The sequence below is a fragment of the Lygodium microphyllum genome, chromosome 13 (genome assembly GCF_053477565.2).
Source record: "Lygodium microphyllum isolate KBCC chromosome 13, Lygodium_microphyllum_v1.1.10, whole genome shotgun sequence".
Classification (NCBI taxonomy): Eukaryota; Viridiplantae; Streptophyta; class Polypodiopsida; order Schizaeales; family Lygodiaceae; genus Lygodium; species Lygodium microphyllum.
Genome location: NC_141147.1, coordinates 85,984,966 through 86,057,054, shown reverse-complemented (window position 1 = coordinate 86,057,054; position 72,089 = coordinate 85,984,966).

Below are 72,089 nucleotides of genomic sequence, written 5' to 3'. Positions count from 1 at the left end.
GTCATGGTAGAGCTTTGATTCCATGTGCAAGGGCACCCAACCATCCTAAGATTCTTTGACCACTCTGGGTATATGAAGCCGTCGCCTCGGAGTTCCAGCCTCATCGTCACGATTCGTCCTGCGTATGCTCTCGTCCGAGGAGAAAATTGCCGTTTCATCACACCACCTATTCTTCACACATAATAACGCGGCCTTATAATGCTCTGGTCACCTTGCATTAAACACATAAACCTGCGTAACCAGATCGAACTCCTGGGTCATCAGCTCTGGCCAACAATACGTCTCTTTCTCTCTCTGTCATGATTATGATTGAGCGGAATGCCATAGAGTTTCTACTGGATAAAGGAATGGTGAAGCGCCTTCTGGACGAAGCGATAGGAAGGAGGCCTCCGACAGGGCCATCTCTCACTGACAAAGCTTGCCTCTTAGCACACAGCGAGATCGAAGGACAGGCTGCCAAGGATCATCTTTTTTAATAAAGAACAGAAATATAATGGAGTGTAAATTTAACAAAGTTCGTAATCCATGGGCAAATTCGGTCAACGCCATAGTCGTGCACAACATATTTTGTGCTGCTGTTCAGGAAATTGGAGCGCAAAGAAAAGAGAGCGCTCTGAGCAATGGATACGGCCAGCCATGCCCTTGTGCAGAGAAAAGGAAAGCATTCGACATGTATATATGATTTCGCAAGCTCAAGAGGGTATTTAGCCTGCTTCCAACTTCTTTCTGCTCGTAAGCCAGAAGCCACTTACAAAAACCTAAAACATCATCTAAATAGTGTGCGCCTCTGTTCTCCAAGATCTTCTTTTACCTCTGAATGTGTCAGGACTGAGTCGACGCCTCTTCTTCTACATCATCGTTCCTCCGTTTCCGTTTGATCTGCGTCTTCTTCTTCCGTGTCCCTCTAAAAACTGGCGAGCTCCGATGTCATCTCCTTGCTCCAAAATAGGCTCCTCTTCTTCCCTCATCTATTTCCGCTCTCTCCCTCCTCTGTTTCTGCCTCTTCCTCCCATCTTTCTTTCCTCCTTTTTCTATTTTCCCTCTCTCTCCCGATTCAAAAAGCTCCTCTTTCAAAAATAGATCAAAAGCTTTTCTTTTTCCAGCCTGATCCACATCTTCTTTAACCATTCAAAATCCCCTCTTTAGCCTTTGTAACTCCCATATTATTATTCTTGGTTCAATTTTAAACCATCTATTCTAGAACTTGTAGGAGTTTTAGCTTCTTCCTTCTCCTCTGATGCGTGTGTAGTCACATATGCATGCACCTGTGTGTGCTCATGATCATGGCCACCGTGCTCCTATGTAACATTAGAGCTTTGCAAAATAGTAGCTGCCCAAGTCCACTGTGATACAATGACACTCATAATCAAGCCTGTCTTGATGCTCCTACTAGTTATATTGCACCATTCTGAGGTGTGCTAAACATCAAGCAAGCTCTCACATTTGGCAAACATATCCACCAATGTACTTCGACTTACATCTCTTGGAATTAGTTTAGTACTTCCTCACAAAGTCCATATTCGGCATATCTTGAAATAAGTGTAGCCCATGAGATTGCATCTCGAGTTTCCAATCTATCAAAAACCTTATTCTTCTCCATCTTCGGCATAGAATGTAAGAGCAAACATAACAACTAAGTATGTACAAAGTAACAAATCTCATGCAAAACTCTTGGGTGGTTTCACACCTCGAATGCGCAGCAATACGACAACGTTAACTATGGAGAATATGGAGCTGGACGAACCCTATCTATCTATGATCATGAGTTGACTCTCCAGAGCAATTCTGGGAAAATTTTGTCCAGTGAATATGCGCCATTGAGCGATGCCAAGCAGCTGTCAAGGAAGGGAATATGGTTCTCGATGCATTTGCCATAGTCGCACGCTACACCACCTTTGGCTTGAGATTATCTATTATCTAAACAATAATTATTCCAAAGAACTACCCTCCATAATTCAAAAAATCTCTCGTGCCTAGCCACATCCCATTCCTCTTGTTCCTTCCACTTTACAAGCATCAAGCTCAAGAATGTTTGAGATTCATCAATATCGATGAAGGCTTAAGAAGAGTAAGACAAGTGATGCACCAAAAGGGGTTCACGCACTTGAGATGATGACTCAGAAGCAAAGGAACATCGTTGCACGTGAGAGCGGCATCCCTAACAAGTGGACTCAAGTCTGCATGCCCTCCCTTGTGCTTTAAAAATACTTTTGCTACAATGAATGCTAGGTGGTATTAATTTTGAAAGGTTAAGCATGCCATCATGTAACAAATTACTAGAGTTAGAGTATTCTTATGATGTCCTGGGACTTTAGTAGGTAGACATTAAAGTAGTCACCCAGGAGGGAATTTTCAAAAGGAGTATCCCCTCCCGTGATGGGACTAGCCGTTGAGTAGCATATTATTTCTAGATAGTTACCATATACAAGGGGATAAAGCTTTGGTGACACTAAGACGAAAGGATGTGTGTCTAGATTGGTATGACATGGGGTATCCAACAAGTGAGCTAGGAAAGAGGGAAGAGAGAGTGATAGTTCTGATTGATCAAGATGAAAAGCTTTGTGAATTATGCACAACAATAGGGAAAACCTGGATCTCAATCCCCGATAATAACTTAAACCCCTAAAGCACAATGTTCTTATGAGAAAATCTTGGATGTTAGCCCTCCACTACATCCAGGAACCTCCATAATTTAGGAGTGATCGAAACTACATCCAAACATTTCTTAACTCTCCACTTTATCAAGACATGATGTAGTTTAGGAGTGGTCAAAGTTAAGCCCCTGAAATTAACCTTAACAAGTCACTTCAAAGCTTTAGGCATTAAAAGTACATGTCTTCAGACATGAAAAAGAACCTTGTTACAACCATTGGTTTCTTTTCTTTGAGCATTGTTCATCTAGCACTAGTTTGCTTGTGAAAGATCAAGGCTCACAAAGAAAATATGTGATTTGTATTGTTGTTTTTGTTTGCGAAGTTGCTAAAACATGAGAATGTCTCCTTAATTGATACTGCAATTGCATTGCCTATTTTTCACCTCATGCAAATAAACCATCATCTCTTTGAAGTTGTGGTAAAGATTACTATCAATTGAAACATATCTCTTCCAGCATCCCATTAGGCTGTAGTACAAATATTACCCTGCATAAGTTCTTGTTGGCTTACAATCTTCAAGAATAGGTACTAAGTCTTCCTTATTCCATTTTTAAAGGCATTAAAGAGAATCATGTTACATATGTACCCTGCCTCTAATTCTGGTCTAATATGGCATATGAATAATCTGAATAAGCTTGTGTGTTTTTACATCATCTCGAAGGTATCACATTGTGAGCTTGTTCTTGTTCTTCTTGTTTCTCAAAAATAGAGAGTATGGCTACAAAGAAAGTAGACAAACGTTGTTGGATTACATGCAAAAAGGTTTGTAAGCTTTCATGCACTCCACACAACAACGCTAATACATAGCCATTAGGAGTTCCCCTCTAGCTCTTCCTCATCATCAATGATATCATCTTTTTATTTTTCAACATCATCTTGAACATCTTCTTGTATGATTAGAGAACGAAGCCCATGCAAAGGTGGAAAATCAATATTGCCACCATGAGCATGTGGGTTTCAACTCCTTTCTCTATAATCCAATTTGGATACTTCTCAATTCTTAAATGTGTTGTCATCAAACCAGAGTTTTCCCAACATCCACTTTGTAGAAAAATGTCACATTTGATGCCTCTTAATATGCGAATGGTGTTTGAATAATCACATGATTCATCATTCATGCCAGAAGATCACTTACTATCCTTTTCAAATGCAACAATGCTCTTTCCTCTTATTCAATAATCCTGCCTCAGCCTTTGCACTGATTTCATGCTTCCTTAGCCTTTACATTGATTTCATTATGCTTAATCCCCATATGCTCTCAACTTCCCAAAGATGGTATTCTTCAATTGATGTCCAGAGTAACTTTCATATCTACTGCTATTGTCCATCCATTGGGATTGATTGGGCAAAGCTATAGTGGTAGTGAAGAAGGTTGATGATGATACTCATTTTCGCCATTTCCTTCATATATCAGCATTCATGACATCTTCTGTAGATTATTGCTATGGTGTTGCAAGTAGATATACATGGCTCCTTTGATGTTGATGATGGTATGAAATATTAGATCCCTTGCAATTAAACACATAGAAGCTACTTGTCATAGTTGCACTATGCAAACCTTTAGCAGGCATCGAAACCATGGCCTATGCATGATAGATCCTCTTGCTACCTTCTCCTCCATGCCAAGTCGAGCCTTTGTAGACATGCTTTTTCCTCCCCCTACAGGTATACCTACTATGCCTTTATTTTTCTTCAAGCATAGCCTTCCATGGATAACTTGAGCCTTAGCTTTTAAATGCTAGGCCTCTAGATATCTACCCTACTTATCTCAACACTTGCAAGTGCAATGTGAAAAAAATGAATAGTACATATATAGATTTCTTAACCTATATTTAAGCAGTGATTGAAATTGTAGTGACAACGAAAAGGATAGATAGATAGGTTCCTTTAGACTTAACTTTATCTACATCCTCGCTTTATGGTTTCTTTTGGATTCATGTGGTGGGCGCAAGATAATAGCATTAGAGTGGAATACTTCTTGTGTTTGACAGTGATGATGATGAGGGGGGAGATGGCGTTTGCGTGACAATAAATAGTATTGTGTTTTCTAAATTTTTTAAAACTCTAATAATGTTACAATTTAGAGCTAATAATCTAGGCTTGCATTTTCTATTCCTTTGTTATTGCTTTTGTGGATTTTCACCTTCATATTGTGGTGATAGGTGTATTACCATCCATGGCTAACTTACAACATAAACATAGCTATAGCCACAATCATAAATATACCATTTGAAAAATAGCAACTCTTGAAAGAACTGGTTCATAAATATGTCTTTTTTTCTTTCAAGAAAATGTGTGTAGTTAGGATATTGCTTTGACATATGCATGTATGAATTGACAAGCATGGAAAGGCAAAGAACACTACAAGGGAATGGGAGTATAGCGACGGTCGTTTTTTATGTAAAATAGCGGCGACGCCACTTCGAGGAAAAAAACGAAAAATACCGGAGCACCACATTTCGTCGCAAAGAGTTTGAGAGAGAGCAAAAGAGATCGTGGCTTTGGGAGGGAGAGTGAGAGCAAGAGAGAAAGAGAGAGAGAAGGTGAGCTTCTCACCACCATCACCACCGCCATTCACGAAGAAGAGAGAGAAGTGCATGAAGGAGAAAGAGGGGATGTCACAAAGAGGAGACGAAGAATCCATCCTCGGGCCTTTACTGTAAGTACATTGCCTCCTCTTGGTTTGTTCATGTTGCATTGAGGGAGAAAGAGAGGAAATGAGAGAGGGAGAAGAAGAAATGAAAAGGAAGATAGAGAGAGAAAGAGAGAGGGAGAGAGTAAACATAATAGATAACAAAGAGAGAGAAAGAGAGAGATAAAGGGAGGGAGAGAGGAGAATGAGTGAGAAAATAACCAGGGGACAAAGAGAAACAATGAGAGGGGCAACAAAAAAAGAGAAAGAGAGAAAGAAAGAGAAGGGGGAGAGAATATGAAATGAAGAGTGAAGAGGATAAAAGGCTGAAGTAAGGAGAAGAATGATAGTGGAGAAAAAAAGAGAGAGAAAGCGAGGGAGAGAGAAGATTGAGTGAGAAAACAACGAGGAGGCTGAGAGAAACAAAGAGAGGGGCAACAAAGAAAGAGAAAGAGAGTAATAAAGAGAACAACAAGGGCACGGATAGAAACAAAGAGAGGGGCAACAAAGAAAGATAAAGAGAGAAAGAAAGAGAGGGGGGAGAGAATAGGAAATGGAGAGTGAAGGGAGAGGTGGATAAAAGGGTGAAGTAAAGAGAAGAAGGATAGTGGAAATAAAGAGAGAGAGAGAAAGGGATGGAGAGAGGAGAATGAGTGAGAAAACAATGAGGGGGCAGAGAGAAACAAAGAGAGGGGCAACAAAAAAAGAGAAAGGGAGAAAGAAAGAGAGGGGGGAGAGAACATGAAACAAAGGGTGAAGGGAGAGGTAGATAAAAGGGTGAAGTAAAGAGAAGAAGGATAATGGGAAAAAAAAGAGAGAGCTAGAAAGAGAATTGGAGAAAAAAAGAGACAAAAAGAGGGAGAAAAACAGAGAGAGCTAGAAAGAGAATTGGAGAAAAAAAGAGACAAAAAGAGGGAGAAAAACAGAGATAGAAAAAACAATAAATAGAGAGCAAAAGAAAGAGAGAGAAAAACGAAAACAGCAAAAGAGTTAGAGAGAACAAAATTATAGAACGAGAAAGGTAGAGGGGGAAGAGAGGAACGAAGAAGGGTGGGGAGAGAAAGTCTTTCAATGCCTTGTTTTATGAGTTTTTTATTTTTGATCTTTGATTTTTATTTTCATGAGATTCATTGAGTGCGAATGGAAAGGTAAAGAGAAAAGAAGTGAGAGTGGGGAGGGAAGATGGGGGAGATAAAGAAACATTTATAGAAATAGAGGGGGAGAGAGAAGCAAAGAAGAATGAAGGGAGGCAAATACAAAAAGAAAAAGAGAATGAGAACAAAAACGTGTTGTTTGTCGTAACATAGACAAAATGGAAAATGATGATGGTCGTGATGTCCAAGATTGCAAGGAGTATCTTAATCAGCGAGTCCCGTGTCCTTGCTCTCAACGCAAGCTGGTGATTAAACGAAATTCCTCGTAATAACATTGAGTGGAACCCACCATGTTTGCAAATATACTATTTTGGAAAGTGAATATGTTTCGGTTTTTTAATAGTCATATGTGTGTGCCATCAATGGCTTCGCTCATATACGGGAGACAAATCATCTCCTAAAACTCGGCCATGGTGGTTTGCAAATGCTCATTTGTTGGAATGATTATTAAATTCCTAGAAAACATTTATGGAGTGCAAAGTATCTCAACATATTTCCTAATTATTGAGTCCCCTATGCTAGAGCTAAATATGCTTGTATGGGCTCTCTATGGGAGCCTTCTCATTTGAACAAGGAAAATGTGGCTCAATCCAACATTTTAACTATTAAAATGCTTCATATAACATATGATAATATCCCCAATATGTCATGTATTGGTGTTGATTCTCTAGCCTTGTATTTGACCATATTCTAGAGTGAATGCCATTCTAGAAGGCAACTTGCCTTGGAAACCACCACGAACATAAGGAGTACTTAATGACCCCATCCTCTACTAATGCAAACAATGAGGCCCAATGGTAGTTAAAACACATCAACCACATAATTCTCTTTCACAGATTGTCATTGAAAAGCTTGACAAGAACAACTTCCAAGCATGGAAGTTTAGAATGACGAATTTCCTTATGGGAGAAGGATATTGGGAATTCGTTGTAGGAAATGAAGAAGAACCAGTTCTTCCTGATATTCCCAATCAGCAGCAAATGCAGGCATTTAAAGGATAGCATGAGAGAGCCAGAAAAGTTATGTATTGGCTGTCTATCAGTATTTCAAACTCTATGATTGTGCATATTCAAGATGCAAGTACGCCAAAGGAGGCATGGGATACTTTGTCAAAAATGTATAGCACAAATATGCAAGCCAGGAAAATGAAGCTCAAGCAAGAGTTGCACAATGTGTAAAGAGAAAGTATGAGCATCAATGACTACCACATGAAGGTGAAGAAGATTGTAGATGCACTTGCTTCCATTGGGTCGCCAATGGAAGATGATGATTTAGTTTCTGTGACCTTGAATGGTCTAGGAAAGGATTATGCATAGTTCCGAACATCCATTTCTATCCGTGAAAGATTTCCTGATTTTGAGGAGTTGATTGCTCTTCTAATTTCTGAGGAGCAGAGAAATGGTGGTGCATCTTCTTCAGGAGGAACTTCAAAAGAAACTGTCTTCTACTCAAATGCTGGAAGAGGTAGAGGCAGAGGTAGAGGAGGCCGATCTGGAAGCCGTGGTAGAAATCAGAATATGTATCAAACTTAAGAAAACCAATCCTATGGAGGAGGACGTGGTAACTCTAGAGGCAGGGGGAGCCAAAAAGATCGTGGTAGATGGCAAAGAGGCCAAAATGCAAACAACAATGTTGAATGCTACAACTGTGATAAAATGGGTCGTATGGCTAAAGACTGCTATAAAAAGCAGAATGACATCATGAATGGAAAATTGCAACAAGGGAATTATGCATCTTCTAGTAGACAGGGCGATGACAGAAATGAGCATTTGTTTATGGTGCAGCACATGAAAAATTTTGTGACAAGTGCAGAAGAAAGCAACGAACTGTGGTATGTTGACTCAGGTGCGTCAAACCACATGACAGGTCATGCAGAATGGATGCAGGATGCAAGGAAAATGGAAAAATTAGGATTTGTGGAGATTGGTGAAGATACTGCACATCCTATTATGCAGATTGGAAAAATTCCTTTGTCTATGTAGGATGGGAAAAAGAAATACCTGTCAGATGTATTTCATGTCCCGAATATCACCAAGAATCTTGTTTCTGTTGGTCAAATAGTTGAGCAGGGCTTGCAGGTCAGATTTAATCCTCATGGATGCTTTGTTGAGGATATGAAAAATAAAGGTCGCTTGATAGCGAAAGGAAAGAAGAAGGGCAGAAAGTTTACGTTGGATGCAGACATGCCTGAATTGAGTGCAGCAATGTTTGCACATGGGACCGGTGTAGTTGCAAATATTGATATCTGGCATAAACGCATTGGTCATGTTAATGTACAGCGACTTAAATCAATGCAGGCCCAAAATATTGTTGCAAGATTGCCTAAATTCAAGGTTGCAGAAATGCATAAGGTATGTGAAGCCTATCAATTTGGAAAACAGGCAAGGAAACCATTTCCTAGACATGTTCAAGAGAGTAAGAAGCCATTGGAATTAATTCACTCTGATGTGTGGACTACTAAAGCTGCATCTATTGGATGCTGTCATTATTTTGTCACTTTTATTGATGACTATAGCAGAAAAGTTTGGGTGTATTTTATGAAAAAGAAAAGTGAAGTGTTTGGGCATTTCAAAACTCTTAAAGCTATGGTTGAAAAAGAAATAGGCATGCAAATAAAATGCTTAAGGTCAGATGGAGGGGGAGAGTACCTCTCAAATGAGTTTGCAAGGTTCCTGCAGGAGCATGGCATAAAGAAGTAATATTCATGCAGTCATACCCCACAAAAAAATGGAATTGCAGAAAGGAAAAATAGACATATTGGAGAGGTATCTCGTGCCATGCTCAACGAAAAAGACTTGCCAGATTTTTACTGGGCTGAAGCAGTTGCTACAGCAGTCTACATAATGAACAAGACTCCCACTGCAGCAATACATGGCATGACTCCAGAGGAGAGGTATACTGGTAGGAAACCAGATATTTCTCATTTGAAATTTTTTTGTTGCATTGCCTATGCTTATGTGTCAGATGAGTTGAGATCCAAGTTGGATCCAAAAGCTGAGAAGTGCATCTTTATTGGTTACTCTCTACCAGAAAGGGTATAGATACTATAACCCTTCTACTCGTAAGTTTACAATAAGAAAAGTTGTTGTTTTTTATGAGATGAGTAGCTCGTATAAACCAGTAAATGTGATTGATAATGTAGATGCACAAAATGGTAATGCTGCATAGAATTCACAGCAGCAGTCACAAGATATTAGTGGACCTGGAGTGTCCTCTACCAGTGGTTCACATTCTTCACCATGGATAGGCAGATTGAGATCAGGAGAATCTTCTCAAAGCAATGCAGATAGTGGTATGCAGGTATCACGAAAAGGAAAAGAGAAGGTAGATCAGCCCATGTTTGATGTGAATGTAGGTCACTCTTATGGGGATGGTGAATCCAATGGCTCAAAACAGAGCATTGATGATGAGTTAGGTATTCCTTATGTTGTTACACCTGGAGTAAGGAAGACCAAGGATTTTTTGAGAGCACTTGGAAGTGAGCCCACTTTGTGCAGGTCTACCAGAGTTAGGTATCTTGTGGATAGACTGAAATATGATGGATTTACAGCCATTCACTACGCCTATATAGTCAAAGTGATACAGGAACCAGAACCCACTTCTTTTGAGCAAGCCATGGGAAAAGAAAAATGGGAGAAATTCATGGATGAAGAAATGGATGCTTTGGAAGCAAATGCTACATGGGAATTGGTACCTTTTCGTAAAGATAAGAATGCAATCGGTTGTAAGTGGGTTTATAAGGTGAAGCACAATGCAGATGGTTCTGTGAACAGATACAAGGCAAGATTAGTAATCAAGGGGTATGCACAAACATATGGCATTGATTATGAAGAAACATTCAGTCCGGTTGCAAGGATGGCAACCGTAAGAGCAGTCATTGCTATGATTGTATCAAAGGGATGGTCTTTACATCAGATGGATGTAAAGAATGCCTTCTTGAATGGTGATTTGCAAGAAGAGGTATATATGGAGCAACCACCAGGTTATGTGCATGTTGTTCATCCTGAGTTTGTTTGCAGGTTGAAGAAAGCCTTGTATGGTTTGAAGCAAGCACCTAGAGCATGGTCTGACAAGATAGGACAGTATCTTATCACTATTGGCTTTCAGATTTCCAAGGTAGATTTCTCACTTTATGTGAGAAAAATAGAGAAAGGTATTATGTCGCTTGTCATTTATGTTGATGATTTGATTATCACAGGCGATAGTGATGAAGATATCCTTCATGTGAAAATGCTATTGAAGCACAAGTTTGAGATGAAGGATTTGGAAGAGCTGTGTTATTTCTTGGGCATTGAGGTGATTAGATCACCAAGTGGGATACTGCTCTTGCAGAGGCAGTATGGATTGGACATGCTGTCCAAATATGGGATGACAGGCTGTAAGCCTATTTTAGTTCCTTTGGAGCAAAATGTGAAGTTGAGTGCAGATGCAGGTGAGCTTCTGGAAGACCCGACTATGTACAGACGCATAGTAGGAAGTTTGATCTATATGACTATTACCAGGCCAGATTTGAGCTATGTTGTTGGATTGGTAAGTCAGTTTATGAAGGCTCCAAGGAAACCGCATTTGGATGCGGCTAGACGCATACTCAGGTATGTGAAGTCCACATTGCAGTATGGACTATTTTATGAGACTGGGATTCAGATACAGTTGCATGGATACACTGATGCTGATTGGGCTAGTAGTATTTCTGATAGACGATCTACCAGAGGATATGTGTTCTCTTTTGGGAGTGCTGCAGTCACTTGGAGCAGCAAGAAACAGCCTACAATTGCCTTGTCGAGCACACAGAGGCTGAGTACAAGGGTGCAGCAATGGCTGCATGTGAGGTAGCTTGGTTGCATAAGCTACTTTATGATATGCATCAGCCTACAAATGGGCCAGTTGTCATTTATTGTGACAACATGAGTAGTATACACTTGGCAAATAACCCAGTCTATCATGCTAGAACAAGGCACATTGAGGTGCATTATCACTATGTGCGGGAGAGGGTTTTACTAGGTCTTATTGATCTAGTTTATGTCAGCATAGAGGATCAGGTAGCTGACATATTTACGAAGGCATTGGGCGCAGAGAAGCTGCGCAAGTTCAGAGACCTGCTTGGTGTGCAGGAATTGGGATTGAGCTCAGTTAGTTGAGTTTGGTTTGAGACCCATATATGGGTTCTTCTATTTCTCTATACTAGTGTTATTTTTGGCTTACACAACTAAGAAGAGAAAAACTGTTTTCAGCCTCCACCTTTGTGTGTATTCCCCCATTGTGCAAGTGAGAAAGCTACACGTGAGACTCCTTCCTTCTCTCCCATAATCTTGACAATATGTAGCTTGCATGGTGCAGTTCCTTTGTCATAGCAACAACCACCTCTTTCGTTTGAAATTTGCAATTATTTGATGCTTCATAGGAATTTCAAAGATCTTTAGGGAAACTTGCACTTGAAGCTAGAGCAAAAGATCCCGCTTAAAATGTGGCTTGTGTTGGATGTGAATGGCCTTATTGCAGATACTTACTTTGACAGTGAGCCACTCCTGAAAAAAGCACCAAATACTAAACTTGGTAAAGGCTTTGGCATTATGCCTTTTTAATAGCATTGTATAAGGGACTTTTTGGGGAAGAAAAAAAAGTGGTTGAAGGGAGGGTGCATCCATGATTCACCTTCTCTTTCTCTCAGCCTTCATTTGGTGTTAGATCATTGGTTTCTTGGAGAGTAGAGGCTTCCCCTCCAACACTGATATTCTACATCCTTCACTGGAATATTGATTTTGTGGAGGAGGCATATAAAGTTAACGTCGAGTCTAGAGTGAATTGCAGTGAAACTGAGGATCATCGAGTTGATAGGTGAGTAGCATGGCAATTATGAAGAAAGCTAGTTTTTGGGGGAATTACAATGGTAGGTACATTGGGTGATCGATTTGCTTTCTAGAAGGAATTGACTATGTGAGGAATCGACCACAATAGCAAGTGCAATTCAGGGGAGCAGTCATTGTCATTGGTCAAGTTATTTTGGAAGCCATGTAGATCCATGTCGCCAAGACTGCTGCTGATCGTGCTTCTTGGGAGGGAGTTTGCTTCAGAATCTCCAAAATGATACTGGACCATATGACATCTCCCGATAGACATCAATGGCTGTCATGTTATCTTCTTATGCGTCTCTTGCAATGGATAGTGGAAAGATAATCAACATGGCTTGTATGTGATCATGAACTAGCTGGCGTTGAATATAATTAGAGATGGTCACCATACATATCAAAGGCCATCATTCTGGAGTCTTTCATGATACTGAAGAGATCCTATATTTATTGTTGCTAGAGAGTTAGCTTACTTAGCAAGTCCAAATGATTTTGGAGAGTCCGCCATAATCGAGGGGAGTTGTTGGATTTTTTTTGCTGAGTAGGAGGAGCTCTTACAACGTGATTGAAGAGAAAGTGTATTGTTGCCATGAGATGTCGCTCAAGTGTGCTGCTTCAGCGGACTGCTTATGACCAAAGAATCTTGCAGTCTTTGTAACAGTGAAATAAAGGCAGTAACTTCTCCTTCTTCGTTTTTGCAGCAGCCGATGATAAAATTTTGATGTTTGGTATAGGCTTGTGCTTCTTGTCCATTACATCACTTTGACATTACGTATATGCATGGTTTTGAATACACCTAAGCATCTTCTAGTAGGATTCATTGTTCGAACCTTCCATTGAGAATAAGCTGCACTGCACAGTCTAGAATTGGTCTTCTTCTTTTGATTGGTCAATATGAACTTGGGTGCACAGTTGGAGTGAGTATCATGGAGTGCGATCATAGATTTGTTATGTGCTAAGAATTTGTTTCAAGCATTGAATAGCCGTACGAGTTTGAGTTTGTGTAAATAACTTTTGTGAATCAATAAATCAAATCATTTTGAGTTCTTTGAGTGTTTGCTTTGTTTTGTGCTTGTGATCTGGAGTAAACAGAGGCTGTCGCCTTCTAGAAAATTGAATTGTGAGACAAGAATTCTTGATCTGGCTCATATCTGGTGAACCCAACATGAAGGCCAAAACTCGGATTGCAAGCAATGGATGAAGCAATGGAAGATGCACTAGATCTAGTATATAAGAAAAGGTGTGTATTTGATGGTTATGATGCTAAAGGTTATCTAAGATGCTACTAGTCAGAGATGAAACTTAGAGGTGTCCTAGATGAATGCATGATCAAAGAATTCGCATGAGTAAATACATGAATTGGGAAGAGTATGAAGATGTTGGATAGATTTTGAAGATGATGTTATACAAGTGGGTGACTGTTATTTGGAATCAGAAATAGGGGAAACTTTTGGTGATGCACGTGTTCCAAAAGAACAAGAAGATCAGGGTCTGTGGCAAAAATCAAGATATGACAAATTTTGGGAGAAATTTTTTGCAAATCTTAAAGCAAAGAAAGATGCATGCCTTCTCAAAGATGGTGATGTTTTGGGGAACCTCACGATGAGGACAGAGTTCGAGTTCTCCACACACAATTGGAAAACCAAGTTTTGGACAATTCTACATAGGTCAAAGATATAAACCAAATTTAAGCCAAACAAAATTTTTCAAAGGTGATGAATGTCACATATACCTCCAAGAGTGGTTCCAGCGAGAGGATGGAGATGAAGGTGTAGATTGTCTTATGACTAGCTTGAAGAAAAATACTATCTACATGGACTATTCTTGATAAGTTTTTGATTATGGTTCATATGATTGTGATTTTACTATGGATGATGATGTGTAGTCTCCTGGTGCATTTAATGAGAAGGTTTGCTATGATGATGCTAACATAATATTAGAGAGTTTGGGAATCTCCCAATTCCCATTTTTGGAATAATAAAAAGGTGGCACCCTGATAACATGCCCATAAGTTTCTCAAAACCATATGATGCGACCTATCATTGGAAAGCGCTTGAAAAATGGAATCTATTGAGCTATAGAGCACTCTATTTGGAGTTATAGTGTTCAAGTTATGACAAATCCAAGGATTTGACCGCGTGTCCCAAACTTATGGGAAATTCCCATATTCCCCAATATGGTGTTTGCTATGGAAAGGGAAATTAATGCTATTTTTACGATGCATGCTTTTGGTCATCATAAAGATGATTTACAGGATTCTTTGGCAATGAAGGAAGACATGGAACTTTTTACTCTTCTTGATGAATCTTTAGAGGGGTTTTTCATTCTAGATGATAAGAGTAACAATCAATGTAAAGACAAACCAAATTTAATGCAACAGGGACAAGAGGATAATGAAGAGTTCATGCATATGCTTGCAAAGGTTCTAAAGGATTTTTCACCTAGCACAAATGTTGTACAAGAAATTATTCAGATTCCAAATGAGGTTATCGTATCAAATGTGCTACTTATGGATGAAGAGACCTCTTACATTAGAAGGGGTGATGATGATTTGCCAATGTTTATGCCATTTATGGAAATGGATATGAATATAAATGTCAATGTGGTCAAGGCACAAACAAGACTTGTTTCATTGAAGGAGGAAAAATAATTTCGAGTCACAGGATCAACCAACCAAAGAATATCTAGATGCTGTGATGAGCTACAAAAACTTACCTACTTTGATTTATGCATATGATCCTGGTGGAAACAATGCTGTAAGTGGTAAATAAGTTGGCCCATCTAGAAGATGTGTAGGTTTGGAGGGGACTGATGTCCTGACACTGTGCGTCCACCACTATGAATCCACTTTGGAGTGTCTTGATTCTGTCACTTTTCTTTTGTGCTTAAAAGCTATTAGTGTTACAAAAGATTTAGAGACAGGCCATCTTTAACATGTTGAAACAATCAAACGTGGTTTGGAAAGAGAGCCTTTTGTGGCCAACACTGGTGCACAGATCGGACGCAGATTAGCAAGCACGACATGAGACAAGAGACAAATTGGGTTCAATCTCCCCCATGCCTTGTGTGTGCGCTTCACAAAGCATGTATTTAATGTATATTTCCAATCTTCATGCTCAATAATAGCCCAATTACAAAAATATGACAAGCTTTTAGCTTTTGAGTTTGCTTTCTACCAAAAATAGGAAAATAAAGCTAATGGACGGTGCCCATAGAGTCTGGCACGCCCAATCTCAATGTCCAAATAGAAATAACATATCCAGGCGCATAAGCGCATACAAAATAATAATAAATAATCGATGTCTCTATAGACATAACAAAATATAGGCGTGGCGCCTATCAAAATATAGTCCAAAGAGTCGAAAACCCGCTAGACTCCAATGCTTTCCTCCGCCACTGCTGCTATCTCTACACATCAACTGAAGCATTCACAATCGTTAGTAAAATAACACAATTAAACCGACAAAAGTGAATACCTAGCAGTCTTCAGCTACATAAATAAATCAACTGGTTAGAAATAAATCCTAACCTTAATTTATTACGAGTGCGCACTCTAAACTCATAAACGTTTATTAATTTAATATGCATTTTGCGGAATCACCCGCTATGGAATCACCCATGTACACACTAAATTAATGAAACGCCCGAAAAGGACAGGTGTCCCCATCAACTTCTCGCACAAAGAATCCTCTTTGCGTATGAGCCCCGGTCATCTAAGTTTACGGAATCCACCGTAAAACCTCACGGAATCCACCGTGGAATATGCCTCCTGGCATCATACCCCCGGGGTGGGATAGCAATTGACCTCAATTGCTATTAGCTCAATGTGGAGCTAACAGAGTGGGGAAAGCATTTAAGTCTCTAGCGTGCATCCATTGTGCTTCCTCTACAGGATGGTTCTTAAATTTTACTAGATATCTGGAATACCTTCGGCTAGTTCTAGTGGTCATGTAGTCAGTGTCTATAATGGCTTCTGGTTCAAGTATTTCAGTCTCTTCTTCTAGTAAAGGTGGGTTTTCATAGACAGGGTGGATAGGTAGTTGGCCTCTAAATGGTCTCAATAGACTAATGTGAAATGTATTATGAATTTTCCAATGAGATGGCAATTCTAACTTGAATGCATTGTCATTAATCTTATGAATGATTCTGAATGGTCCGTAGAATCTAGGAGCTAATTTGACAACTGGATGTCTATCTACACTTTGCAGTCTACGCTTTTCTATTCTAAGCCAAACATAATCATTAACTTTGAAATTCATGGCTTGTCTTTTCTTGTTGGCTTGTTTGGTATATGATTGTTGGGCTTTAGCAATCATATCCTTTACCTCATCAAAAATAGTATTATGCATAACAGCAATATCATCGGCACTTTGTATTCTATTAGACAAAGATGCAACAGGTGTAGATAATCTATGTCCATAAATAACTTCAAAAGGTGCTTTCTTTGTAGATGTGTGCGGTGTATTGTTATATGCAAACTGTAATAAATGTAAATGAGTATCCCATGTCTGAGGTTTAGAGATAGTGTATGCACGTAAAAGATCTAGAATGGTGCTATTTGTGGCTTCTGTTTGTCCATTTGTTTCTGGATGAAATGCAGATGAGAAATCAATCTTTGTGCCTAGATTTGCAAACAGTGTAATCAAAAAATTATTACAAAATCTAGAATCTCTATCTGAAATAATCACTTTGGGCAATCCATGGTTAGTAAAAACAGTTTTCAAAAATAACTGTGCTGCTTGTGATGCTGTTAAAGTTTTCTTACATGCAATAAAATATGCTTGCTTACTAAATCTATCTACAATTGTCCAAATCATGTCATGGTTAGATTTAGTATTTGGTAACCCAGTAATGAAATCCATAGATATATGTTCCCAAGGTTTAGATGGAATAGATAAAGGCATTAATAGTCCATACTGTTTACCATGATGTCTCTTTATTCTTTGACAAATCAAACATTCAGAAACGAAATTAGATACATTTGCATCCATATGCGGCCAATAAAAATCTTCAGTTAACATGCGTAATGTAGAAATGATACCTCTATGACCTTGATATGGGGGACAATGAATTTCATTCAAAACAAAAGATCGGAATGGAATAGTAACACACAGTCTCTTTTCAAAGAACATGAATCCATCATTATATGACAATGAATCAACAGGAATGAAATTATTTTGAACTAATTTTTGCCAATCAGAATGAAAAGTAATATCCTGGTGATATGTGTCTTTCATAGCAATCAAAGAATCAAAAGATATGATAGAAATATTGTGAATTGCAGGCCTTCTACTCAATGCATCAGCAACTACATTTTCTTTTCCAGGTTGGTATTGAATGATAGGATGGAAACTTTGAATGAATGAAGCCCATTTGATATGACGGTCAGAAATTTGGGGTTGGCTAAGTAGATGTCTAATGCTTTGCTGGTCGGTCTTTATCATGAATTCTGAACCCATTAAATAATGCTTCCATTGTTTTAATGCTTGGACAACTGCTAAGAGTTCCTTGTCATAAGTGGAATATTTAAGCTCAGAGGGTTTCAGCTTAGAACTAGAATATGCTATTGGATGGTTGTCTTGCATTAATACAGCTCCTATTCCTGATCCGCTAGCATCGGTCACAACTAAAAAGAATGGTTTGTTAAAGTCAGGCAATTGTAGAACAGGGGCATTGGTTAATGCACGTTTGAGTAAGTCAAAGGATTTCTGCTGGTTTTCAGTCCATTGATAAACAATGCCTTTCTTAAGAAGTTTTGTTAATGGTAAAGCAAGTAATGAGAAATTACGTACAAACTTCCTATAGAAACTAGCAAGACCAAGGAATGAGCGTAATTCATGTAGATTTTTAGGAACAGGCCAATGCAATATTGCATCAATTTTCTTAGGATCAACTTTTATTCCTTCTTTTGATACAATATGACCTAGATATTCTATTTCTATCTTAAAGAATTCACTCTTGTCAGGATTTGCAAACAATTGATTTTGTTTCAGTAATTGAAAAACTAATGACAAATGCTCATAATGCTCTTTTTCACTTTGACTGAACACTAAAATATCATCAAAGAAAACAATCACACAATATTGATATTTTAGAAAAATACGGTTCATCATTCTACTGAAAGTAGCAGGTGCATTAGTTAATCCGAATGGCATGACTAAGAATTCGTAATGGCCAAAGTGTGTCCTGAATGCAGTCTTAAATATGTCGGATCGATCTAACCTCACCTGATGATATCCAAACTTAAGGTCAATTTTACTAAATATAGAAGATCCTTGCAGTTTATCCATAAGGTCGTCAACTCTAGGTATAGGATACCTATTCTTTACAGTGATCTTATTTAATGCTCGGTAGTCAATACACATCCGATAAGTATTATTCTTTTTCTTGACTAAGAGCACAGGTGCACCGAATGGAGAACTGCTAGGTCGAATCAAGCCTCTATTTAGTAATTCTTCTACTTGACTCTGAATTTCTTTTTGCTCTATTTGATTGTGCCTATATGGGGCTTTGCAAGGTGGTTGTGTGCCAGGTATTAGGTCAATCTTATGGTCTTCTGGACGTGATGGAGGTAAACCTGGTGGTAGGTCTTCTGCAAAACAGTCCTTAAAATATGCGAGAAATTCCTTATGCCTAGGGTGCATATGATTTTCCTTTGCATGCAATTCATTTACCCAAATGAGATATGATTTAGTATTCTTGCGCAGTGCACGTTTTGCTTGAGTATGCGAAAGCAGTGGAAAAATATGAGATGCATGCATACCAAATAATGTAATAGATTTTCCTTGAAAATTAATATTCATTGTGTGCGTGGAATAATCTATATTTGGATTATGCTGGTGTCTCCATGGCATTCCTAGAATAATGTCGCTTGACTGTAATGGGACAACTAAGAAATTTCTTCTTTCAATGTATGGACCAATTTGAATTTCTAAATCTTGAACTTCTTGTGTGCCATTGTACCTAGTGCCTAAAAATGCAGCTTTTATGCGATAGTGCGTAGGTACAGTATGCAATTTCAATTCCTTTACCAATTTTGCTGAAATAAAGTCATGGGTACTACCGTCATCATGCAATATAGTTCTTTCTTTTCCATGCACCATACATTTCATAGTCAACAATGAATGTGGAGTAGGCATACCTGGTAAAGTGTCGGAAGTAGTAGTAGGATCATCTTCATCTTCAGTGAAATCCGACATATCCTCATGTTCGTCTTCGTCCATAGCTCCAAGGTAGTTGATATGTGCTGATGGCTTCTTTGAATGACAATTTGCTGCGAGATGCCCTGGCTGGTGACACTTGTAGCATACGATGGGCTTGGCTTTGGTCACATTATTTGCAATGGCTGGGAGTCTAGGTATATTTGGATTTGCTTGTGGAATAGGCTTAGGATTTGGATTGATAGTGGATGGTAATGCAAGTGGTTTAGGCCAATTCTTGCGGAAAGATGGTGATGAGAAACGACCTGGATTAAACCTTCTGAAATTAGAATTGAATTGTTTAGATCCATAATTACCGTTTGCTTGGAATGGCTGTGGTCGTCGATCTCTTCCGCGTAACTTATCTTCAGTGTCGTGAGCTAAGGAGATGGCGTCTTCAAGGGTAGCAGGCTTGAACATGTTCACTTCAGCGTAGTAATGTCCAAGAAGTCCAGACATATACTTTCGCTTATGTGTCGTCTCTGGTACGTCTTCAAGCATGCGTAGCTGTAGGAGTGCATTCCAAAAACACTCTGTATACTGTGGAATAGGCTCACGATCGCGTTGTTGAAGTAAATCCCATTGCTTGATAGCCTTCTCATGAAATTGCGGTGGAAGGAAATTTTGCATGAACTTCTTCTTAAAATCTTCCCAAGTAGCAGGACATTCTATGCTCTTGCGGACTACAGTCCACCAAAGTGATGCTCTGTCTATCAGATGATTAGTAACACACTTGATTTTATCTTTTTCGGGATAATTTTCCTCATGGAAATAGTCATCAAACTGACTAATGAATGATAAAACAGTCTTTCCTTCTCTTATGCCATTGAAAGTGCGAAACTTGAAACTTCGTTTACTTATCTTGGATTCCTTGCGAATGGTTTGTGCTTCAAGAGTGGCGTCGATGGTACGGCGAATCAAATCTTCAGCTTGAGGTTCTTCTTTGTCAGTGGACGCTCCTTGTAGCTTTGTCAATTGCGCTTGCAAGGCTTGCCTAGCTCTTCGCTCTTCTTCCAATTGCAGCATGATAAGATCCAGCTTTTGTTCCATGGTAGGCTCGGGTAGATCGTCTTCAGCCATAGGATCATCCATATGTGGGGTAGTCATCCTGTAAAACTCAACAAACCTTTCTCACTCAAAATCAGTTAGCGGGATGAGCATAGCTCAAATTTGGGGTTACAAGGCTATGTATTTTTGGGTATTTTCTTCTTCAATTTTCAGAAATTCTGCAATATTTCTGTCTCCGTTTGCTGAAAGTACTTCAACGAACTTGTAGATAGGTAAAACAGCTTGCTGCGAACAACTTTCCAGTTCAGAGTTTTTGCATACGAACAAGTCTTCTATGAGTTTTAAGCACTAGTCAGTTCTGATTTAGTCTGACTTGCAGAGTTGCAGACTTAACAGACTTGCAAAGTTGTTGACTTGCTTGACTTAGGCCGACTTGCAGAACTTGCAGTACTTGATTTCTGTCGACTTACGGAACTTGACTTCAGGAGTGCGAGACCCGGAGTATATCGACTTCTCTGCCCTATGTAACTTGCAAAGTATTGTGTGACTTAAGCTTAATGAATTAAGCTTAAGCTTAATAAGCTTAAGTTATGGAAGGAAGAAGTAATGGGCAGCAACGACGTCGATTTTCGTGGGGGAGGGGCCGTTTTTGCCTGCGTGGATTTTTCGGGGGGTCCTCTTGCAAGTCGACTTGAAGATTTTGAAGCTTAATAAGCTTCTTAAGCTTAAGATTAAGCTTTAATGTAATAATAAACTTGATTATGAAGAGAGCTTATCTCTGTTTGCAACGACTTGATGAAGGGAATGTATGAGTGGTCCTCCGCCTACAGAGCCTGGTCCTTCGCGATCTGACAGTGGAAACAGGGGTTCTTGATCGCCAGAAGTTTGCCTGTATCGACGGTTCGCGACGAGATTGACTGTAGAGGCCGTTTGTTCCTGGAGCTCCGCCTTCGCCCGAGATTGGTAGCGATTGGAAGCTCTTGATCTCTGCTCCGCTCTGATACCACTGGTGCGCAGATCGGACGCAGATAGCTCACGTGGTGAATCCCGGAAGGTCCCCAAGAACAAAGTACTCTACTTTTTAGCACAAAAACCCATGTAAAAGCAAGCACGACATGAGACAAGAGACAAATTGGGTTCAATCTCCCCCATGCCTTGTGTGTGCGCTTCACAAAGCATGTATTTAATGTATATTTCCAATCTTCATGCTCAATAATAGCCCAATTACAAAAATATGACAAGCTTTTAGCTTTTGAGTTTGCTTTCTACCAAAAATAGGAAAATAAAGCTAATGGATGGTGCCCATAGAGTCTGGCATGCCCAATCTCAATGTCCAAATAGAAATAACATATCCAGGCGCATAAGCGCATACAAAATAATAATAAATAATCGATGTCTCTATAGACATAACAAAATATAGGCGTGGCGCCTATCAAAATATAGTCCAAAGAGTCGAAAACCCGCTAGACTCCAATGCTTTCCTCCGCCACTGCTGCTATCTCTACACATCAACTGAAGCATTCACAATCGTTAGTAAAATAACACAATTAAACCGACAAAAGTGAATACCTAGCAGTCTTCAGCTACATAAATAAATCAACTGGTTAGAAATAAATCCTAACCTTAATTTATTACGAGTGCGCACTCTAAACTCATAAACGTTTATTAATTTAATATGCATTTTGCGGAATCACCCGCTATGAAATCACCCATGTACACACTAAATTAATGAAACGCCCGAAAAGGACAGGCGTCCCCATCAACTTCTCGCACAAAGAATCCTCTTTGCGTATGAGCCCCGGTCATCTAAGTTTACGGAATCCACCGTAAGACCTCACGGAATCCACCGTGGAATATGCCTCCTGGCATCAAACACACTTGTGGATATGTATGGCAAATGCAGTTCTATTGTAGAAGGAAGGGATACTGCAATTTCATCTATGTCCAGTGTTTACACGTGTAGAGATTACAAATTTTGAATATGTATGGTTTTAGCTATTTGCTAGAACTTGCATACACAAAAGGCATCTACATACATGTAGTGCACCTACTATTAGCTTGCTTTCAGATTGCAGCTTTTTGTAAATTGTTTGTTTTGTAAGAATGTTTTCACAACTTCAACCTAATTGCTAGCAAGAAACTTGATAAGAACAATTATCTTATATGGAAGTTCAAGATGAAAATTTTCTTGAAGGGCAAAGGTGTTTGGAATTAAATTGAAGGAGATATGGGGGCAACTTTCTCCTAGTATCTCCCTCAACATCCACCTTTTTCATTGGTGGATATGTATATGGCAAGAGCATTCTACTCTATGAAAACATGAATGAAATGCATTACTCAAATAAGTCTTTCAACATTTAATGATATGTATAGATTGACCAAATTTTTTTTAAAAAAAGAGCATTGGCTAATGGTCTAAGCACTGCAGATCAATGACTCACTCATTGAAATACTTACCTATAACTATATCTTATTCTTGGCTACAAGAGAATCAAATGATGAAATTAGAGTTATGTACTAATGTAAGCAAGTCCATCTCTCTCTCTCTCTCTCTCTATATATATATATATATATATATATATATATATATATATATATATATATATATATATATATATACATATATACATATATATATATATATATATATATACATATATACATATATATATACATACATATATATATATATCTCTCCCTTTTCTCTCTCTCTCTCTCTCTCTCTCTCTCTCTCTCTCTATTTTCCCTCCTTTTCTTTGATCTCTTCCTCTCTCTTTTCTTCCCTCTCCCTTTCTCCTCTTTATTAGTATCCCTCTTCTCTTTCTCTTTCTTCTTTTTCTCTCTCTATTTTTTATTGATTTCTCTCCATATTGAACTTTTAATCATTTCCAATATAGTAAATTTTATGAGATATAGAAATTTAATCGATATTTCCATTATATGTGTCCACGTATTTCCCACATATAACTAGGGAATCAAATTTCCCACATCTACTAGTAGGGAATTATACATCAAAAGAGAGAATTTCCTACATTCTTTCAAAATTCCCTATATAAGAAAATAGGATAATGTGATTCCCCATTTCTAATATTAGGGAATTATAGATCATCATAGTGACTTCCTATGTTCTCTCAAAATTCCGTACATAATAGAATGTAAGAATGTCTTTCCTCACTTCTAATATTAGGTAATTATATGTACATGTTGAGGATTGCCTACATTCACTTAAAAATTTCTATATAGATGAATATGGGAATTTCAATCATTGGTCAAAGTATTTAAAATCTACCTTATAAAAAGGTATAAATTTAATAAAGTTTTAGTAGACCATATGAAGATGTCCAAGAACCATCTACCCCAAGTACACATCTACACGTGTATCTGCACACACATACCCTCTCCACTCTTAGTTGAATAGTCATGTCTAGATGAAATTGTGGACTTTTTTTTCATTGCATTAAATGTTAAAAACTTACATGGAAAAGTCCTCCATATTATACAAATGGGTGGCCTCAAGCTAGTTACTCAATCCTATACTAAACATGGATCTATTTTGTTCATTTCATGCCTGTCTAGTGCAATAATGCTTCTTGCTTTTGCTCTGATAATTTGAGAATTTTTCATCCTTACTTGTTCAAAAGTTTATTTCAATGGCGCAACAAGCCCTATGAAGGTAACATATGACTATAGCTTCTATTTGCCAACAATGGAGTAGCTCAATACATATAAACACTAGTAAACATGATAGTTTGATTACTAGGAGGGGACAATTTGTTGTCTCAGATTTGGAGTAAATGAAATTGAAACATTGGTGGGCTTATAATTAGGATTATTGAATGTTAGTTTATTTTTATTACTAAATTAAAATTGGTTTCTTTTCTGTATTATAGAAAATATTTTGATTGAGTAGATTGTCTACTTTAGTTCTTAATAATAGTTAGTGTAAAAGACTTCTTAGCTTCTTTAATTATAGTGAGTTAATATATATTGGATTAAGATAGTTTCTCTATAATTTATTATTTTTACTACAAAATAGAATTTATATTGAATATGTAGAAACATAAAATTCCACGACTTGGCTAAGCAAGTATGCTTCAACTTTTAGATATGTGTTTGAAGGCAACCTTGAAGACTTGGTCATTTTTCCATAATGGTGTAAAGGTAATATGTCTTCCACAGTTCTTTGATATGGGCAGCCACCTGTCCCTTCTCTTTTATAACTCCTATTTCTTCCTCATTTTTCATGTTGATATTCCCTTTGTATTGATGCGAGAACACCACATGTCTTCTAGACCAACCTTCGTGTCTAGCAATCACTTTACCTTCTTGATTTTCAAGAGCGCAATCAAGCACTCCCTCTCTTCTTTACATAGCTACAAATTACATGTTATCTCCTCCAACTCAAGTACCCTACATGTCAGTGTTCTAGATATCCAACCATCTCACTAGTCCCTTGTTGCCATTTTGAGATCTTTGGTGATGGGGGAATGTTTGCAACATCAGGTTAGGGAAACATCTAAACACTTTGTAGCAACACTTTTCCTCTCATATATAACTCTCATTTTCAAATTTCCATCAAAGCTTGGACACAACTTATCTCCATTTGCTAATGAGCACTTATGTTGTGATAGAGATTGGGAGTTGGATTTTTGCATTGGCAAGCATTATCCTCCTAGGTAAGTGTTGTCAATTTTCACCTACATAACTTTTGTCCATTTTTCCCTATGTAACTTCACCTTGTGGGTAAGTAATGTCCATTTTTCCACATATATGTTTGCCTTCTCTGACATGTTTTTAACCTTGCCTTCTCCATTTCCCATCTTTCCTACCATCCAATCGATATGCCCAACTTTAAAGGGCACACTAGATACAAAAAAAAATTGTTTCTTGATTACCTCTTATAGTCCAATTGAGAAATCCAATCACACGTATCTTTCAAAAAACTAGATAGAGAATATCTATCTTAAGCTTACTAATTTTACACCTCTGAACTACAGTACTCATAAATATTAGCCCCAAATTAGCCCTATAAGACAAAATTAGATTTGAGTTATCATCAACAAAAGGATGGGTGCACATTTAGGAGTTATTAGTAGAAGGAGACCATGAATTAGTCCTTTGTACACTCTGTGAAGAACATCTTGCCATGACACATCGAGAACCACAAACCCAACCAAGAGAGGCTGCAAATAGCTTGTTGGCTACAAAAACCTACAAGAAAATTCTCATTCTCACTAAGAATCCATGCCTCAAAACACAAGAAAAATGGCACACAAGAGATTGATAAATGCTTCCATCCTCACTCTCTTCCTCTGATTTACTCTCCATGAGAACTTGTAAAGGAGCACAAGAGAGAAAGAAACAAGAATGAGAAATGAGAGTTATGCCAAATGAGGAGAGAGGAAAATGAACTGTAAGGTGAGAAGATAAAGGAAGAGAGAGATGTAACCACCTCAACCTCCCACCTCCTCAAATCCCATGGTTGCAACCACCTCCTTTTCCTTTCTTGAATTATAAAATCAAGTTGCATACATTGGCTAAGGAATAGAAGACCCTTGATTTTCAGAATGGGACAAAGGTGTTTGACCTTTTCTTTTCCTTTCATGCTCTAAATTGTGATCCTTTGGACCCACACTTTTACATTGCTTCATAAATGATTTTCTTGACAAAAATTACAAAAGAAAAGTGCCAGTTTTATGAAAGATGTTCCCATGTTGAGCACACTTTTGTACCTTTATTTGCACATATTTCTTGGTTATCTTTTCTCTTGCACTTAAGTGTGAAGCGTCCCCATGAAAAAAATTGGAGAAGAACGACAATCGGCTATAGAAAAAATCTTCATTGTCATCTTTGATATTCTTTTCTTCATTGTCTTTGAATTTCCATTGGATAGGGAAAGAGAATAATACATAAAAAGAAAGACATAGCTAGGTCATAAAGCATAGGTTTGAAAGCACACCAAACAAAAATCACATGTAGATCGCAAAGGATAGGGCTTTTTCACAAATTGAACACAAGGTCAACATCACACTTGAGATAGGAAATAAAAAATAACCACAACACGAAGCTCTAAAAAGAGACCCGAAAAAGATATCGTAGAAAAAAACCCCCTTACAAAGGATTTTACAATGGAGCTCTCCCACCCAAAAATATAAATGAAAAAAAAAGTGAGGGAATGTTTTATTGAGGATAAATCTAAAAATTGCAACAAAACAAAGTAACGGCTTGTGTGGATTGATGAGCGTGGGAACTCTTTGGTGGTGAAGGAAGGCACAAAAAGGAATAAAACCAAGTGTGTGAACAAGGTTTTCTATAAAGAAAATAGGTTGTTGAGATTAAATGATTTATGTTAATGTTCATCTTGGATTAAAATTTGAGGATAAGGCAAGAAAATGTTTTTGGTCATCATGATTCCACGTGAAGGAAAAGAGATGTTGGTGTTGCAACACAACATGGAGGAAGAAGAAGCATGTGGAGGAGGATCAGAAAAATTTACTATCACTACTGTGCAGATGTGATACGGTCATGATGGCTCCAACGGAAGCCACCACATGGACATGGCAGACAGAGAGCCCGTCTCGAATGTTCTGCAGGTCTTCATTAGGGTCGCTACCTCCATTGTCCTCACCAACAATAATGAGTGGCTTAGAGCCTTGCTTGTGTTCCTCCTCCTCCAAGACCTATACAGTTAAGGATGATTGTATTCCAAAAAAAGTGAATATGGCGCACTCTCCTACTTTGATTAATCTGTTGCTTAAAAGTAGGTCTATAGGCCTTCTGTATGTGTCTAAGTTTCTCAAGTCCTACAGACAAAGCTAAGAGACATTGCTTTTGGCTATGGAGGAGAGGAAGAAGCGCAACTGCACATCAACAGCATGGCCAACCCAAAGGAGCCAAAAGTGACTCCTTATGGAGAGTAGAGGAGGTGTGATCCCATTTGTATTTATTCAATCCATTAAAAGGGTACAATCTGTGATTCCGGATTCTTTTAGAAGAGACAAAGGATAGCTTCAAAATGGTGGCATGCTTCGAGATAATGAGGCACTGTCGATGAGAGAGAGGGGCATAGAATTGTTGACTCATATGCAGGGTAGAAGCTTTTTGATCGCCTCATCGACTTCATCTCCTTCATTCTCCATTAACAACACAAACAATTTTCTTCACCCCTTTCTATTTTCACAAATTGTAGCCAATGAGAATAGCATTCCATAGCCAAAATGCAGCTGCAAATCCATCTCTTCCAAGCTTCATAGCCACACCACTGCACCAAATGAAGAGTACCCTACCATGGCACATCGAGAACCACAAACCCAACCAAGAGAGGCTGCAAATAGCTTGTTGGCTAAAAAAATGTGCAAGAAAATTATCCTTCTCACCAAGACTCCATGCCTCAAAACACACAAGCAAAATGGCACAGAAGAGATTGATAAATGCTTCCATCCTCACTCTCTTCCACCTCCTTACTCTCTATGAGATCTTGCAAAGGAACACAAGAGATAAAGAAACAAGGATGAGAAATGAGAGTGATGCCAAATGAGGAGAAAGGGAAATGAACCGTAAGGTGAGAATATAAAGGAAGAGAGAGATGTAACCACAACCTCCCACCTCCTCAAATTCCACAGCTACAACCATCTCATTTTCCTTTCTTGAATTATAAAATCAAGTTGCATATATTGGGTAAGGTATATAAGAGTCTTCATTTTGAGAATGGAGCAAAGGTGTATGACCTTTCCTTTTCTTTTCACACTCTAAATTGTGATCTTTTGGACCCACACTTTTATGTTACTTCATAAATGATTTTTTTGACAAGAAGTACAAAAGCAAAGTGCCACTTTTACAAAAGATGTTCCCATTTTGAGCATAATTTTTTGCCTTTATTTGCGCATCTTTCCCGGTTATCACTTTGACATCCATTATCTTTAGTGGATCACCAACTATGGTAAAGAGAATAGGTGCGAGAAAAAATCATTGTTTGACTAATCTCCTTAAACTAAAAAAGGGTGGGATATGTATACATTGACCCCCCCTTTAGTGGCTACATTGCTGAAGAGTTTATTCAGCATACAGAAAAGTCATCTCCCCATTCCTAGTCAGGCCATGACTGTAATGAAAAAATCCCTACAAACCCTATTGTAGACCTTCTCTAAATCTAGATTGATGATCGCCAAGTTTCCCTCGCGTTCTATTGCTATTCAATGTTAGCCGTTCAATTGAGGATTCTATTATGTATTTTCCTTCCATAGAGGAATCCATCTTGAGACTTATATAGAACCTTTGGTAGTATGAACTTCACTCTTCATGCTATCACCTTTGCAATGATTTCATTGATCACATTTAAAATGCCAAGGGGATATATGTGTTTGGTTTATCTTGAAACCAAGACTTGGGGAGTAGTTGAATTCTTCTTTTATTTTAGCAAAGCTAGGGATCTCACCTCTTGAAGTTCCTACATAAGCTTGGTCTCATATACCTCAAGTGAAAGATACTAGTTCAACTAAAAATTTTCCTATTTTTATTTTTCTCAACACATAGTGGAGTTCCTCCTTTGAAATCATTTTGGCTACCAATAAGGGCATCTCAATGAAGAAAGTAGATTGCACTAGTTTCAAGAATGGATAAACTAGATTTGAATATTTAGGCTTACCAATAGGTGACCAGCCATCTCTATTGGATTGGTGGTCTAGGTACTTTGCAAAGATTTTGATCCATATCTATGGTACAACCTACCATCCTCCTTGATTGGCTAATCTTTCAGGTTGCTAAGACTAGTCTTTATGCAAAGCAAAGACCATCCACAATCATGTGGGAAACATCCAACAAATCGTACATCCTCTTCAAGTGATTCGATTTTTCCTTCTCACATGTAATAATGGTACAATTTGCATACAATACATTAGGCTCTATTGGCATCCTATTTGAGTCCCCTACCAAGATGGTACACTCTTGTGAATTTTGTCCTTTCAAAGTTTCCTAAAGCTCTAATCTATTCATGGATGCAAGAGGTCCATACACTCATAAATACCTAATCACTCCTCCCTTTCCTCTACTTGAATAAGAGTAAAAACACATATAGCTAGGAATGTCTACTAGTTGGATTTATTCATTGGTGAGCATTAGCCCTAGCATGGCCAATGCATTAGGTTTCCTAGCCCTTAGCAACCTTCTCCTAGCTTTCTAAACATAGGCCTTTAAAAGTCCATGAGATGAGGTTAAATTCTTAATTAGAGGTTCTAACTATAGATTGAATCGCCATCACGATTTAATATCTCATCCTTTTTAGTTAGAGGATCATACACATTCCTATCAAGAAAAGGTAATCTAGCCAATAAGAGCTACATCCATACATGTGACATACTTTCTGCTACTTAGGGGTGCATGCCTACATACGAGGCACACATACACACAAACATAGATTTTTTTTAAAGATGCAAAAGTAACATTTACCAATTGCACTCATTATGCGATTGAAATTTTTATAAAGAAAGGCATGCATAAATGGGGATTTGGAGCTCATGCTACAAAAAGGTATCAAGCCCAATATTCATGTGCTAGAATAAAACTACCAATAATCAAGGGAAATATTGAGCTACATAAGGCTTTTAATTCTTAGAGGTGGCATACCATTTGAAGATAGCTATTGTGGAAGGCTAGGTTTGGCAATGTTCCTCTTGGGATATTGGCACCAAAATAGAGATATGAGGTAACAAGAGAGAGAAAGAAAGCCTCTAGAATAGAAAGAAGAGGAAGAGGAAGAGGAGGAGGAGGAGAATGTGTATTCTATTGTGCCACGTGCTTATACTGAGAGAGAGAGAGAGAGAGAGAGAGAGAGAGAGAGAGAGAGAGAGAGAGAGAGAGAGAGAGAGAGAGAGAGAGAGAGAGAGAGAGAGAGAGAGAGAGAGAGAGAGAGAGAGAGAGAGAGAGAGAGAGAGAGAGAGGTTGGGCACCTTGTCTAGCTTGATGATCAATACATGAAATATGGACATGTTTTGTGCATTAGTGTGCTTAAATCTAGAGGCAAGTTACACATGTTGTGCTTCATTACATCATTGCCTACTTGGATTATAAGCTTTTTTTTAAATTCGACTAGTCAATATTTTGCATCATTAGTACATTAGAAGTCGATATGTTTCATACTCCTATATAACTGCTCACTTTTTATTATTATATTATTAGTTAATTGTATCTTGAATGATGTTCATCTACATAGTTAATGGCTTGTATGTTTCATCATTCGGATTCGTATCATGATAGCTTGGAAGATAATTGATGCAGATCTCCAAAGTGACAAGCGATGCTACCTTGCAAGTTGCTCGACCCAGTACAACACTGCTCTCATGATATTGATATATTTAATACACTACTTCATCATCTTCATTAATTACATCGCTTGGCAATACATTAGATATTGATATATTTAATACACCCACATTACTACTTGATTATTATTATTATTATATTATTTTGTATCTCATGGCCTTATTCATCTACATAGTTGATGGCCTATATATTTCATCATTTTGAGTCAAAAACTATATTAGGGAGTTTAGAAATTTTCATATACTTTAGGAATATTTGGTCACATGGTCATATTGTTACCCTCTTCCTTGAAGGTGAAACTTTTTCTAGATATTATGTAGATGATAGTACCAAGTTCGATCTTCAAGAAAGGGATTAAGATTTAGCCATATGGTCAAATATTTATTTCTAATTTTAGAGTGAAACTTGGGAGATTTCGAGATTCTCTAACATAGTGTTTTCATATCATGAGAGCCTAGAAGGTTCATGCAAATCTACAGACTTATGTGTGCTACCTTGCAATTATTTGTTGGACCTACAACAAGTTGTCTTAGTCAAAGATTCATGCTTTTGTCCTCTTTCGAGAGAGACAAGTAAGTAAAGCACTAGAGAGAGAGATATGATGTGTTTTGAAAACTTTTGTAAGATTAAACCTTAGCTATAGTGTATGTAAATGGACATTTCATAATATGTTATTACAAGAATTTCTAATTAAAATAAGTATAAAGTCAATATAGTATTGTCAACAAATTACTAATATACCCTTTGTTTAGTAGCAGACTCCTCACTCCCACTTGCCCCATATGGGCTTCACTAAACCCCAAACACTAGGCTCTCTTTTTGAACCCCGCAACATTGTAAGTTGTAAAAGATTAAGATAATACTTGATCTTAAATATGTCAACTCAACTAGTTTTTTGTAGCCCATGCCAATATTTACAATACAAGCTTTTTGCGATGACGGGGGCAAATTTTGTTATTTGCATTTTCATCGCTTTTAACGTCCGTATAAGGCCTATATCTTGTAGTGTTAGTTTCTTTCATGATATATGGAATATTTTTCTAATGTTGTAAGGGTCATGCTAATCCTATTTAATCCTAATCTAGCATCCATTTTTTCTTAGGGAATACCTTGTAATTTCCCTTCTATTGCAATATAGTCCCTCCCTTTCTCTACATTCAATACTTCTAAGAGATGCCTAAATTTATTGAAAGTAATCAATACTCGCTATAATTCCCCCTCTAGTTTAATCCAAGATTGCACCGTACCTAGTATTGAAGTTGTAATCAATACTTCTATGAAGTACAAAGGAATATAAGGATAGCATTTCAATGTAGTGCTTGGGTCCAACAACATGCCTTGAGAATTCACACACACACACACACACACACACACACACACACACACACACAGAGCATGGAATTTCATAAAGTAGTAGTCATGCCCTAAAAGAAGAATCAACATATTATGTGTACCACTATGGGAAACTTCAATATAACTAACCATCAAAGAAATATATTAAACTAGAAAAATTTGTGGCATTCCAAGTTGTGACGATAATAAATGATTATGTAGTTTGATACTATGTGGATACTTGCATAAAAGATATGTGGATACCAAAATGCTATACTTGCATGTTAAGGATTTAGGATGTAGTAGTCCTTCTTCTCATTGGCTCAAACCTAATAGTGAGGCTAGCCAAATATACAATATTGTAGATACTTCAAATGTGTGCAATGGGATTTACAAAACTTTAAAAATAGTTGCAATATCAACACGTATTCACAATCCCCTTTCATTTTGATTCATTGGTTGATGATGTTTGTGTTTATGGTTGTATTAGCAGTTCATACTTGTTCAAGAGATTTGTTGATAATTTGGAGGTTCAAATTTTGTTTATTTGATTGTGCAACATATATTGCTTACGTTGCCCATTTTTATGTAAGACATGGTTTTATTTTGATAAGCTTTAATTGTATAAAAAACGTAAATCGATCATCATACAAAGGGATGTTAAGCCACAGAGAAGGGATAACTATTGCAATGGGCTATTAAGTCCTAGGGACATGATCTTCCTTTTTGTGTTTGGATTAGTATCTATAAGTTTTTAAAAAACTTTTCTTGATGTAGATAATAAATAACTATTGTTTAGCATTTAAATTACTTTCATGCATACAAACATACTATTTCTCTCTCTCTCCCTCTTTATCTACCTAGAAACATAGTATTTAGTTATGGTTACACTATAGTTATCATGAGAAGTAACAAAAGTTACTAAGCTAAAGTCATTGAGCTCCTTCAAAAGAAATACCTAATGCTTGGTAGTTAAAGTCACAATTGTACAAGAAACAAAGTATTTAGTTTACCTTTTTTAAGTAAGACATGGCTTTGTATTGATAAGCTTCAATCATGGAAGAAATATTAATCAATCATCATACAAAGAGATGTTAAGTCACATTCAGAAGGGATAGCTATTGCGATGAACTACTAAGTCCTAGGGACATGAGCTTCCTTTTTGGGTTTCGATTATTGTCTATATCGAAATTACTTTTATTGATGTAGATCTTAAACTTGGAATAATTTTTATTCATATGTAGCTAATAGATCGACATACATGCCACTATTCAATTTTTGTATAGCTTCTTGCATTTTTTTGTAGCTTCTTACATTTTGAAAGTGTAAAATCTTGGAAAATCCTAGCTTCCACTTGAGTGTGAGCTTGAATGTTGACGGGCTAGAACAAAGAGTGTCCTCATCTGATAATCATTTGACTGGTGCTTTTGTTTCATGGGTAAAAGGTGGGGAAAGGCATCATGCCATCCCCCATGATCTTTGTATCCTAGTTACCCACTTTTCAAAACCCATCAACTATGTTGAGAGGGGGCAAGATAGTTGATGAAGTCATACAAATTGGTCTACAATTGACTTAAGAAACAACATGTCTAGCACAAGTTCCTTTAGAGATTGTAATACCAACATGTATTGTCTTCACAATATGGATTCTAATATGTAAGTGTTCATGAAGATGTTTTCATTATGTTACAAAGCTTCTTCCTTCGACATAAATTTTGAATGTATGGATTGATTAGCTTTGATAAATTTCTATATTTCATGTAGTTATAATGAATTATATCATGAGGTGGCAGAGCAATTACAAATGTAGACATTCATCCCTTGGCTACCAATATGTTACAAGACAAACATACTATGCACACAGTCATCAAGATATGAATGGCAATATGTATCCATCAATTGTGGCTTATGAAACTTGTCAAAACTCTTTGAGAGATAATTATACTATGAGTGATGACAACCCTATTGAAAGTCATGTATTGTCTCAATCATTGCCTAGACATAGGCATGTATGGTGTAGATGCAAAACATATTGTGGTGGTGGAAGTTTGGTTCCTCCTTCAACTTATGTATGACACCAAAAAATTGAGGAGATATTCAAGGGTCTTACAACCCATCTCGGTCTACAAGACTCTCATGATTTATTATTGGATGACATTCTAGAAGGGTGTTACATTGAGTTGGATAATGAAGCCCATAATGACTCCTCACATGAGAATGATAGCTTGGATGAAGATGAAGATGATGAGGTTGAGATGGATGATATTGAGCCATCTTTGTTTGATAAAATCATTCATGTACTAATTCAAGTGTAATAACTTTGGGGATGAACATCAAGCTTCAATTGAGTTGGCCAAGTTATCCTAGTAAGTACTATGAAAGCTACAAGGTTGAAGAAAATCAAAAGTGGATATAATGGTGTATACCACATATGTATTGTGGAGGTTCAAGGTATTCTGAAGGTCTTTTATGACTTGGAATTAATACTCATAGACATTGCTCAAGATTTTTATAACTACACTCATGATCATGGTTGGTCTAGAGAAGATGTAGATATTTTGAGAGAATTGCTTAGTTCCTGGAGAGTAACATCTGAAAAACTCTTAGGATCCAACTCAATTTGATTAGAGCATGTCCTAGGTATAAACTCTTCTCAACTTTCCTTTTGTTTAGTATCTGCATTTCAATTTAATAATGTATCTTTTTTTTATATCAATCATAGGTTTTGGAGAGATCTTGGATTATATTCTTTGTCACTATGGCCATAATGCTTTTTTATGCTATATATAGGAATGAATGGTCTCAACATATGTTAATATTTATTTATGAAACCAAAGACAATGAAGTTTCTTATAAAAATTATCAAAGGTGGAGTTTCTTTACATGGGTACTCATTCATATAACAAAAGACTAGCTTGACAAACTTATGCCACATCAAAGGATAATAAGACAATTTAACAAAGCTCTCTTGCCACATGTAATGGATACTTAGTGGATCTTCATAGATGTGATGAATGTCTAAAATGGCATGCATTAGGTCTCATGCATGTATCCTATGTTGATAGATCAAAAGAGTTATGGACGTTAGGTCTCATGCATTTCTCCTTGGCCAGAGGAGAATGAAATCATTTATATGAAGGGCCATCTATCAACATTGTGTGGGCCAAATGAATTAAAATATACCATCATAGGGTTATTTAATTATGAAATTAAGCAAGTTAAAGTGGGATGGTTGACTAAGGTCCACTTGTAAGAAAATATTTGGAAGGTGAGAGGAGAGGATCTAGAATGGAAAGATTGATGGTTGTGTGTATTCACACAAAAGCAATAGCATATAATTTAAAAAAACAATGATAATTAATAAAAGAAAAAAAATCATACCTATTATATGGAATTTACATGAATGTGACTCAATAATCTTATGATGGCACGTTTATTAAAATTCTTTTTTATGTTACCTAATATTTTTCAACAAAATTAATATACATTTTGCCATAGTCACCACATTTATATAGGTTTCAAATGTCAATTTCTAGCGTAGAGATTATGACTCTTTTAAAGAAAATTATGAGTCAAGATCCCAAGTTTCTTGGGCTTGTGGACTTTTATTAATTGTGTGCAAGAGAGAATGCACAAAAGGAAGATAAGGAGGTCACTTATCTTGATGTGTTATCGAGTTTAGAAACATGTACCTTGTTTTTGTAGATAATGATCAATTATCATAAAGAGCTATCTAATTAGGGATATTAACTTTTATCAAGTATAATCCACCTACCATTGTATGATGAAATCTTTCAACCACCCACCTTCAAAAGAGAGAAAAGGGTACATTTAATGGGAAAAAGCTCTTGGCTCAATGCTTTAAAAGCCAACATGCAGTGCTTGAAAATTATCGATGGGTACGAAGATGGTTTGACTCCTTAAAATCAAATGATCTACTCTACAAAAAGGCTTTAAAAGAACCTATTGAATTAATAATCTCTCAAAATCACCATGAGATTTTACCATTGAATTTTTATGGATGTGAGTACTTGTGGAGAGAGCGTGATACCTAAGTATGGATGATATTCCAATTGATCAAGCCTTGGAAAAGGTATCCTAGTTCGTCAATGGCAACACTCTTTCTACTAGTGCATTGATAAATATCCAATAATATCCCACCAATGATAGAAAGCTGTGTATCTCTTTTGGAGTCCATGGCCGGATCATAGCAACTATAACATTTTTCTTTTCAGGGTCGCAGTCGCAATACCAGTTGAACTAACCACATGGCCCAGTAACAACCTACAGGGAATCCCAAATACAGTTTCTAGGATAAAGAGAGCAATGCAAAAATGTCTACCATGCTCAAAACATTTCCTTAGAATAAGAAATTTTCTTTTCCTTGTGGTGGCTGCTCCTAGATCATTGATAAAGACTTTTAACTTCTCTCAGAAAATGTTACCAAAAGTCTCATCAACTATTTTTCGTTTCCAAGAACCTAGTGCATTGCATAATCCAAATGCCATCACATGATATGCAAAGACATCGAAGATAGTGATACATGTTTTCAACTTATCTTCCTCTGCAATAGCCATTTGGTTGTATCCAGCAAAGCAATCCATAAACGAATAAATTTCCCTACCCACTAAATGATCTAAAATCTTATCAATGAATGGCAACATATAGTTATCCTTAACTATCTACTTATTAAGCTCTTTGAAATCTACTCAAAGCCGAATTTGATTCTTCTTCTTCTTCTTGATAACAATTGATGAACACCACTCTGTGTGTTGTGCTCGAAATACCATGCCATCTTTTTGTGGTTTTGTCAATTCTTTGAATAGCACGTCCCATAATTTGAAAGGCATACACCTTACTTTTTGTCGCATAGGGCAACTACCTTTTTTAAAGGGAATGTGGTATGAATAGCCACGCTAGGATGAATGCCTTTTAGCTCTCGTTAGAAGTCTAAGCAAAGATGTCATGAAATTCTTAAATCTAGAACACATAGTCCTTTCTTTCTTGCAAACTGAGCATGGACCCTAATTTAATTGGCCATGCATCATTTATCATACCGAGGTCTAGCTCAATTACTTCCATGTCTCTTATCCTCTCTTGAGCCTCTATTGGCTCATTCAAGGTTACTTGATAGATATCCTCTATAGTGGACCCCTCATTGGATTCATCGCTTGATGATGACTCATTAGCAGATGGAGCATCTAATGTATCTAACTATGACGAGGATAAAAGAGCTCTCTCACTTTGAGGACATTAAAGATAGGCATCTACTACTTCACATCTAACACCTCTGCCAAAGATCAACCCACCAATGGGTATATCAAATTGACAGTCTGCTAGTAAGAACCATGGCCTACCTAATAGTACTTGATAACTAGACCATCCTACAAAGCTAATGACCCTAAAATCTAGAACACATTCCACATTAGCGATAGTTGCATGGGATTTAGTAATGCAATCTTCAGGTTGTCTTAAACTCTCATTAGTCATTCGGAGAATCATGGAGGCATATTTTTTTATTTCTAACCCTAGCCTCTCCATCAATTCGGAACTCATAATGTTGACGGAGGATCCCATATCTACAATGGCATGATCCACTAGTATTCCATCAATGTATGCTACTACCCTTGGACAATGCTTTTTAGCATGCTCAAATCAATCATCTCCTACTTGTGCTATTCCCCCAAGGGCTGAATGATATACCCAGTGCATAGAATCTTCTTAAACTCTTTATGCACTCTTGGAGACAACTTAATTAACTACAAAAGGTTAACATTTGGCTGAACTTTGCAAAGAGAACTTGCTAAATCAAATGCATGATAGCTACCAAGAACTCGATTTTCTCCCCAAACCATTCTCTCCGTTGGTCTTTTAATAGCCTTTGGTGTCTCTTTATTGGCTTTCGCCTTCTTTTTTTGGCAATTATTCATCCTTCTTGGGGTCGAATTTACCATCAATAACTTTTAGAGGTCCACCTTTCATATCGGGATTAAGGACTTGTGTTCCCTTATTATCTTGCTTGGGATTTCCCTTGACAAGTTTTACCTTGTTTTTATCGGCTTCTTTACCCTTTTGACCTCTCATAATGACCCACAGATTAGAAGCTTCAGTGCCATGACGCTTCTATAAGACTAACTAGGAAGCTACTCTACCATAGCTTTCCCTCTTTGCAGTATTTGAATCTGCCCCTCATCGTGGTGGAGATTATTTCCTTGTGCTCGATGGTTAACCTGACCTAGCTGTTTACTTCCTTGTGCTAGAGAGAGCTAATCTTGCACCAATAGGTACTAGCTAAGTGGTTGGACTTCCTGCATGTTTGGACAATTCCTAGGGAAATGTTGGCCGCCACATCAAATACAGCTAAATCTTGAGGGGGCACCCTCTTCAAGGTGTCGACTCCCTATGAAATGCTGCTTCTTCTTAAGGAAATTGACATCAATAGCTATTTGTCTATATTGTTCAGTGATAATGTCAATATAGTGCTTCATCATATCCTTAATTTCACCAAGGATATTTGAGATACTTGACTCATAGCTACAATTATCTACTTGTTGTGGCCTAACCACTTGACTAGGAATCGGATGCTAATTTCGTGGAACAATGGTAGGAGTTATCATTTGGCTTTCATCATTTGGTAGAGCCATCTGACTAGCCATAGGCATGGTCACACTGGGAGGGGCCAACAACATGGGCACATTTTGAATCATGCTTTGTCTCCCATTAGGAGTACTCATGGGTATCACTTGACCTCCATTCGTCAATACCAAAGTATTTCCAACACCTAGACTCAGATTCCAGTTTGCCATACAGGTGTAAGCTGCTTGTAATCATGATTCTACCTCCTCTAATCTTGTAATAACCATATCAATATTAGCAAGAGCAACACCGCTCAGCTACACTTGAATGAAAAAAGTCCATCCTATTAAGAAAGTATTGCAATTGAGTAGCAGCAGCAGTAGCTAGAATAGGAATGTAGGTTTGCAACTTACGAAATACTTCCTTCAGTTTCTTGGCATACCCATGAACATTCTCATGATGTTCTTGATGTCTTACATTGAGAACACGTAGCCAATGAACTTCTCTTTCAAGGGAAAACTCTCTTCAAAATGCCACAAAGAAGAAGTCAATCGAAGTTATGGTTCTAGCCTTTGGGCTATGATACCATATTGAAGCTCATACTTTTAGAGTCATACTAAAGAACATCATCAAGTATCCTTCATCTTGAATTCGATAGTTAAACATTAACTTTTGGAATTCATTGATATGAAGTTCCGTAGCTTCCTCTGCTAATCCATTAAGGATGGGTAGAGAAAATCCTAAGGTGGTTGGCAAGTCTAGCATTCCTCTGAGGATTGCAATGGGTTGTACCACAGTGACAACTGGATTTACTGAAGAAGTTTGAATGATGGGAACTATTACTCCACTCAAAGTGGCCTGAGTAACTGGAAGAGAAGAAGTACTAGAACTTCCTTCTCCTAATGGACTATGCGTAGGGCTAGGATTACGAACCCCTCCCTTGTAGGGATATCAGAACACTCCTTTGAGGAGAATATCTTCTAATAATCTTGGCCTCTCATCTAGCTCATTTGGCTCTTTCTTGCTTCTAAAGTTTGACTTGATGGTCTTTTGAATCTATCTCACTTCCTTTTGGCATAACTAATAAATTGGTCCCTATTGACTAAGATTCAAAAACCGCCACTTATTAGCAACTCCCGTTAAATGGACCACCTATTGGGACCTAAAACGGGCCCTACATTGGCTCTATGGCACCAATCCAACCACTACTACTCATCTCAAACAACCCCACATGGCCTTACAACCGAGAGCGTCTAAGGGATATAGTACCCTAACCTTGAATACATAACTTTTACATTTGTAGGATTTTGTAGTTCAATGGATATCCTTCTCCACACTTCTTAGAGGGAGTCCCTAAACATCTTGGTGTTATACACTACATAAGCACACACCAAGGGAGCACCGCTTGGCCAATTACCGCGGTTGCACTATAGCTCTCCTATACCTCGAGGATTGGCCCCAAGATGCGATGTGTTAAACACATAAAACACATTCGAAACAACCTCCATTTTCTTGATTGAATCAATCTAGGAGATAATCGATAGAGCTCATAGAATATTCTCGAAGGAACTGAATCTTTAACCCTACAGCTTAGGGTACCTCGCACTCTTAATATAGGTTATCACTCTTAATATGGTGCATAAAGTATGCTAAATGCCACATTTTGTCAGAAAAGAAGAAAATATGTAGAGAGAGAGAGAGAAATAGAGAGAGGAAGGAGTGGGAGAGAGAAAAAGAGGGAGGGGGAGAGAGAGAAGAAGAGAGAGAGGAAGGGAGGGAGAGAGATGCAGCTGCTTGCCTCAATACATAACCCTAATTTGATCATTTGACTCTCTTGTTTTATTGAATAAAGTATAAAGGATAAGTATTTCAAGTAGTAAGCCATTGATTTATAGTGCCAAGACCCTCAATCAACCCTCATTTGCCAATTTTCTTTTAATCGATCAATCCATTCATATCATTATAGGTTGAGAAATTTATTTTAGAAATGCATTTCATCTTTATTTTCATAGAGCAAAATGCTATTGCCACATGTATATATCCACTAAGAAAAAAGATGGATGCAAAGGGAGATACTGGGACAAAAGAGATATGATCCTACCTCACTATTGAATATAGGTTATCGCTCATACAAACAGTTTGTATGCATCTAAGATGATACCATATGGTGCGTGTAATGCAATTGTGTATGACTACCATGCTCAAACAAGTTTGTTCATTAACAATCAGCATCACGAAAGTGCAAAAATAGTTTTTTTAATGCTTTTTTTATAATCCGCGATTGTTGCATTGCTTAGGACTAGTATTGAGCATTCTCATACTACTAGACCCTTTTAATTTTAGACAATAACATACCCTACATGCCATGCATCATAAAACATGAAAGTTCAACTTATTTTAAACACTCAATAGCCCCCTTCTTCCTACCATTGAAAGTTATGCATTTTTTGGTAGATTTAAGGCACATTTTCCATGTATTTTTCTTCTAGAAAAGCAATAAAAACCCACTTTCACATAAGATAAGACTAAACTGAGGCTAAAACGCATGCTTTAGTTCTACCATACATTCACAAATATAAGTTTAGATTGATTGATATTACTGAGAATAAATTTTTTATCATAATTTCAACCCATAAGAACAACATACACATGACAAAACCCCAAAAATACATAATTTCCCTTAAACTGCATAGTCACAAGTTTTACGTGTCTAGCATTAAATTATTATATGACTAATTTCTATTGATTACTTCAATATAATTGATAAATCAGAACATTGGCAACCAAATATAATCATTTCCAACCATTTTCAACCAAAATTTATTATAAAATAATAATATCTAGGACTTACTCATAAAATTGCGCCTTATGATGTACGTATTTCGAAATCAGAAATAGTGGCTATCCCATTTTGTAACAATAGGTAAATTAATGACCACATCCTTCCTCTAAGTATAGAATGAGCGCCAGATTGCTATCAACTCACTCTAAGGATAGCAGGAACTGACGATTGCAGTCCATGCAGTCTCTACAATCTTTAGCCTCTCAAGATGATAATCGTAGCCTTCTCGATTAAGATTCCACCATAGCTTTAATAATATTAGGTAGCACGATGAGTGTTGCCACGTCTAATTGAAGTCTTTAGCTCATTGCAGGCCTCTTCTCAATACTCCATTTGCCGTCTTCAAAACACAAAATCATTCTTCTATCTTCCACTTTGGCAATAGTACCACCTCTGCTACTCACCGTTGAGAAGAACGGACTTCTAAAAGCCCTGCAAGCATGGTGATCATCTTCAACAATATGGTTCAGTCCACTCAAAGTGGCTCTCTCATCACATATATGCTCCATGTAATGCTACTCATTAGCATCAGCTTCCTCAGCTCTACCTCCATCGTGACTTCATGCTTTCTTATATCACAAGAATTTGCTCCTCTCATGCAAACGTAGTCCCCATATCCATGCACTCACCCTGCCAAGGTGCACACTCCAAAAGCAATTGTCAATGTGGTATCTACTCTTTTCTCTCTCCCCCCACCATACAGACCACTGAAGTCCTCCATACACCTAATGCTTTTTCCCAAAAAGAAAATCATGGGGCTCCCGAAAATTAGTCAACCCCTCCACTCGTTATTAATCATGAAGCCATGCAATAATTGAACCCACTTTATTATAGTGAAAAGCTTTGAGAACTTTCTTTTTACAAGTAAAAGTAGTATCTTATGTACCATGTATTATATTCAATATTCCAGTAGTAGATCCATCAGTGTAGGCCTACCACAAGTCATGATGAAGATGGCATGGACAACAACACTCCTCTTTTTTATGCATAGAAGCAACACACTTTCCCCTCCACATCCATAGCTGAGATATGACCCCTTTTACTTTATTAAACTTATAGATTTTTTTTCAAATTAAAATTTAAAAATCACTTTTGTTACTAAATATAATGCCCTTTCTTTTGAACTCACATAGTATCTTATGTTCTATAAGGTAGATCCCTTAAGCTTTTTGGGGAGGTTAGTCATGAGTATATGTATGCATCGCCTGGGTTCAAAATAATGTATTTTTACAATATCATTTTTATATATATTTTACATAAAAAATAATATAAAAGAGTTGTTTGCAAATTGAATAGAAAAGAATTGTATTTTATTTAAGAAAAAATCAAAGATAAGGATACACATAGTGAACCCTTTAGTTGGGGCTTATAATAATCAAATCATAACATCTAATACTTTAGAAATCCAAGGACTTCTTTTGTATTCTCCAACTCCCAATACCTTAGCCATAACGAGTTTTTCATTGGTGCTTGGAATAGCAATGGAAATGACAACACAATCTAGTAATTATACTCCATCTTGATTCTAGAGATAAGTTTGTTTATGACCTATTTGCACCCATAAACCATCTCTTTTTCAAAGCCTCCATCACTCCAGAATATATCTCACTATACCCATGTAGTACATCCTTTGTTATGGCACATTTTTTGTACCACCTCTTTTTTCCTTCCTAGGGTAAATAGAGAGAGAGAGAGATCACCCATTAGCACTTAGAACCTCATAGTGAAATTTTCAATGTTGCTTATCATACAACACATTGATGATTAACCTTTCATATTATGTTTCTGCTTTATTACTATATGTAGTCCCTTTCATAGTTGTATTTGCAATATTTACCCTACCTAAGGAGAGCTTTTTTCCATGTATTTAGTGTAGATAGAGTTTGTAAGAAGATGGGGGTAGTTAGGACAGCCAAGTCATGTAGTGTAAATCACACTAGCTATCTTGGGGCTTTTACTGATGTGGCTGATGCAGTGAGGCACAATGTGACTCTTAAAAATGCCCAAAAACTCCCTCAAAAATGCTCAAACAAGTTTGGAATAAGTTGGACTAAGTAGAAGATCAATGGGACTAATGCATACCTCAAGGTGTGACAACCATGAAATCTTGAAGTCTTCTTATCGAGCTTAAGCAAATGATGAAAAAGCTCCTTGAGTAATAAGTTCTCAACTTGATTGTATCTAGCTTTTGTAATCAATGGATTCCTTTTTTTTTGTGAATCATGATATACAATTTTTGGACATTAGATGTATGTTACGTTGCTAAATGAATTATGTAAGAGATTCAATCTATATAGCCGCAAGTGAGGTGCATGCCTCGCCACCCAAAATTTGTTCCCTCTGTAACCTTTGCTATTTGTGTCAAAATTTTACTTTTATTGTCACTATTTGTATCACTATTAGGGAAGCATATAGCGATGGATTCATCACATCGCTATTATAGTAATGACAATGTAATTTTTTCCATGAATAATTTTGTCAATCTAAATGTTGGTTCTAGGTCTATATGTTGTAGTAATGCTACATGATGCCCACACCTATACCTAGACCTATAAGTATTATACATATGTTTGGTTTATGCTCTCACCTATGTAGGTGTATGACTACACCTAATGCATCTATAAAATCTAGCCAACCTATGTATAGTCTATCTCATGCTTCCACCTAGTGTACATGTATATCTACACCTACATTTGGCACTAGCCTATGCTCTCAGGGAAGTTACTATATATATATCCTCTACATCACGTGTGTTCAAGGCCTATTTATAAATATCCTTATCTGTGAATTTTTCGTGAATAAAAAATAACCCTTTTTTATTCAATCTGTAAATAACCCCTTTGTATGACACCCTTCTCTATGTAAACAATGTATAAAAATGTTATTTTAAAAATACCTTATTTTGAATGCACGTGATCTACACATATATTCATGAGTAACTTACCCAAGCCTATGCTAAGCATAAGCTACAAAGATAAGTTTTGAACTCTAATAATGGTACACACAAATTTCAAAACCACAAATGGAGTTTCAACTTTGTGTTGGCCCATCAATATCTATCGATGTTCTCCCACAGTCATAGGATCAATGCACTCCCTTATCATCTAAAGATGCATAGAATCAAAATATAATTGTTCTCTCAATCTCTCAAGTTGTTAAGACAAGGGTCACATGTATGTCTACATCTTGGCGAGCCTCACCATAATGAATCATAATAAATGTAAATGTGACGTATTGCTTTGTATTTTCATGTGTTATGCAATGATATGAATCATAGTTCAAGACATTTAAATATTTTTATAATCACCATATAGTACTGTGCATACAATGTTCACTACAAGATACATGCCCCATACTAACGTTTAGAGCAACAAAAATGTTCATTTAAAAATTTGTCCCCGTCCTTGCACTAAATGCATCAATATTAGTCTCTCCATAAAACTGTCGCTATATGCGTCAGTATTCGTGTCACTATTTGCATCTCAAATTTTGTCGCTTTACAATGCAAAGAGCGATGCAAATACAGACGCATATAGCAACAGTTTGCAACACGTATTGTGACACCAATAGTAGCACATGCAGTAAATTTGCGACGCTAATAGCAACAATTATAGAGAAATAAAAAATTATGGTAGGGTAGCAAGCTAAGTACACCAAATTAATCAATTTTAGACAAAACAGGCGGTTGTTGCTATGATGACAGAGGAATTGCACACAAGCTACATAGAACAAGAATATTAGTAAATGCAACAGAATCTGGCTTCACACCATAGTATTTCATCTCATCAAAATACTTCATGGCCATGTCACCCTCATTATTATCACCATATGCATTGATCATTGCAGTCCAATGCACAACACCTTGGGCTTGCAACATGCCAAACACCTCCCTTCCTTCTACAATAGAACCACATTTTCCATACATATCCACAAGTGTGGTGGCCACAAAAGGCTCTCTTTCCAAACCACGTTTGATTGTTTCAACATGTAAAAGATGGCATATATCTAAATATTTTGTAACACCAATAGCTTTTAAGCACAAAAGAAAAGTGACAGAATCAAGAGACTCCAAAGTGGCTTCATAGTGGTGGACACACAGTGTCAGGACATCTGTCCCCTCCAAACCTGCACATCCTTTGGATGGGCCAACTTATTTACCACTTGCAGCATTGTTCCCACCAGGATCATATGCATAAATCAAAGTAGGTAAGTTTTCGTAGCTCATGACAGCATCTAGATATTCTTTGGTTGGTTGATCCCATGACTCCAAATTATTTTTCCTCCTTCAACGGAACAAGTCTTGTTTGTGCCTTGACGACATTGACATTTATATTCATATCCATATCCATAAATGGCATAAACATTGGCAAATCATCATCACCCTTTCTAATATAAGAGGTCTCTTCATCCATAAGTAGCACATTTGATATGATAACCTCATTTGGAATCTGAATAATTGCTTGTACAACATTTGTGCTATGCGAAAAATCCTTGAGAACCTTTGCAAGCATATGCATCAACTCTTCATTATCCTCTTGACATCCCTGTTGCATTAAATTTGGTTTGTCTTTACACTGATTGTTACTCTTATCATCTAGAATAAAAAAACCCCTCTAAAGCTTCATCGAGAAGAGTCAAAAGTTCCATGTCTTCCTTCATTGCCAAAGAATCCTGCAAATCATCTTTATGATGACCAAAAGCATGCATCGTAAAAATATCATTAATTTCCCTTTCCATAGCATCATCATAGCAAGCCTTCTCACTGAATGCATCAAGAGACTACACATCATCATCCATAGTAAAATCACAATCATATGAACCATAATCAAAAACCTATCAAGAATAGTCCATGTAGATAGTATTTTTCTTTGAGCTAGTCATACAACAATCTACACCTTCATCTCCATCCTCTCGCTGGAACCACTCTTGGAGGTATATGTCACATTCATCACCTTTGAAAATTTTTGTTTAGCTTCAATTTGGTTTATATCTTTGACCTATGTAGAATGTTTGGAAAACCTGGTTTTCCAATTGTGCATGGAGAACTCGAACTCTGTCCTCATCGTGAGGTTCCCCAAAACATCACCATCTTTGATAAGGCATGCATCTTTCTTTGCTTTAAGATTTGCAAAAATTTACTCCCAAAGTTTGTCATACCTTGACTTTTTCCACAGACCCTGACCTTCTTGTTCTTATGGAACACGTGCATCACGAAAAGTTTCCCCTGTTTCTAATTCCAAATAATAGTCACCCACTTGTATAACATCATCTTCAAAATCTTTCCAACATCTTCATACTCTGCCCAATTCATGTATTTGCTCATGTGAATCTAGAATCACTAGTTGTTTAAATTCTTTGATCATGCATTCATCTAGGACACCTCTAAGAATCATCTCTGACTTGTAGCATGTAAGATAACCTTTAGCATCACAACCATCAAATACACACCTTTTCTCATATACTACATCTAGTGCATCTTCCATTGCTTCATCCATCGCTTGCAATCCGAGTTCCGGCCTTCACATTGGGTTCACCAAATGTGAGCCGGATCGAGAATTCTCGTCTCACAATTCAATTTTCCAGAAGGTGCCGGCCTCTGTTTTCTCGAGATCACAAGCACAAAAGAAAGCAAACACTCAAAGAACTCAAAACGATTTGATTTATTGATTCACAAAAGTTTTTTACACAAACTCAAACTCGTCCGACTACTCAATGCTCGAAACAAATTCTTAGCACATCACATATCTATGATCACACTCCATGATACTCACTCTGCGCCCAAGTTCATATTGACCAATCAAAAGAAGAAGACCAATTCTAGATTGTGCAGTGTAGCTTATTCTCAATTGAAGGTTCGAACAATGAATCTTACTAGAAGATGCTTAGGTGTATTCAACACCATGCGTATACATAATGTCAAAGTGATGTAATGGACAAGAAGCAGAGACCTATACCAAGCATCAAAATTTTATCATCGGCTGCAAAAACAAAGAATGAGAAGTTATTGCCTTTATTTCAGTGTTATAGACACTATGAGATTCTTTGGTCATAAGCAATCCGCTGAAGCAGCACACTTGAGCGACATCTCATGGCAACAATACACTTTCTCTTCGATCACGTTGTAAGAGTTCCTCCTTCTCAGCAAAAAAAATCCAAAAACTCCCCTCGATTATGGTGGACTCTCCAAAATCATTTGGACTTGCTAAGTAAGCTAACTCTCCAGCAACAATAAATATAGGATCTCTTCAGTATCATGAAAGACTCCACCATGATGGCCTTTGATATGTATGTTGACCATCTCTAATTATATTCAATGCCAGCTAGTTCATGATCACATTTAAGCCATGCTTATTATCTTCCCGCTATCCATCGCAGGAGATGAAGAAGAAGATAACATGAAGCCATTAACATCTATCGGGAGATTCCATATAGTCCAGTACCATTTTGGAGAAAACACAATATTAGCGAGTTTGGGAATCTCCCAATTTCCATTTTTTAAATACTAAAAAGGTGGCATTCAGATAACATGCCCATAAGTTTCTCAAAACCATATGATGTGATCTATCATTCGAAAGCGCTTGAAAAATGGAATCTATTGAACTATAGAGCACTCAATTTGGAGTTATAGTGTTCAAGTTATGACAAATCCAAAGATTTAACCACATGTCCCAAACCTACAAAAATTTCCATATTCCCCAATATGGTGTTAGAAGAAAACTCCCTCCCAAGAAGCACGATGAGCAGGGCAGTCTTGGCGCCATTGATCTACATGGCTTCCAAAATAACTTGACCAATGACAATGATTGCTTGCATGAATTCACTTGCTATTGTGGTCGATTCCTCCAATAGTCAATTCCTTTTAGAAAGCAAATTGATCACCCAACGTACCTACCATTGTAGTCCCCCAAAAAACTAGCTTTATCCATAATCGCCATGCTACTCAACTATCAACTCGATGATCCTTATTTTCACTGCAATTTGCTCAAGACCCGACGTTAACTTTATACGCCTCCTCCACAAAATCAATCGTCCACTGAAGGATGCAGAATATCAATGTCAGAGGGGAAGCCTCTACTCTCCAAGAAACCAATGACCTAGCACCAAATGAGGGCCGAGAGAAAGAGGAGGTGAATCATAGATGCACCCTCCCTTCAACCACATTTTTTTCTTTCCCAAAAAATCCCTTATACAGTGCTATTTAAAAGGCATAATGCCAAAGCATCTACCAAGCCTAGCATCTGGTGTTTTTTTCGGGAGTGGCTCACTATCAAAGTAAGTATCCACAATAAGGCCATTCACATCCAACACAAGCCACATTTTAAGTGGCATCTTTTGCTCTAGCTTCAAGTGCAAGTCTCCCTAAAGATCTTTGAAATTCCTGTGAAGCATCAAATAATTTCAAATTTCAAACGAAAGAGGCGGTTGTTGCTATGAAAAAGGAACCGCACCACACAAGCTACATACACCAAGAAGATTGGTGAATGCAACAGAATCTGGCTTCAAACCATAGTATTTTATCTCATCAAAATACTTCATGGCCATGTCACCCTCATTATTATCACCATATGCCTTGATCATTGCAGTCCAAGGCACAACACCTTGGGCTTGCAGCATGCCAAACACCTCCCTTCCTTCTACAATAGAACTACATTTTCCATACATATCCACAAGTGTGTTGGCCACAAAAATCTCTCTTTCCAAACCGCATTTAATTGTTTCAGCATGTAAAAGATGGCATGTCTCTAAATATTTTATAACACCAACAACTTTTAAGCACAAAAGAAAAGTGACAAAATCGAGACACTCCAAAGTCACTTCATAGTGGTGGATGCACAGTGTCACAACAATGTGTTCTATAGACAAACTACTATTTCGTTTAATCACCAGCTTGTATTGAGAGCAAGGACACGGGACTCGCTGATTAAGATACTCCTTGCAATCTTGGACATCATGACCATCATTGTTTTCCATTTTGTCTATGTTACGACAAATAACAGGTTTTTGTTCTCATTCTCTTTTTCTTTTTTTATTTACCTCCCTTAATTCTTCTTTGCTTCTCTCTCCCCCTCTATTTCTATAAATGTTTCCTTATCTCCCCCATCTTCCCTCCCCACTCTCACTTCTTTTCTCTTTACCTTTCCATTCACACTCAATGAATCTCGCTAAAATAAAATTCAAAGATCAAAAATAAAAAACTCATAAAATAAGGCATTGAAAGACTTTCTCTCCCCACCCCTCTTCATGCCTCTCTTCCCCCTCTACCTTTCTCTTTCTATAATTTTGTTCTCTCTAACTCTCTTGTTGTTTTCGTTTTTCTCTCTCTTTCTTTTGCTCTCTATTTATTGTTTTTCCTATCTCTCTTTTCCTCTCTCTTTTTGTCTCTTTTTTTCTCCAATTCTCTTTCTAGCTCTCTCTTTTTTTTCCCACTATCCTTCTTCTCTTTACTTCACAATTTTATCTACCTCTCTCTTCACTCTTTGTTTCATGTTCTATCCCCCCTCTCTTTCTTTCTCCCTTTCTCTTTTTTTGTTGCCCCTCTCTTTGTTTCTCTTTGCCCCCTCATTGTTTTCTCACTCATTCTCCTCTCTCTGTTCCTTTCTCTCTCTCTCTCTCTCTTTTCACTATCCTTCTTCTCTTTACTTCACCCTTTTATCCACCTCTCCCTTCACTCTCCATTTCCTATTCTCTCCCCCCTCTCTTTCTTTCTCTCTTTATCTTTCTTTGTTGCCCCTCTCTTTGTTTCTCTTCACGTCCTTGTTGTTCTCTTTATTACTCTCTTTCTCTTTCTTTGTTGCCCCTCTCTTTGTTTCTCTCATCCTCCTCGTTGTTTTCTCACTCAATCTCCTCTCTCCCTTGCTTTCTCTCTCTTTTTTTCTCCACTATCCTTCTTCTCTTTACTTCAGCCTTTTATCCTCTTCACTCTTCATTTTATATTCTCTCCCTCTTCTCTTTCTTTCTCTCTTTCTCTTTTTTTGTTGCCCCTCTCTTTGTTTCTCTTTGTCCCCTAGTTGTTTTCTCACTCATTCTCCTCTCTCCCTCCCTTTCTCTCTCTTTGTTATCTATTATGTTTATTCTCTCTCTCTCTCTCTCTCTCTCTCTCTTTCTTCTTTTCCCTCTCTCATTTTCTCTCTTTCTCCATCAATGCACCTCATTCTCAAGAAAAACAAACAAAAGAGAAGAATAAAGAACATGAACAAACCAAGAGGAGGCAATGTACTTACGGCAAAGGCCCAAGGATGGATTCTTTGACATCTTCTCTTTGTGACATCCCCTCTTTCTCTTTCGTGCAGCTCACCTTGTCTCTCTCTTTCTCTCTTGCTCTCACTCTCCCTCCCAAAGCCACAATCTCTTTCGCTCTCTCTCAAACTCTTTGCGGCGAAATGCAGCGCTCAGGTTTTTTTTTTTTCTCGAAGTGGCGTCACTGCTATTTTACATCGAAAACGGCCGTCACTATACCCCCATTCCCTTGTAGTGTTCTTTGCCTTTCCATGCTTGTCAATTCATGCATGCATATGCCCAAACAATATCCTAACTACACATATTTTCTTCAAAGCAAAAAAGACATATTTATGACCTAGTTCTTTCAAGAGTTGCTATTTTGCAAATGGTACATTTAATATTGTGACTATGGCTATGTTTAAATTGTAACATTCTTAGAATTTTAAAATTTTTCGAAAACACAATACTATTTATTGTCACACAAATGCCATCTCCCCCTCATCATCATCACTCTCAAACACAAGAAGGATACCACTCTAATGCTGCCATCATGCACCCACCACATGAATCCAAAAGAAACCACAAAGTGAGGATGTAGCTAAAGTTAAGTCTAAAGGAACCTATCTATCTATCCTTTTTGCTGTCACTACAATTCCAATCACTACTTAAATATAGGTTAAGAAATCTATATATGGACTCTTCATTTTGTTAACATTGTACTTGCAAGTGTTGAGATAAGTAGGGTAGATATCTAGAGGCCTAACATTTAAAAGCTAAGGCTAAAGTTATCCATGGAAGGCTATGTTTGAAGAAAAATAAAGGCATAGTAGGCATACATGTAGGGGAGGAAAAAGCATGTCTACAAAGGCTCGACTTGGCATGGAGGAGAAGGTAGCAAGAGGATCTATCATGCATAGGCCATGGTTTGGATGCCTGCTAAAGGTTTGCATAGTGTAACTATGACAATTAGCTTCTATGTGTTTAATTGCAAGGGATCTAATATTTCATACCATCATCAACATCAAAGTAACCTTGTATATCTACTTGCAACACCATAGCAATAATCTACAGAAGATGTCATGAATGTTGATATATGAAGGAAATGGTGAAAATGAGTATCATCATCAACCTTCTTCACTACCACTATAGCTTTGCCCAATCAATCCCAATGGATGGACAATAGCAGTAGATATGAATGTTGCTATGGACATCAATTGAAGAATACCATCTTTGGGAAGTCGACAACATATGGGGATGAAGCCTAATGAAATCAATGTAAAGGCTAAGGAAGCATGAAATCAGTGCAAAGGCTGAGGCAGGATTATTGAAGAAGAGGCAAGAGTATTGTTGCATTTGAAAAGGATAATAAGTGATCATCTGGTATGAATGATGAATCATGTGATTATTCAAAGACCATTCACATATTAAGAGGCGTCAAATGTGACATTTTTCTACAAAGTGGATGCTGGGAAAACTCTGGTTTGATGATAGCACATTTAAGAATTGAGAAGTATCCAAATTGGATTATAGAGAAAGGAGTTGAAACCCACATGCTCATGGTGGCAAGGTTGATTTTCCACCTTTGCATGGGCTTCGTTCTCAAATCATATGAGAAGATGTTCAAGATGATGTTGAAAAATAAAAAGATGATATCATTGATGATGAGGAAGAGCTAGAGGAGAACTCCTAATGTCTATGTATTAGCATTGTTGTGTGGAGTGCATGAAAGCTTACACACCTTTTTGCATGTAATCCAACAACGTTTGTCTACTTTCTTTGTAGCCATACTCTCTATTTTTGAGAAACAAGAAGAACATGAACAAGCTCACAATGTGATACCTTCAAGATGATGTAAAAACACACAAGCTTATTCAGATTATTCATATGCCATATTAGACCAGAATTAGAGGTAGGGTACATATGTAACATGATTCTCTTTAGTGCCTTTAAAAATGGAATAAGGAAGACTTAATACCTATTATTGAAGATTGTAAGCCAACAAGAACTTTTGCAGGGTAATATTTGTACTAGAGCCTAATGGGATGCTGGAAGAGATACGTTTCAATTGATAGTAATCTTTACCACAACTTTGAAGAGATGATGGTTTATTTGCATGAGGTGAAAAATAGGCGATGCCATGGCACTATCAATTAAGGAGACATTCTCATGTTTTAGCAACTTCGCAAACAAAAACAACAATACAAATCACATATTTTCTTTGTGAGCCTTGATCTTTCACAAGCAAACTAGTGCTAGATGAACAATGCTCAAAGAAAAGAAAGCAATGGTTGTAACAAGCTTCTTTTTCATGTCTAAAGACATGTACTTTTAATGCCTAAAGCTTTGAAGTGACCTATTAAGGTTAATTTCAGGGGCTTAACTTTGACCACTCCTAAACAACTTTCATGTCTTGATAAAGTGGAGAGTTAAGAAATGTTTGGATGTAGTTTCGATCACTCCTGAATTATGGAGGTTCTTGGATGTAGTGGAGGGCTAACATCCAAGATTTTCTCATTAGAACATTGTGCTTTAGGGTTTTAAGTTATTATTGGGGATTGAGATCCAGTTTTTCCCTATTGTTGTGCATAATTCATAAAGCTTTTCATCTTGATCAATCAGAACTATCACTCTCTCTCCCCTCTTTCCTAGCTCACTTGTTAGATACCCCAAGTCATACCAATCTAGACACGTCCTTTCGTCAGTGTCACCAAAGCTTTATCCCCTTGTATATGGTAACTATCTCAAAATAATATGCTACTCAAGGGCTAATCCCATCACGGGAGGCCCTCCTGGGTGACTACTTTAATGTCTACCTACTAAAGTCCTAGGACACACTACAAGATATAGACCTTATACCGACGTTTAAAGCGACGAAAATACAAACAATAAAATTTGCCCCCGTCGTCGCAAAAAGCGTCGTTATTGACGACACCATAGAAACGTCGCTATATGCATCGCTATTTGCGTCGCATTTGCGACGCAAATAGCGATGCACATAGCGACGCAACCAGTAAAGTTGCAATGCTCATAGCGAGGCCAATAGCGACGCGAGCAGTAAATTTGCGACGCATATAGCGACGGTAATAGGAAAAAAAAAATTTGTGGCAGGGCAGCAAGCTGCCCTGCCACATATAGCACTGTGTGCTGTATGAGAGACATACAAAATAGTTTCTACACTACTGCATACAAAGCGTTTGCAAACAAAAAGAATGTATACTGAAATCATAAAACTGATACATGAAATAAATACATGATCGCATAAAATGTGATTGGTACAATCATGAAAGGATATCACTAATACATAGAAAATGTCTACATAGATTAGGCGACTAAAAACTAAAGGTGTGTGAGCTCCAAGGATCCAAGGGCGAGCTAGAAATCCTCGTCCCCCGAAAGCTCATCCCGCCGCAAAGGAGCATTGAATGGATTTTGCAGAAAAAGAAACAACATATCAATCCACCATACAACAATGCATTCAAATATCTCATGGTAACTACGGACAAGAAAGATGAGTGACTTACAGCGCCACCGCGTCTATACAATTGGTCGATCAATGCATTGAGACCGTGTCTCTTTGCATATCGAGTCTCAAGGCCTTGCGGATCGCGATTTGTAATGGAATGCTACAAAGAAAACAAAATGCTAACTGTTAGAAACATGATTGTCAGTACAAAGAATATTTCAAAAAAACAAATAAGCAAAACAAAAGAGAAACTTACAAAGTCCTCCAAATATGACCTGTGGCCGCCACTCCCAAGATGATGCACCACTCCGGCCTCGAGTCGTGCCCTCGCCGCCTCCCACTCTGACTCCAACGTCCTGGCGAATCTGTAGCATCCTCCCTCAGTCGGCGCCAGTCGTCTACATCTAACTACTCGGGCTTTGCAGCCCCACTCTTGATTGCCTTGCATGCGTCGGATCGTCTATGTGACATGTATGCACGCATGCAATCCATCATCCAGCCCGTAGAGAATCTATCTACTGCGGCTGGCACCGGAAACTCCTCGTGCAAGGATGCTACTATGTAGTCCTTGCTCCCCTCCGGTATGTTCTTCCAATGATCCAGGACGTTGTGCCGAAAAACTTGTTGGCACAACTCCCTCATGCGAGCCATCACTCTCCTCCCCTCATCATTCATGATGATGGCTCCTGACCTACTATCAACTAGGTATCCATAACCCCTAGGAGTCTGCCTAAGATGGGTCCTCTCCCATCTCCGTCCACGCTCCTGGGCATATCCAGGAGACCCCTGTACATCCGGTGTACCGACGGAGGTACCCTCTCTCAGAGTGCCACTCAAAGGGGTGCCACCAAAGGGGGTGCCACCAAAAGGAGTGCCACCAAAAGGCGTGCCACCTGCTGACGGCTGCGCAAAAGCCGGAGTAACCGGAGTAGACGTCCCCACAGGTGTGACAAATCCTGGAGGTGACGCAGCTCTAGCTGAACGACGAGACGGAGACACCACGTCCGTGTCTCCACAGCAGCACCCCCTGATCCCGGATGCAGTCCCTCCCTCTGGCCCAAGTCGTGAGCATCGAGATCCTCTGCTCGAAGCTGAAGCATCTGATCGCGCTGAAGCAGATCTAGTAGAGCGCCCTGACGAAGAACGAGACACCTCCTGGTCTGCCATCTCTCTGAATCTCGTGAGCTGATCTAGAGATATGCATGCCATCATGTCTTGAAACTCCTCATCGCTCATCCCTCGACTCATCCTGAAAATGTCACCTGCACAGATAAAAAATGATGTTAGAATAATCAATTTAAACTATACAAAGCACAGTAATATAAATCATTTTTGAAAAATCCCTCTTAAAATGCATATCTTATGTACCTTTATGGAAGATCTAAACAACGAATTGAGTAATACAATTCTCCAAGAATGAAGTATTCTATGGTCCCATGTTAATCTCCTGACACAACTCTGCATACACTGGAAGGTTGATAGACATGTCAGCACAAAAGAACGAGTTTGCCTCATTCTCAAAAAATTCTTGGACTTCTGTATTTCCATCATTGTTAGCCGATGCGGGCTCCAAGCTTGCGGTGGCCTCCACCCCTTGTAATATCGACCCCTCTATTTGCATATTTTCTTCATCTATGCCTGGAACATCGCTTTGATCATATACTCTCGCACTTCGAGGAGTTGAAGGTATAACATACCACCATCGAGGTTGTCGGGGGTTTGGATAGAAGATTACCTGTTCACAAACACTTACAAAGCGAGTTCAAACCATTGTGACATAAACCATGTCATATTACAATTAGCAAGCAAATGACTCTTTGCACCTGTTCACAATGGGCCGGTAACACAAAGGTGTCACGCAAATCCGTCCATTTTTTTTTGGAATCTATTTCGAGAAATCCAGATGGACCTCGTCGAACTGTTGCTCCAGCTCCTCCAAGTACCACTTTGAACCACTGCACATCGAATAGTATAATGGAGAAGCTACGGTAATCCACCGTAATAATACTTTGCAAGTTCCCAAAATACTCCATCTCATCCACAACCGTGTTCGGATCCGTTGCTCGTCTCGTCGGCTCTCTTGCTCAAACCTTGCCATGACACCACAGTCCATTGTGGAGCGCATTTTGTCAATATGCTCCACGTGAAAATGCCATCCGCGCGACCACGCTGCACTATATATTTTGTATTGTACATTGAAACACTCAAATTAGATGTAGCAAGCAAATTTAGATACGACACATTCTAAACCCCTCATTACCTTTGGACTACATCCCCTCGAGAACTCCCACTCCTCCATTGAGACCTCTGTCCCTTCGCTGGATGTTGCGGTCAAGGCTCCATGCAACCATCGTGTTGACATAAACTGCGGCATCTCCTCCATGCCTTCAGGATATCGAATCGGTCGGTGACGCGTACTGCGTCCGAATTCAGCTCACGCTTCCTCTCGATCTTGCCTTGCAATCTAGTACTTGGCGAGCCACGTCTCCATGGAGGCATGGTGCAACATACAAAAGCGATTCACCTTCTCTTTCATTGAGGCATCCATTCTTTTTTCTACCCCATTTCCAACCACCACATCTCTAGTCAGCCTATCATCGTCCTTCAGTGTCCATAGCATTTCATTGTCTGGTTCCACCGTTGGTAGCCATTGTGAGATATGCACTAACGCCTCTGACACCAACCAACCTTCCGCCGTGCTACCTTCTGGACGAGCTCATTGTCGCACAAAGCCTTTCAGGGTGGGGTTTTCATGAAGTGCACCAGGAAGAACATCCATCGCGTATGAACAGGTCCAACAATCTCCACTTCGTCCACAAGATGCACAAGAAGGTGAACTTGTATCGTGAGCATGCTAGTGGGCAGGTATTTCTCAAAGAGACAGACCGTCTCAACTGCTCCCTGCCTTGCGGATTCAATAGAGGACGTCTTAATCTCTTTCTATGAGATCCATTGCACCAAAGTCGACAACTTGTAAATGGCCCCGCAAATTTATGGAGTAAGGCATCCTGCGATCGCGATCGGTAGGACAAACTACCACAAATGAGAAAGCATTATGAATAATGGTCACTTTTCAAATTGCAAAATGCCCATGCTAATTACAATCCATTCTTCTCACAAACCTGACATATCTTATGCGGACCTGAGAGAACGCATCATACCCGTCAGAGTGCGGATAGACTTGATTACTTGCTTCACAATGCGCTCTTCTTTGGTAGAAAAAACCCAGGGAGCGCGAGGAGACTGCACTCCCCCTTCAGCACTCAACTGCGGCCAAAGTGCCTCCATCTTACCTACCTCCTTCAAATCCATTCGTGACCCTATAGTGTCTCTCTTTCCTGTGATGTGGTCCCATAGGAAGCTGCCCACATTTTTGAAAATATGCATGGGATCCAACAAGTGGTTGACCTGTAAGTGGGTCCAATATGGCAACTCGTAGAAAACTGAGAACCGTCACATTCCATTTGAATGTGATTCCAGGTTTACCATTTTTAGCTCATACCAGCTTGCAGCGTTCATACGTGCTAGAGGTCCTCCAAGAAAACCTTCCCTGAGTTCATGATCCTCCGGCAAGAAAGCGACGTGTCCTTGATATACCATCTTCTTCATGGTTCGTGACCTTCGGGAGTCTAACTGTGGCCCACACAATGGACATGCATGATAACCTGAGGTAACCAGACCTGTAACGCGAGCCACGACCTAGTGAATACTTGATTGAATGAAATAAAATATAGATATTACCAGCGAGAACGGAGGTCTGCTCACCTGAGCACTCTCCCAATCCCGGAAAGTCATGCATCATCCACATGAGAATGGCTCGAATGTTGGCTGACCGCCGACCATTGCGCCTGCTCATATCTTGCACAGTGACCCCCTCCTCCCACAAAATCTTAAGCTCATCGACTAATGGACGAAGATATACGTCCATATTTTTTACTTTGTAGCGGCCCGGGATGAGCAAGCTAAGGATGAGATTTCCTTTCTTCGTAGAAAGCCATGGAGGGATGTTGTAGTTAACAAGCACTATAGGCCACACACTGTAAGAAGTTGAGCGCAGACCAAATGGGTTCACACCATCCATGGCGAGACCGAGCTGAAGATTCCTTGGCTCTCGCGCAAAGCCTGGGAAGGTAGAGTCAATGTGGCTCCATGCGCGCGAATCCGCTGATATTTGTTGAACTCCATCCGTGGACCTATTCTGCACATGCCACGTTGTCAAGCTTACCATGCCAGACATGCGAAACATGTGGTTTATGCGGGGGATGAGCAGAAAGTGTCTAAGAACTTTTTGAGGGATGGTTTGCCCTTGCAAGTCCTGTCGATACCTGTGAGCACCACACTTTAGACATGTCTCCATAGTCTCGTATTCATCTCGAAACAATATGCAGTCATTGATACATGCATGGATATTATTGTAGTCCATGTCAAGCTTCCGTAAAACATGTCGTGCATCATCACGAGACTCAGGCATGGTATTTGCAGGTGGCAATATATAATATTTCAATAACCTGAAAAAAATCATAAAACACCTTGAAAAAGCATAAATGTTTGCAATAATACTGTTTTAAAAAAGAAATCAATGAAGCCTATGTGCAAGGTACCTGAATAACTCAGTCACACTCGTATCGCTCCAACTATATTTTGCTTGCACACTTAAGAGTGCAGGCAATGTTTTCAACCGAGATACTCGGCACCCATCATATAATCGTATGGATGCTTCCTCTCTAAGCGGATCAGATGTCTCAACATCCATGGGAATCAATGCATCGATCATTGCCTCCATCTCAGGCTCCAAGATTGTAGGTAGGTCGGGAAGGTTGTCTGTCTCCTCTTGCATTGACAGTATAGATGGGCCTTGCGAGTGGTGGATTGGCTCCTGCAATCCATCCATCGCACGTCCACGAACTCTTCTAATTGGCCGCAAAGGGTGCACTCCCCCTTGGGTCGAGACATCACCCCCCTGGATAGAAAATTTGCCAACAAGACCCAATCTTATTGTGTATGGTTTTCAATTGGCTTGCAAGGACAATGCATGATTAATATTAACTTCAAATTACCATTTGCTGAAAATCCGCAATCGCCTGATCAATGATCTCAGATTGAAACTCGCCAAATTGTTGTACGTGTTCTATAGACAATCAACGTTTTCGTCTAATTGCCAACTTGCATTGAGAGCAAGGACATGGGACACGCTGATTAAGATACATCTCACGGTCTTGAACAATAAGACCTTCTTCGTTTTCCATCTTATCTACATTACAGCAAACGAGGCTTAAATGGATAGCTTTATGGAGATGTACGTCAAGTTGTAAGTTGACCATAAATCTTGCATTGTATATAGTAGTTGAGAGATTTTCCGATGTTATATCTCGGCCTTGTATCATGCTCAAGGATTTGTTTGTCCCGGTAGATAATTATTTGTTATTGTAAAAAACTGCACTAGAGGGCTTTGAGTATAAGTAATCCATTTTGAGCATCATTGAGGATCTCTTAGTCTAATAATAAATCAGTCTTCACAAAAAGCATCTTAGAAATGTGGTTTTTTTGTCCTAGGATCGCGTGTTAAAATTAATGCGTGCCATCTATGAAATTTATCAACTATAGTAATAAAATTTATTTCAATCAATTCTACTCATAGTCATAAGACCTGAGAGAAAATATCCTATACTCAATCTAAGGGATTCTTCTTCTATAACAATACTTTTGGGTTCATTTTGATGAAGTACCGTAATGACCATTAGCTAGAGTATCATTTTCTTTTAGTCATTCCATTGACTAGTTGGCATGATTTCTAACTTGTTATGCCTATAAAGTTAATACAAAAACAATGAATTATGCATATCACAATTAGATCCCCTACTTGGATATTATGAAGAACATGACCATTTTTAAGCCATCTTAAAGAGTCACCAATGTACGTGGCCCATGGCAAAGCACATTACATACCATTATCGATAAGTCTATTATCTTAAATTTTCTTCCCCTCCCTCTCCCTCTCTTTCTCTCCCTCTCTCTCCCTCTCCCTCTCTTTCTCTCTTTCTCTCTCATTTCCTCTCCTAAACAAGCAAAAAAGAAAGTGATTCAAACATTAAACAAGCAAGAGGGAGAATGAGAGAGAGAATGCACTCTCTCTTTCTCACCCTCACCCTCTCCCTCTCCCTCTCTCATTTCCTTCCCCTCCCTCTCCCTCTCCCTCTCTTTATCTTTCTCTCCCTCTCTATCTCTCTTTCTCTCTCATTTCCTAAACAAGCAAAAAATAAAGTGATTTAAACATTAAACAAGCAAAAGGGAGAGGGAGAGAGACAATGCACTCTCCCTCTCTTTCTCTTTCTCTCTCTCCCTCTCCCTCTCCCTCTCCCTCTCTTTCTCTTTCTCTCCCTCTCTAACTCTCTTTCTCTCTCATTTCCTAAACAAGCAAAAAAGAAAGTGATTTAAACATTAAACAAGCAAAAGGGAGAGGGAGAGAGAGAATGCACTCTCCCTCTCCCTCTCCCTCTCCCTCTCCCTCTCCCTCTCTTTCTCTTTCTCTCCCTCTCTCATTTCCTTCCCCTCCCTCTCCCTCTCCCTCTCTTTCTCTTTCTCTCCCTCTCTATCTCTCTTTCTCTCTCATTTCCTAAACAAGCAAAAAATAAAGTGATTTAAACATTAAACAAGCAAAAGGGAGAGGGAGAGAGACAATGCACTCTCCCTCTCTTTCTCTTTCTCTCTCTCCCTCTCCCTCTCCCTCTCCCTCTCTTTCTCTCTTACTCTCTCGTTTCCTCTCCTAAACAAGCAAAAAAGAAAGTGATTTAAACATTAAACAAGCAAAAGAGAGAGGGAGAGAGAGAATGCACTCTCCCTCCCTCTCCTTCTCTTTCTCTTTCTCTCCCTCTCTCATTTCCTCCCCCTCCCTCTCCCTCTCCCTCTCTTTCTCTTTCTCTTTCTCTTTCTCCCTCTCCCTCTCCCTCTCCCTCTCCCTCTCCCTCTCTTTCTCTCTTACTCTCTCGTTTCCTCTCTTAAACAAGCAAAAAAGAAAGTGATTTAAACATTAAACAAGCAAAAGGGAGAGGGAGAGAGAGAATGCACTCTCCCTCTCTTTCTCTTTCTCTCCCTCTCCCTCTCCCTCTCCCTCTCTTTCTCTTTCATGATTTAAACCTTGAACAAGCAAAAGAAAGAGAGAGGGAGACTCACCGATGAGATATGGCGAGCGTGGGGCGGCTTCTCTTTGCGATGAAGGCTCCTCCTCTCCTTCGCGAACAACGGCGGCGGCGGCGGCGGCGGCGGTGGCGGCAAGTCTTCTTCCTCTCCTTCTCTCACGACAGTCACTCTCTCCCTCGCTCTCGCTCTCAAAACTCTCAATGGAGCAAAAGAAATGAAAAACGCGCTCGGGTTTCGGCCGCGTTTTTTCCCTGCGGCTTGTCGTTATTTGCGTCGCAAATAGCGATGCTATTAGCGACGCCGCTATCCACTATCGCTAATCAGCGTCGCTAGTGGCCCAAATCCTTGTAGTGACATCATAAGAATACTCTAACTCTAGTAATTTGTTACACGATGGCATGCTTAACCTTTCAAAATTAATATCATCTAGCATTCATTGTATCAAAAGTATTTTTAAAGCACAAGGGAGGGCATGTAGACTTGAGTCCACTTGTTAAGGATGCCGCTCTCATGTGCAACGATGTTCCTTTGCTTCTGAGTCATCATCGCAAGTGCATGAACCCCTTTTGGTGCATCACTTGTCTTGCTCTTCTTAAGCCTTCATCGATATTGATGAATCTCAAACATTCTTGAGCTTGATGCTTATAAAGGGGAAGGAACAAGAGGAATGGGATGTGGCTAGGCACGAGAGATTTTCTTAATTATGGAGGGTAGTTCTTTGGAATAATTATTGTTTAGATAATAGATAATCTCAAGCCAAAGGTGGTGTAGCGCGCGACTACGGCAAATGCATCAAGAGCCATATTCCCTTCCTTGACAGGTGCTTGGCATCGCTCAATGGTGCATATTCACTGGACAAATTTTTCCCAGAATTGCTCCGGAGAGTCAACTCATGAGCATAGATAGATAGGGCTCATCTAGCTCCATATTCTCCATAGTTAACATACAATGCCAGCATTGCATGAATCTACTGCAAGGTACTGCTCAGGCCCTTGTCGGCCTGCATGCTGCCGTGAATCGCTATAATCAGGGGCAATAAGGTCGAGGATCTGTCTATGCCAATTTGTATATCTTTGGCTGCAAATGGAAAAAATCCATGTCCTCATGAACTCCCGCAAATGGAAGGGCATAATTCCAATGACGTCCACGCTCTGGTGCTAACCACTAGCAAGCAATTAAGCGTGTATTGCATGATTCAGCATGCACGTAGGCAGGATGGAAGCAAGAATGTTGTAGTTTCAGGCAGGCAGGCAAGCGGCCAGGCAGAGAGAGAGAGAGAGAGAGAGAGATATGGAAGCAACGAATGCCTTTGGGTCTTAGGGTTTTGAAAAAATATGGGGGTGTGGAAAGTGGGGCTACAGGCGATGCTGTCTCAACCTGATCTCAACGGGTCGTCGAGGAGGATGGAGACATTAAATTTACAAAAGCCGCTTGCCACACGATTCGAACCATAATGGCATGCTGCTTAAAAAAGATTCATCACTATCTCATCAATAACTTCTGCTTATGGGACCATTCGCAACTACCTAGACACACCTCTCTCTCTCTCTCTCTCTCTCTCTCTCTCTCTCTCTCTCTCTCTCTCTCTCTCTCTCTCTCTCTCTCTCTCTCTCTCTCAATAAATCAAACCATTTGCAATTTCTTGTCCCAATGACTATTTTGGCTCTTTTCTCTCACAATATAGTGTCACTCTTAGCATCACTATATATAGAGATGCTTATATTAAAGCATATAGTGATTCTAATAGCACCATTAATAAAAAGCATTGTAATATGGACTATCATCCACTATATGAAAGCTCTGAGTGTGTCATGTTTTGGGAAAACTTTAAGGTGCAACTCTTGCATGATATGAACATGTGTTTTGATTGAAATAAATACATTTTAACATTCTAAATATCATGGTTATGAACATTGGGACCATGGATATACCCAATGTTTGATCAGCCTAAAGGAACCTATCTATGTATCCTCTTTGGTGTCACTACAATTATAATGAGTTACCAAATATAGGTTAAGGAACCTATCTATGTATTCATTTTTTTGACGCAGCAATTGTGAGTGTTGAGATAAGTACGGTAAGTACCTAAAAGACTAGCTTTTTAAATCTAAGGCTAAAATTAGCCTTGGAATGTTGTGTTTGGAGAGGAAGATACAACAAGTATGAAACTAGGAGGAGGAAAATGCATGTCTAGGAGGGACCTGGCATGGTGTGTAGGAGAAGGCATTGAGAGGATCTATCATGCATAGGCCATGCTTCAGATGCTTGCAAAAGATTTGTTACCGCAACTATGATGACTTGCTTTTATGTGTTTAGTTGCATGGGATCTAGTATTTCATACCATCATTAACATAAAAGGAACATTGTACATCTATCTGCAAACATCATAGCAGTAATATGCAGAAGTTGTCATGAATGCTACTAAATGAAGTAAACTACAAAAGTGATTATCATCATGAGCCTTCCTCACTACCATTGTGGATTTTCCCAATGGATCCCAATGTATGGATGGCAACAACACACATGATGCTTGCTTACATTATCAATTGAGGAATAGCATCTTTGAGAATCGGACAGCATACAAGGGTGAAGTATGGTGGAATCAACATAAAGGAAAAGAGAGTATGAAATCGACACACAACCTGAGGGAGAATAATTGACAAAGATGCAAGAGTCACTACAAGGAATTGGGCAATTAGCGACGCCGATTAGCGACGGGGGATATCGGCGTCGCTATTGGCGTCGCTATTTGCGTCGCTATTGGTGTCGCTATTGGCGTCGCTATTTGCATCGCTATTGGTGTCGCTATTTGCATCGCTATTTGTGTCGCATTTGCGATGCAAATAGCGACGCCGCAGGAAAAAAAACGCAGCCGAAACCCGAGCGCCGTTTTCATTTCTTTTGCTTCGACTTTTGAGAGCGAGAGCGAGGGAGAGAGCGAAGGCTTTGTGAGGGAAGAAGAGGAAGAAGACTTGCTGCCGCCGCCGCCGCCGCCGCTGTTGTTTGCGAAGGAGAGGAGGAGCCCTCATTGCAAAGAGAAGCTGCCCCACGCTCGCCATATCTCATTGGTGAGTCTCCCTCTCTTTCTTTTGCTTGTTGAAGGTTTAAATCGTTCTCTTTTGCTTGTTTAGGAGAGGAAATGAAAGAGAAGGAGAGGGAGAGGGAGAGGGAGAGGGAGAGAGAGAGAGAGGGAGAGGGAGAGGGAGAGGGAGAGGGAGAGGAAGATAAAGAGAAAGAGAGGGAGAGTGCATTCTCTCTCTCTCTCTCCCTTTTGCTTGTTTAATGTTTAAATCACTTTCTTTTTTGCTTGTTTAGGAGAGGAAACGAGAGAGTAAGAGAGAAAGAGAGGGAGAGGGAGAGGGAGAGGGAGAGGGAGAGGGAGAGAAAGAGAAAGAGAAAGAGAAAGAGAAAGAAAGGGAGAGGGAGAGGGAGGGGGAGAAAATGAGAGGGAGAGAAAGAGAAAGAGAGGGGGAAGGAGGGAGAGTGCATTCTCTCTCTCCCTCTCCCTTTTGCTTGTTTAATGTTTAAATCACTTTATTTTTTGCTTGTTTAGGAGAGGAAATGAGAGAGAAAGAGAGTGAGAGGGAGAGGGAGGGGAATGAAATGAGAGAGGGATAGAAAGAGAAAGAGAGGGAGAGCGCATTGTATCTCTCCCTCTCCCTTTTGCTTGGAGGATGTTTAAATCACTTTATTTTTTGCTTGTTTAGGAAATGAGAGAGAAAGAGAGATAGAGAGGGAGAGGGAGAAAAGGAGAAAGAGAGGGAGAGGGAGAGGGAGGGGAAGGAAATGAGAGAGGGAGAGGGAGAGGGTGAGAGAGAGAGTGTGCATTCTCTCTCTCACGACGGGTTTGGTTGTTTGTTGTTTGAATCACTTTCTTTTTTGCTTGTTTAGGAGAGAGGGAGAGGGAGGGGAAGGAAATGAGAGAGTAAGAGAGAGGGAGAGGGAGAGGGAGAGGGAGAGGGAGAGAAAGAGAAAGAGAAATAGAAATAGAGGGAGAGGGAGAGGGAGGGGGAGGAAATGAGAGAGGGAGAGAAAGAGAAAGAGAGGGTGAAGGAGGGAGAGTGCATTCTCTCTCTCCCTCTCCCTTTTGCTTGTTTAATGTTTAAATCACTTTATTTTTTGCTTGTTTAGGAGAGGAAATGAGAGAGAAAGAGAGTGAGAGGGAGAGGGAGGGGACGGAAATGAGAAAGGGATAGAAAGAGAAAGAGAGGGAGAGTGCATTGTATCTCTCCCTCTCCCTTTTACTTGGAGGATGTTTAAATCACTTTATTTTTTGCTTGTTTAGGAAATGAGAGAGAAAGAGAGATAGAGAGGGAGAGGGAGAAAAAGAGAAAGAGAGGGAGAGGGAGAGGGAGGGGAAGGAAATGAGAGAGGGAGAGAAAGAGAACGAGAGGGAGAGGGAGAGGGTGAGAGAGAGTGTGTGCATTCTCTCTCTCACGACGGGTTTGGTTGTTTGTTGTTTGAATCACTTTCTTTTTTGCTTGTTTAGGAGAGAGGGAGAGGGAGGGGAAGGAAATGAGAGAGTAAGAGAGAAAGAGAGGGAGAGGGAGAGGGAGAGGGAGAGGGAGAGGGAGAGGGAGAGGGAGAGGGAGAGGGAGAGAAAGAGAAAGAGAAATAGAGGGAGAGGGAGAGGGAGGGGGAGGAAATGAGAGAGGGAGAGAAAGAGAAAGAGAGGGAGAAGGAGGGAGAGTGCATTCTCTCTCTCCCTCTCCCTTTTGCTTGTTTAATGTTTAAATCACTTTATTTTTTGCTTGTTTAGGAGAGGAAATGAGAGAGAAAGAGAGCGAGAGGGAGAGGGAAGGGAAGGAAATGAGAGAGGGATAGAAAGAGAAAGAGAGGGAGAGTGCATTGTATCTCTCCCTCTCCCTTTTGCTTGGAGGATGTTTAAATCACTTTATTTTTTTCTTGTTTAGGAAATGAGAGAGAAAGAGAGATAGAGAGGGAGAGGGAGAAAAAGAGAAAGAGAGGGAGAGGGAGAGGGAGGGGAAGGAAATGAGAGAGGGTGAGAAAGAGAACGAGAGGGAGAAGGAGAGGGTGAGAGAAAGAGAGAAAGAGAGGGAGAGGGAGAGAGAGGGAGAGAGAGGGAGAGAAAGAGAGGGAGAGGGAGGGGAAGGAAATTTAAGATAATAGACTTATTGATAATGGTATGCAATATGCTTTGCCATGGGCCACGTACATTGGTAACTCTTTAAGACGGCTTAAAAATGGTCAATTCTTTCACGAAGTCCAAGTAGGGGATCTAATTGTGATATGCATAATTCATTGTTTTTGTATTAACTTTATAGGCATGCCAAATTAGAAATCATGCCAACTAGTCAACGGAAGGACTAAAAGAAAATGATACCCTAGCTAATGGCCAAAGGTACTTCATCAAAATGAACCCAAAAGTATTGTTATAGAAGAAGAAACCCTTAAATTGAGTATATGATAATTTCTCTCAGGTCTTATGACTATGAGTAGAATTTATTGAAATAAATTTTATTACTATAGTTATTAAATTTCATAGATGGCACGCATTAATTTTAAAATGGATTACTTATACTCAAAGCCGAGATATAACAAATAATTATCTACTGGGACAAACAAATCCTTGAGCATGATACAAGGCCGAGATATAACATCGGAAAATCTCTCAACTACTATATACAATACAAGATTTATTGTCAACTTGCAACTTGACGTACATCTCCATAAAGCTATCCATTTAAGTCTCGTTTGCTGTAATGTAGATAAGATGGAAAACGAAGAAGGTCTTATTGTTCAAGACCGCGAGACATATCTTAATGAGCGTGTCCCATGTCCTTGCTCTCAATGCAAGTTGGCAATTAGACGAAAACGCCAATTGTCTATAGAACACGTATGACGATTTGGCGAGTTTCAATCTGAGATCATTGATCAGGCGATTGCGGAATTTCAGCAAACAGTAATTTGAAGTTAATATTAATCATGCATTGTACTCTCAAGCTAATTGAAAACCATACACAATAAGATTGGGTCTTGTTGGCAAATTTTCTATCCAGGGGGGTGATGTCTCGACCCAAGGGGGAGTGCACCCTTTGCGGCCAATTAGAAGAGTTCGTGGACGTGCGATGGATGGATTGCAGGAGCCAATCGACCACTCACAAGGCCCATCTATACCGTCAATGCCAGAGGAGACAGACAACCTTCCCGACCTGCCTACAATCTTGGAGCCTGAGATGGAGGCAATGATCGATGCATTGATTTCCATGGATGTTGAGACATTTGGCCCGCTTAGAGAGGAAGCATCCATACCATTATATGATGGGTGCCGAGTATCTCGGTTGAAGACATTGCTTGCACTCTTAAGTGTGCAAGCAAAATACGGTTGGAGCGATACGAGTGTGACTGAGTTATTCAGGTACCTTGCACACAAGCTTCATTGAATTTTTTTTTAATAGTATTATTGCAAACATTTGTATTTTTTCAAGGTGTTTTATGATTTTTTTCAGGTTATTGAAATATCATATATTACCACCTGCAAATACCATGCCTGAGTCTCGTGATGATGCACGACATGTTTTACGAAAGCTTGGCATGGACTACAATAACATCCATGCATGTATCAACGACTGCATATTGTTTCGAGATGAATACGAGACTATGGAGACATGTCCAAAGTGTGGTGCTCACAGGTATCGACAGGACTTGCAAGGGCAAACCATCCCTCAAAAAGTTCTCAGACACTTTCCGCTCATCCCCCGCATAAACCACATGTTTCGCACGTCTGCCATGGCAAACTTGACAACGTGGCATGTTCAGAATAGGTCCACGGATGGAGTTTAACGAATGTCAGTGGATTCGCGCGCATGGAGCCACATTGACTCTACCTTCCCAGACTTTGCGCGAGAGCCAAGGAATCTTCGGCTCGGTCTCGCCATGGATGGTGTGAACCCATTCGGTCTGCGCTCGACTTCTTACAGTGTGTGGCCTATAGTACTTGTCAACTACAACATCTCCATGGCTTTCTACGAAGAAAGGACATCTCATCCTTAGCTTGCTCGTCCCGGGCCGCTACAAAGTAAAAAATATGGATGTGTATCTTCGTCCATTAGTTGATGAGCTTAAGATTTTGTGGGAGGAGGGGGTCACGGTGCAAGATATGAGCAGGCGCGATGGTCGGCAGTCAGCCAACATTCGAGCCATTCTCATGTGGACGATGCATGACTTTTCGGGATTGGTCAGGTGAGCAGACCTTTGTTCTCGCTGGTAATATCTATATTTTATTTCATTCAATCAAGTATTCATTAGGTCTTGGATCACCTTACAGGTCTGGTTACCTCAGGTTATCATGCATGTCCATTGTGTGGGCCACAGTTAGACTCCCGAAGGTCACGAACCATGAAGAAGATGGTATATCAAGGACACGCCGCTTTCTTGTTGGAGGATCATGAACTCAGGGAAGGTTTTCTTGGATGACCTCCAGCACGTATGAACGCTGCAAGAAGCTAGTATGAGCTGAAAATGGTAAACCCGGAATCACATCCAAATGGAATGCGACGGTTCTCAGTTTTCTACGAGTTGCCATATTGGACCCACGTACAGGTCAACCACTTGTTGGATCCCATGCATATTTTCAAAAATGTGGGCAGCTTGCTATGGGACCACATCACAGGAAAGAGAGACACTATAGGGTCACGAATGGATTTAAAGGAGGTAGGTAAGATGGAGGCGCTTTGGCCGCAATCGAGTGCCGAAGGGGGAGTGCAGCTTCCTCGCGCTCCCTGGGTTTTGTCTACCAAAGAAGAGCGCATTATGAAGCAAGTAATCAAGTCTATCTGATGGACCTAAAAACGGGCCGGCACTGGCTCATGCACTAGCCGGACCTCGTCACTATGCACAAGACAACCCCTCGGCCTCGCGGCCAGGAGCGTCTATAAAAATCTCTGCCTTCCTAAACATTGCGTTTGTAATACGTTGTAGTCCAACTGATCCTAACCCAATATTACTCCTCAGAGGGAGTCCCTTTCATATGGCCAAAAGGCTCGAATCACATACACATGGGGTTCCTCCTACGGCTGAATGCCGTCAACCCTCTGCGACTCTCCTACACCTTGGGGATTGGCCCCTCGATGCGCCGCTCAACATTTAGACATTTCGCACGAACGTCGCTCAAGGTACCAAATAAACGTATCCAGGAATGTACCATTGTCCTTACTTGACTTCCCCTTTATGATCCCACGACTAGCCTACAGCATAGGAACCTCACTGCCTCTCAACGGTGGGTCAAAGACCTACTGAAAAACAATTGCTATGCATGTCCAGGAGCTAACTCTGATACTTTTAATTTCCTCTAAATGATCATGCAAAGAGGTGGATGCCTAGTGCTCAAACATTTTAAAAACCAGCAGCGTGCAAGTGCAAAACATCTCTTTCATGCTTTTCTTTCTAACCGCTTTGTGCTTCGCTGCAACACCTAGCACCGAAGTGATCTTCGTGCTACTAGGTTTTAATTTTTATCATTATTATTCCGTCCTAGATGCGATGCATATAAAATCAGCAAATTATCCCTCATGCTCAACGGCATTTAACCATTTTTTTCCACAACTCTACCCTTCCCCGTTTTGATAGTGCATTATTACATTCATTTCTTTTAGGGTTTCCTTGTCATTTTATGTGGAGAAAGGAAGGAAACACGCACTAAAACATATAAAAAAGGCTGTACTGAAGCATAACTTCATGCCCCAGCCTTGCTATACATCAACAAAATAAATCCTATTTTTGTATATTTTTCGTAGCCCCAAATGTATTTTTCCCCTATTTTTCATGGTTTTTTAATCATTTTCCCGCCATTTTCTTCATTTTCTTGTATTTTTTAAATTGCTGAAAATGAAAACCAGTTTGTGGGCTGTGGCCCTTAGTTCATTTGCAACAAAATTGAAAGATTAGTTGATGTGTATCGACGGTTTTCCCCATTTATATGCCCAAAACCCTTGTTTTTCCCCATTTTTCATGCGTTTTCGGGTTTCTTGACATTATTTCGAGCCATGAAATGCATGTTTTTCATAATTTCTGGTTATAAACAGTAAGAACTCAGAAGAATCAGCAGCATAATCAAATCTTAGTCCATATGAACAGCATTCCATCAATCAAAAGCATAAAACACTAAATTTTCTTTGTAATTTTTTAGTTTACCGCTTAAACGCGTGTTTCGGGTTTTCTTCCATGGCTGTAGATTTGGAAAACAGCAACACTTCATGTCCAGCAACATCACAAATCACCATTCTCAGCCCGTGGAGCAATCCGGTCCATGCCGGACAAGCCTCCATCATTCTTTCTTCTTCCTTCTTCTCCCCACATGAACTGCCTCTTAGAAGAGAGAGAGGGAGGAGAGAGAAAGACTAGAAACAGAAATTTCAAACCAGGCCATCATTCGACGGGCGAAGGGCGGCGATATGATCAGCATACGGAGTGTAGGCAAGGGCCAATGTCAAATAGGGGGGTTGTTTGCAGGCAGGGAGAAGCACCACCAAGATGGGAGCGCAAAATTCGGCGCCATCTCTGATCACGTCTTCTTCATCTTCTTCACGATTTTTTTCATCCACATTTCATGTGGCATAAAATTTGGGCCCCAAAGGTCATGCCCACTTTGGCCAAAAATAAGTCCACCTTTTCAAATCTTGACCGGTTTCTTGGCCATTCCCCCGTCCGGACTCGGAATCGAGCTCTGAAAAATCCTGGGCGTCCAGCTTAGCATCCCGCATTGGCCAGTAGCTCGTGTCAACCCGCACGACTGTCTGAAAAATTATGAAAAATCAACAAGTGTCGCTCGGGCGCCTTTAAAGCACTTTGGCGCTTAAAATCGTCCTAGATCGAGCCGCCGCCTTTGACGGTGAATATTTTTCCCTTGATATTCATAATTTTTAGCTATTTTTAAGCACTTCCCGTCACCTAAATTCCGCTCTCACTATCCGCACTTCGACGGGTATGATGCGTTCTCTCAGGTCCGCATTTTCTAAAGATGACCAAATGTCTGGGCTAAAATCCCATGATTGGCATAAGATATGTCAGGTTTGTGAACAGAATGGATTTTAATTAGCGTGGACATTTTGAAATTTAAAAAGTGACCATTATTCTTAATGCTTTCTCATTTGTGGCAGTTTGTCCTACCGATCGCGATCGCGGGATGCCTTACTCCAGAAATTCGCAAGGCCATTTACAAGTTGTCGACTTTGGTGCAATGGATCTCACAGAAAGAGATTAAGACGTCCTCTATTGAATCCGCAAGGTGGGGAGTAGTTGAGACGCGGTCTGTCTCTTTGAGAGATACCTGCCTACTAGCATGCTCACGATACAAGTTCACCTTCTTGTGCATCTTGTGGACGAAGTGGAGATTGCTGGACCTGTCCATACGCGATGGATGTTCTTCCTGGAGCGCTTCATGAAAACCCTAAAAGGCTTTGTGCGAAAACGAGCTGGTCCAGAAGGTAGCATGGCAGAAGGTTGGTTGGTGTCTGAGGCGTTAGTGCATATCTCACAATAGCTACCAACGGTGGAACCAGACAATGAAATGCTATGGACGCTGAAGGACGATGATAGGGTGACTAGAGATGTGGTGGTTGGAAATGGGGTAGAAAAAAGAATGGATGCCTCAATGGAAGAGAAGGTGAATCGCTTTTGTATGTTGCACCATGCCTCCATGGAGACGTGGCTCACCAAGTACCAGATTGCAAGGCAAGATCGAGAGGAAGC